Source organism: Bacillus rossius, chromosome 2 (assembly GCF_032445375.1).
Source record: "Bacillus rossius redtenbacheri isolate Brsri chromosome 2, Brsri_v3, whole genome shotgun sequence".
NCBI classification, from domain to species: Eukaryota; Metazoa; Arthropoda; class Insecta; order Phasmatodea; family Bacillidae; genus Bacillus; species Bacillus rossius.
Genome location: NC_086331.1, coordinates 100,946,091 through 100,998,779, shown reverse-complemented (window position 1 = coordinate 100,998,779; position 52,689 = coordinate 100,946,091). Strand labels below are relative to the sequence as shown.

The following is a 52,689-nucleotide window of genomic DNA, read 5'->3' as shown; positions in this document are numbered from 1 at the left end:
TCCAGACAGTATACCGTACTTTGACACATCCAAGCCATCTTTTATGTTCCTTAAGGTATACCAATACTCAGGAATGGTTCTTGCAGTAATGTTTAAATCTTTTGAAAGGCGGAACGATCGCCATTCATCATCCAGTTCGTTGAGTTGGTTTTCTGGTATAAGTGTAGGAAAACTTAGTACTAGATGGAAAATGGAGGCTGGTGAAACTGTAAGATCCTTTGCTATTACCGGATCAAGTACTTTCAAGCTTTCAATAACACTATTGTCATTGAGAGGATTTTTTTTTTAATCTGCACACAGAGTTCAACAAGAAAATTCACACAATCGGTTTTGAACCGATTCGTAGAAATGGAATCATGCAAAGGTTCATTGGCTAGATGTGCCATGGCCCTACCACCAAGATAAACACTGTCAACAGGTTTGTGAATACTTCTATCAGTTGGGTCTATTTCACTTAAACTATGAGCAAGGATAACTTCTTCTTTAACAAAATAACTCAAAATATCCATGTATTCTATTGAAATTCTTGAGTGAAGAATGTGAAGCCTGAAACATTCAGACTGAAATTCAGTGTTCAAAGTATTTACCTTGTGCAGTATATAGGTACTGTACAAATAGCAGCATGTGCTTTGTTCCACGGTTCATTAAGTTATCATTTTTTTTGCCCCATCAACTTTGTCTGTCTTAATTTCTGACTGAAAGTAAAGAGATAAAGCATCCCACTGCTCTAAAATGATGTTGATTACATTTTCTCGGGAGAGCCACCTTATTTGTGATAACTTCGGAATCTTATGCTGTGGTGAATTGTCTGCATCTTGAACCAACTTGAAATCATTTAGTCTTTTGCTACTACGAGCAAAATAAGATGTCAAATCTTTTAGAAATGCCTCCAAAAAAGAAGACAGCGCCTTGACAGCATGGCTATAGTACAGAGCAAAAGAATGACATACACATCCCATCACAAAAATTGATGGAATATCAGATTTGATTAATGTTTGAAAGCCACTTTTAATGCCCATCATAGTACAACAGTTGTCACTGCCAAAGCCAACAATATTACCTAGTGGGATATTTTTTTCTTTAAGACGAGACTTAAGAGCAGCATACAAACCCTCAGCAGATCCGTTTTCGACAGAAACTGTATCAACAAGTACATCTACAGCATCTTGTTTGTGCAGGTCAAAAAATCTCACAACTATTGCTAAAATGTGTGTAACTGAAATGTCAGTACTTTCTTCAATTATAACAGAAAACATTTGATTTTTACATACTGTTGCAATATATTGCTTCGCATGATGTGCAATTCCATCCTGGATCAGGTAAGAAATCTTTTTTTTTTTTTCACTGAAACTTTCTCAGCTAGCTTAGGCTACTATCAGGAAATGCTTTTTTGCAAACTTCAAACAAGTGGTCTGCATGAGCAAAAGGTACGTGGTGTTCAGCAAAATAGCCAGCAAATAACACCTCTGCTTTTGCAACCTTTTCATCAACCGATAATTCTCTTACTTTGAAGAATGTTTCTAATTTAATATTCGACTTAGCTTCTTGAAAACTAGTTTTGTGTTTATATATTTTTTTGTGTGCGAAAAGCATAGACTTTGTTTGCATTTTTCAAACAAATATTGCAACAGATACAGTAGCTACTATCTTTATTATTGGTATCCTCACTGAGCCAATCCTTCAGATCTTTATCTTGTAACCATTCTTGTTTAAAAAGTTGGCTGTACCACTTTTTTTTTTTACTGGTGGTAAATTCAAGTCGCACATGATGGAAATTGTATGATTGTAAATGCCAGAACACTTCAGAAAACTGTTTATTTTAGCTTATGCAGATACCATAGAACTGTAAAAACCTAGCATTAAACATTTATTGATACATGATTTGACGAAAAAGTAACGCCAAAAATTAACATAAATTGTTTTACGTATAAAAATAATTAAAATTATAAATAACCTAGAATTGTTGGAATTCATTATTTAAAAACTCAGAAACCCAAAAACCATCGGAAAACCCCAGATCTGGGTGGAAAAACCCATGAGTGGCAGCCCTGGTCCTCACCAGCCTGATTTAACAGATCTGGAAAGGCTTCTAACAGAAAAGTTAGGTATAGCTCGCTCTGTGAAGAAATAATAAATGATTCACATCTCATGAAAACTCGAAAAAGCTAAGAATAAGTCATACCAATTGGTACTTACATTTATCATTTCAGGTAATAAATACAAAAGAACAGTGTCCCCCACGATGCGCCCCCCCCCCCTTTTTGAGTTTCCACTTGTTTTGAAAATTCCGGTTCACGGTTTCAAGCGGATTTTCTTCGGCATACCAGTAGATATTGTGCTGATTGAAACACCCTTCGCGAGTGAAAAGGGATTCATCAGAGTGAAAAGGGATTCATTAGTCCACAATACGTGTCGAAGAAAATCTGGATTTTCGTCATTAATTTTAATGATGAAACGACAAAAATTAATACAAAGCTGATAATCAGTATCTTCCAACTTTTGGACCTTCTGCTTGTGGAATGGGTGGAGTTTCTCGTTACAAGTAATCACGTTGATTGTTGTTCGCGAGATGTGTAGTCGTCGCTCAAGCTTTCGGGTACCTACTTGATTCTGGGTCCGCGCGAACGGCGTCAAGCACGCACTCCTCGTTCCATACTGTTCGAACAGTACGGGAACGACCAACTCTTTCGACGTTTGCAGGCATTAAGAGTCTGGTGCCACGGAGACAGTGAATCGCACAGCTAATCACGTTTCGATCGGGGAAGTGAATTCGATTCGGAAATCGTTCCTGATACGCACATGCAGTCGTGTCACCGCTTTGACCGCACTCACCATACAAAATGATCATGTCAACCTACTCAAAATCCGTGTAATTAGGCATTGTGAACTGATACTACATAACGTATACAGAAGACTAACAGCAATAAACAAATTGCTCGAACTAATGTTAAAAACAATTGACATTTACTCAGACACACACACATTCACACACACACATGCTCACTTACTGCTGCTTGCCCCCTTATAATCTTGGTGCGCCGTGAGAGACAGTAAGCAGTAGTACCTCGTGCTTCTCTCTCTCTCTCTCTCTCTCTCTCTCTCTCTCTCCTGGTAAGCACAGTGGCCCCACTCTTCTTCTTTCTCTTAGAGCACACTCATCATTGGTTAACTATTTAAATTAATTACTAATAACGTTTGGGTCACATCAAAAATCGACAAAGACTTCCTATCTCAGAAATTTATTCTCTATCTGATCCAAAAAAAAAATGCAGTCTTTTTCGGATATCCTGTATTATAGTAACTGCAATATTTACTCCTTAAACATAATAGTTTTAGTGATCCAGTAATACTATATTGTAGATGCTACTGTAAATAGTATGTCACTTAAAAATGTTATAATTGATGTATTTTCTTAAATTATTATGTAGAAGTTTCGTATCATGTAACCAAGTTAATCCCTTGTTCCTTATGGCATGATGCTGTATATTGACGACAGTCGTCGTACCCTCCCAGATACAGAGGCCGTACCTGGCCACCGACGCGGGCCTGAGGGGGCCTATTTTCCCCCCCAGTGAACCCCAGTGTGTGCGACGGCCAGGGACGCACCCGCGTGCGCCCTAGCATGCCAACGAGTGTTTTTTCTATGTGACTTTATCTTTTATTTCAGTGTGTATATATTTGTAAACGATTAAGGGATTTGAATGTGTGTAATTAACTTATTTTATTTATTATTCATTGTGCAAGTTCACTGTGTAATTAATGTCTCGTGTATGTCTTTGTAAATAATTCAATAACTTTTTCTGAAGTGTTTCGCCGTAGTATGTAATTGCAGCCTGGCGCGCCGCGGGACGGAGCTCTCTCCCACGCCGGCCGATTTTCCCCTCCCTCCCCGCCACCCGCGGGCGCCGGCCCGCGGGCGAGCGGGGAGAGGCAGTCGCGTCCTGGTCTCGAGCGGAGACAGACGTGTTCGTTGCTCCGCGAGCCGCGCACGTTGCGCTCGGGATTGAACGTTCGCTCAGTCCGCAGTCGGTCACGGCAGCTGAGCTGCCACCGCGAATCAGCTTAGCATTGTTAACTTACGAGTCATCGGGAGACGTGTCTAGCGGGCAGTTTTTAATAACGCGAACGTGGTGCTACGAGTCTCTGAACTTTTCGCCGTCCACGGAACATTACGTAACGGGCCGCGTATGTACAGCGTTCCGTCTTCGGGCCCTTTCTCACTGGGTCAGCCTAGCATTAATAAACTTTACGATTCGCGCCGAAACGTATTTGAGAACCGCCCCGTCATCAGGGAGTCCGTGTCGCCGTGGTAGGGCACTTGTTCCGCGACGGTTCCGCCAGGCTGCGGCAGGACTTTATAAGCGTTAATAAAAGACGGCTCGTGAAATTCGTTAATGCCGTGTTCTGCTTGCGACAACCTACCAACATTCCTCGCAATCACTTCACTCTCCCTCCAGGTCCCGCCTTTCCCGGTCCCGGCCACGTTGGCCTGGACCCACACCTCTCCGACGAGGGCAGTACGGGCATAACAGGACATTTATTTCAACGGGAAAACGGGGACCTGAAGCCGAGGGACGTCATTTGGCGCCCAACGTGGGGCCGTAAGCATACGCAAGCGCACGCAAGCGCACGCAAGCGCACGCAAGCGCGCAGGTGCAGGACAGAACGGAAGCAGGTGCGGCTGCGCGGCGTGGGAGCGGCTCGAATTCGAGACGTCGCGCCGGCGCGCCGGCGGGAGATAACGCAGCGCGGGAACGGCGCGAACACGAGACGTTTCGGCGAGAGATAGCGCGTCGTGGGGGACAGAAATACAAGACGGCGGTGCAGCGGTATCCCGGACTGAAGATAACGCGCTGGGGAGGATCGTATTGTATTACTGGGGGAGATTGTGTTCACGATCCGCGGATCAGTAGCACAGGAGGACAGGATGGCGTGGAAACAGGCGGGACAAGAAAGATACGATCTAATCAGTTTCGAAACGGACTTGTGTGAGGAGGGAGACTCCGCGAAAATGGACGTAAAAAACGAGGTTTGCGGGTCCGGCGGCGCGGCCGAGGGCGCAAACAGCACGGACAGCACAGTTGAGGACAGTAAACGGGAACAGGGGGACAGGCACGCGGACGCAGATGGGCCGGTAGTGCGGTACGTGAGCACGCAGTTTGAGTTGCCAGAGTTTGCGGGGAGAGACAACGAGGACCCGCGGGAGTATTTGCGGGAGTGTGAACACCTCCTAAAACTGTACGAAGTGCGACGGGCGGAGTGGACGCCGCGAGTGGCGGGACAGCTCCGCGGCGAGGCAAGGAACTGGTGGTCAATGGCCGGGAGTTTTGATACCGAGTGGGGACATTTTGTGCGCCAAGTCAAAACTAGGTTTGATAACGATCAGGCGCGGGCAATGTGTTTGCGGACATTTTATTGCCGAAACCAGGAGGAGGACGAGAGTGCAGAGCAGTTCATTTACGAGAAGTTACGCATGTTCCGCCGATTGGGGACAAGTGGGGACGTGAGTGCGGCGTTGCCAACCATTGTCGAACAATTGCTGCCAGAGTTTCGCCCCTTCATGAGGACGGCTGCTGGTCGTGACACGGAGGAGTTCGTGGCCCTCGCCCGCGTGATCGAACGTGACATGTCGCAGTGGAGGACGGCACTCAGGGGCGCGAGAGCTCCCCGTGCTCGCTCGGGGCCGCGAGGGGTCACCGTCACAGAGGTCACGGACAGTGACTTGACCGTGGTGAGCTACGCCGGCGGCGCGGGACCGCGCAGGACAACAGACCGCGGTGGCACCAGGGAACGCCCGGAACCAGCTGCGACAGGAGGAGGACGTCACGAGCGGACAGATACGAGAGAGAGGGACGAACGTCCGCCGCGATGCCGTTTTTGCCCGGACGCGTACCATTGGCATCGCCTCTGCCCCACCAGAGCCGCGTGGGAGGAGGCGCGCGAAGGCAACACGTCGCAGGCGGGAAACGCAGGACCGGGGGCGGAGGGACAACTGGGTGCCGCTCCCCGGCCCGCCAGCCACCGGCAGTCCCAGTAACTGACAGAACACGTCGACCACCACCGGCGCCTACCGCACTAACGTCCTGTATGCCGCCGGGAAGCAGGGGACAACGGGACTACTCCTCATCAGCTGTCCCCATGCCGAGGCAACTGCGGGGACAGCTGACTGCCGGCGCCACCACCGCGGCCCTGAGGCCGGGTATACCAGGGCCGGACCAGCCGCCTCGTCGACACGCCGTCGACGGGGTGGACAACCAGAGCGTCAGCGCAGGCATCCCGCCGGCCATCTCCGTGCAGGGACAGCTGACTGCCGGCGCCACCACCGCGGCCCTGAGGCCGGGTATACCAGGGCCGGACCAGCCGCCTCGTCGACACGCCGTCGACGGGGTGGACAACCAGAGCGTCAGCGCAGGCATCCCGCCGGCCATCTCCGTGCAGGGACAGCTGACTGCCGGCGCCACCACCGCGGCCCTGAGGCCGGTTATACCAGGGCCGGACCAGCCGCCTCGTCGACACGCCGTCGACGGGGTGGACAATCAGAGCATCAGCGCAGGCGTCCCGCCGGCCATCTCCGGGCAGGGACAGCTGACTGCCGGCGCCACCACCGCGGCCCTGAGGCCGGGTGTACCAGGGCCGGACCAGCCGCCTCGTCGATACGCCGTCGACGGGGCGGACAACCAGAGCATCAGCGCAGGCATCCCGCCGGCCATCTCCGTGCAGGGACAGCTGACTGCCGGCGCCACCGCCGCGGCCCTGAGGCCGGTTATACCAGGGCCGGACCAGCCGCCTCGTCGACCTGTCGTCGACGAGGTGGACCACCGGAACGTCAACACGTCGGCGCCGGAGCGAGCCGCGGACCTCGCCGCGAGTTCCCCACGCCCGGACGGCCAGGTGGCCGGGGGCGGTGGGGGACAGACGACTGCACAGCTGGGGCAGGTCGGCCCCGAGGAGCCGGAGCTGCTGCGAATTCCTGTCCGCGCTAACGGGCGGGAGATGCTGGCCCTGGTGGACACCGCCGCCAGCCGAACCTACATCGCGGCCCACCTGGTGGGAGCGGAGGCAGTGACACCGCGGAGGGAGCTGGTGCAGCTGGCCACCAGGGATGCCGTCGTTGCAGCAGGGGGCATCACTCAGGTAACAATGAGCATCGTTGGTCACGTTAGCCACGTCGAGGCCTGGGTGGTCCCCGAGCTCCGCGAGGGGCTGATTCTGGGGGTCCCATGGCTGCACGAGGTCGACGCCACCGTGGAAGTACGAGCTGGCCGGATGCACTTCGGCACCCAGGGGCGCTGGACGGTGTACGGCGTGCACCAGGTTCCCCCCAGTCCCCCTCAGTCAGTCATTCGCCTAGAAGACCTTCAGCACGGTGTTCCAGAGGAGTACGTCGATGTCATCAACCATGTCCTCACCTCTCAGGCACAGGTATTTGCGGCCGCGGACCGGCTACGACGGACAAACGTGACGGAGCACCGGATACCGATGGTACCGCACCGCCCTCCCTTTGAGAAGGTATACGGATTTGGCATCCGGGAACGGGAGGCCATACAGACTCAAATTGACGAGATGTTACGTGACGGGGTAGTGGAACCCAGCACCTCCCCGTATAACTCACGGGTGGTGCTGGCCACCAAGAAAGACGGAAGTCTACGCTTTTGCGTAAACTTCAAGGCGATAAACAAACTGACCATTCCCGCCCCGCCCCCGCAGATCAATATCACAGACGCACTGGCAGGACTGGGGGACGCCACTATTTTCACGACACTAGACTTAAAATCAGGCTACTGGCAGGTGCCGGTATGTCTGGAGGACCGCCCTAAGACGGCATTTACGGCACCAGACGGTCGACGTTACCAGTTCTGCGCCATGCCGTTTGGTCTCATGGACGCCCCTGCCACGTTCCAGGCCCTGATGGTACGTGTTCTGGATGGGTACATTGGTGAGTTCGCCAGTGCCTATCTGGACGACGTTATCATCTGGTCCAGGACGTGGGAGGAACACGCGCACCATCTGGCATTGGTGCTAGAACGTATGGCCAGACACGGACTGACGTGCGCCCCAAAGAAATGCCACATTGGGGCCACGGAAATAGAGTTCCTAGGACACATAGTGACGGCGGAGGGGTGCCGCCCCCGACCTGAGCAGTTGGAGCTAATAGAGGGAAAGGGGGCACCGAAGACCAGGAAGCAGCTCCAGAAGCTGCTGGGGCTGCTCAACTGGCTGCGGTCCTTCGTCCCCGACTTCGCCACGGTGACGGCCCCGATGACGGACCTACTGTCGCCGAAGACTAAGTTCCGGTGGACCCCCGCCGCGGACGAGGCCTTGCGACAGGTGAAGCGCCGGTTCAGGAACTGTCACACGCTCTCACGCCTGGTGCCCAGCCGCCCCATCTTCATCCAGACGGATGCGAGTCAGGAGGGGATGGGGGCGGTGTTGTACCAGATGGATGACCGGGGCGAGAGGCGCGTGATCGAGTACGCCAGCGCCAAGTTTGGGCAGGCTGAGCGGAAGTATCACGTGAATGAGCAAGAGTGCCTTGCGGTGGTCTGGGCCCTACAGAGGTACCGTCACCACGTCGAGGGCCGCTCATTCACGCTGAGAACCGACAGCCAATGCCTCCGCTGGTTGGACTCCGCTCAGGGCCGGAAGTCTAAGTTCACTCGGTGGGCCATGCTGATCCAGGAATTCTCGTTCACGGTCGAGCACATTCCTGGACGTGAAAATCAGTTGGCCGACGAGTTGTCCCGGAATCCGGACCCTGAGAATGAGTTCCACGACGACCAGGGCTGGGAGGAAGTGCTCCTCCCTGAGCGTGAGCGCGGGGTAGAGGACTCGGTGCCGCGACCGTGCGCGTTGTACGCGCTGACAAGCCCCACTGCTCCTGCACCTGACGCGCGACCCGAGACTATGACTGACCTGCTGGCGTGGGTCCACGCGGCGCAACTCCGGGACCCCGACACCCGGACCCGACTGACAGAGTGTGGGGAGGGGGTGATACCGGGCTGCCGGAGCCTGAACGGGGTGCTCCAGACCAGGGGGGCTCACAGGTCGAGCGGGTGGCGGACCCACGTGCCGCCCGAGGCCAGGCGCTGGGTCCTGAGCTACCTGCATGACCACCCCCTGGCGGGACACCCGGGCGCGGAGCAGACGCTGCGTGAGGTCAGACGGACGTTCCGCTGGCCTGGCGACGCGGCAGAAGTAAGACGCTACGTGCGGGCCTGCCTGCGTTGCCAGGAGCGGAAGTCCAGGCGACCCGACGGCAAGGAGCAGCAGGTCCCACGACGGCCCCGGAATCCCTTCCACACTGTGGCGGTGGATATTATGGGGCCGTATCCTCGCACGTCCCGTGGTCGGCGATTCATTGTTGTGGTCACGGATGTCTTCACCCGCTGGGCGGAGGCGTTCGCAGTACCAAACGTGAAGGCCGGCACCGTGATTGCCCTGCTCGAGCGCGAGTTCTTCCCGCGATACGGGTACCCCGCGGTCCTGCTGACGGACAACGGGGTGCAGTTCACGGGGAGAAGCTGGCGAGTGTCCTGCGCGGGTTGGGGGGTGGAGCATCACACGACGCCCACCTACCATCCGCGCGCGAATCCGACCGAAAGGCGGAATCAGGACATTAAAACTCAGCTGCGCATCCGGTTGGACGAGGACCACACCAAGTGGGACCTGCACCTGCCGACGCTGCTGTTTTGCCTGCGCCGTCGGACGAACGCGGTCACGGGCCATTCCCCCGCTGAACTGGTGCAGGGCCGGAACCTCGCCCTGCCCGGGGAAGCGCGCGCAACCCCCGACTTGCACAACATGACCACGGACGATCTGCGCGAAGACGCCCGACGTCGCCAAGCTGACTACCTGACTAGACGTACGCCGCAGACGCACCAGCCCCCAGCACGACTAGAGCCTGGCCAGCAGGTGTTTGTTAAGTGTCATCACCTGTCGGCTGGCGAGCGGGGCTTTTGCGCCAGTCTGGCTCCTAAGTGGGCGGGGCCACAGGAGATCGTAGACAGACTGGGCACCACCTCGTACCTCGTGCGTCGCGCCGACGGACGGACAACTAAGGTGCACAGGGACGACATTCGACTGATAGGCGACCCGCACGACGAGTACGACCACGACGACAGCGGACCAGTGGACGGTGACGAGGCCGAGGATGACGTCACCGAAGGTGTACTGGCCGACCTCGGCGCCCCTGTGGTGGTACCGCCGGAGCCGGACCTGGGACGTCGACGGGGACACGCCCACCCCAGGTCACTGCGGGGGGTTGGCAGGGACGTTGACAGGGACGACGACACACGGGACGGGACCGATGACAACGTCGCAGTAGGAGTCCTGGTCGACCTCGATGACCCCGTGGTGACGCCACCGGAACCGGATCAGGGACGTCGACGGGGACACGCCTACCCCGGGTCACGGCGAGTGGCAGGCGAGAACGCTGACGGGGACGGTGACACACGGGACAGGACCGATGACAACGTCGCAGTAGGAGTCCTGGTCGACCTCGGTGACCCCGTGGTGACGCCACCGGAGCCGGATCAGGGACGTCGACGAGGACACGCCCACCCCAAGTCACTGCGGGGGGTTGGCAGGAACGTTGACAGGGACGACGACACCTGGGGCACGACACATGGACGGGCCCCCACGACGACACCGACTCAGCCTCCTACGGGGGGACAGCAAAAGGGGAACGGTGGTTGGCAACTGGCAAGAGGGGGCGGGGAACGGACGCCCGTCAGAAGGGGCGGAAGGGGTCCGCGTGGCGCAAGCATGGCAGAGCTGGAGCGCTTTGTGGACCGGGTGCTCCCGCCTGATGACGTCAGCGCCTACGCCAACGACACTGATGGACCGCTCATCGAGGACGTAACACATGACAACACTGCTCAGGGCGACCTGGTCGACCTGAGTGAACCAGTGGTGACGTTGCCGGAGCCTACCCAGAGACGTGGACGGAGGTACGTCCACTCCTGGGAACGGCGGGTGACGGGGACGGACGTGAGCAAGGACGTGACAGACGGGGTAACGGTCCGGCTCCTCAGTGGGGAGGGCGATGTCGACAGGGCCCAGCAGGTGGTCCTGGACTTGCCTTCCGGGGAGCCGAGGATGACCGCTCACGCGGGGAGGGGACCGGCGTTGCGCCGGTCCACGCGCGAGAAGACGGCCCCCCACTACCTCCGGGACTACGAGTGGGGGAGTCAGCGCAAACCCCGCGACGTAAGACAAACGACCGACGGGGGGTTACGCTGCAGCGTGATGCAGCTCCTGCCCCAGTTTGCCCGACCCGGACGGAATGACGTGACGAGCTCCGACGACCAGACAAGTGGCCGGACGCGGACGCAGCTGCCGGTCTAGGTCGGCGTCGGGGGCCAGGACGGCCTCGGGAGAGGGGGGGCATATGACGACAGTCGTCGTACCCTCCCAGATACAGAGGCCGTACCTGGCCACCGACGCGGGCCTGAGGGGGCCTATTTTCCCCCCCAGTGAACCCCAGTGTGTGCGACGGCCAGGGACGCACCCGCGTGCGCCCTAGCATGCCAACGAGTGTTTTTTCTATGTGACTTTATCTTTTATTTCAGTGTGTATATATTTGTAAACGATTAAGGGATTTGAATGTGTGTAATTAACTTATTTTATTTATTATTCATTGTGCAAGTTCGCTGTGTAATTAATGTCTCGTGTATGTCTTTGTAAATAATTCAATAACTTTTTCTGAAGTGTTTCGCCGTAGTATGTAATTGCAGCCTGGCGCGCCGCGGGACGGAGCTCTCTCCCACGCCGGCCGATTTTCCCCTCCCTCCCCGCCACCCGCGGGCGCCGGCCCGCGGGCGAGCGGGGAGAGGCAGTCGCGTCCTGGTCTCGAGCGGAGACAGACGTGTTCGTTGCTCCGCGAGCCGCGCACGTTGCGCTCGGGATTGAACGTTCGCTCAGTCCGCAGTCGGTCACGGCAGCTGAGCTGCCACCGCGAATCAGCTTAGCATTGTTAACTTACGAGTCATCGGGAGACGTGTCTAGCGGGCAGTTTTTAATAACGCGAACGTGGTGCTACGAGTCTCTGAACTTTTCGCCGTCCACGGAACATTACGTAACGGGCCGCGTATGTACAGCGTTCCGTCTTCGGGCCCTTTCTCACTGGGTCAGCCTAGCATTAATAAACTTTACGATTCGCGCCGAAACGTATTTGAGAACCGCCCCGTCATCAGGGAGTCCGTGTCGCCGTGGTAGGGCACTTGTTCCGCGACGGTTCCGCCAGGCTGCGGCAGGACTTTATAAGCGTTAATAAAAGACGGCTCGTGAAATTCGTTAATGCCGTGTTCTGCTTGCGACAACCTACCAACATTCCTCGCAATCACTTCACTCTCCCTCCAGGTCCCGCCTTTCCCGGTCCCGGCCACGTTGGCCTGGACCCACACCTCTCCGACGAGGGCAGTACGGGCATAACAGGACATTTATTTCAACGGGAAAACGGGGACCTGAAGCCGAGGGACGTCAATATATTGATCCTGTAGTACTTGATGCTTGCTGTATTAATTTATTAATGTTGAAAGATCCTGAAAATGGCAAAATCTCATGACAAAGCAATGTATTATGGTTGTAAGTAGACTACAAAAGAAAATATTGCACAGTACCTAACATAATATGTTTTTATTCTGATAGTCGAGTCTTTGCTTGGTCAAGATCTTTTGGTCTACTAAATTAAGGTGTCCACACAAATCCGTAATAAAATTTCCTAGACTTTCCCTGACTAATTCCAGCATCCCTGTCTTTCCAGCATGTGGACATCCTATAAATTAAAACAGCGAGAATCATGTACCAGAGGATCAATATTGACAGGATCATGCCATAAGGATCAAGAGATAAACTTGGGTACGTAATATGAAAACTTTAGCTCACACAGTTTCTAAAGAGAGGAACATAACAGTGACGCCGACTGCCAATGCTCCTCTATGTCGCATAGACCACTATGCCTCATCAATGCCTCACGAAATGGTGTGCACCGAACGGGCTCGGGCGCGCACCGCAGTGTAGAAAGTGCAACGGGGCGAACGCCACGCAATTAGGGCCATGTAAGCGGAGGAGACCGGCCATGTGTGGCATATCCCTCCGCCGAACTACAAAAATGTTTATGTATTTTTTCCACAAGAACATATTAGACTTTATTTTCATTGTTTAATATTTTATTTCTTTCAAAATTATGTTTCACCGTGCGCCTTGTCCCGAACCTGGCCGGTTCAGTTTCCCGCGAGAAATCACACGTTTTCCGCGGGAGGGCTGGCGGGTAGGGGGGTCGCGCGCGGTGAGAGCGGCAGTATCCTTCCGGAGCTCACAGAGACCAGCAACCTCCGCGCGACACGGGATCAGCATTTCTTATTTTCACTGATATGTAGTTTTCAATAGTTGTACAATTTCGTAAACCTTTTCTTCTAGTCCCGTGGTCAGCCTCGATTTACCGAGTGGTATGTAACCTAATTATTCAGTGCTCCAGAACGAGCGTTCAATGTGATACGTAAGTACTGCCGTCGCCCTGGTTCTCGTGTTCGAGACTCGGCGGGGATCCTACCGGGAAGGCTGTTTTCTTGCGGAGAAACGTGTCCGGGAGGGCGCCAGGCTAACTCGGTGGTTAGCCACGAGGTGGGTCATGAAGTACGAAGGCCCCTGCGTGGCCCACTAGGAACGGCGGTGGTGGTCGTTATGTTAGGGGTCCCTAATGCCTGCTGTACCACTGGCCCTACATAGAATAGGATGCTGATCCCTAACTAGATTGGGGAGGTTCACAAATAATGTACACGGTTTTGCACTGTCGTTTACACGTCGCACACGGAGTGTGTGGAGTGGACGTTTAATTAACGTTGGCAATTACACTTGCAGTTACAGTCACACGATTCCCCTAAATAAAGTACACTATCATTATACACTGGGCGCTCTGACGCGCCGTCACTAAAAAAATGTCCTCACACCATTCGTGGTTGAGGGGGAGAGTTTGATTGGAGTCGGCCAATCCCGTAATTTGTGAACGGTGACGCACGGGCCCACCTGTGTGGACCGCGGCTCGCTATTAAATTAATTAAAGTCTTCGATTAGATGTGGCCAGTGCCTGTGCACTCGGCAGTTAAATGAAAGTCTGGTATGGCGGGAGTCGGCCCGTGCCGTATATTGCACTGCCCCGCGTAATGCTTGGTGCGGGGCGTGTTATGTTTACGCGGCTGGGATAGGCCCTACACCGGAAAAGGACCAGGCGCACACGGGGAGTAATTAAAACTGTTTCGAAGTTTGACTATAGTTACCAGAAGGAAGTTCAATGAAGACAAAGGATGATGGCTCCCCGTGGGACGTGCGTCCGTCCCGGTCAGCCTGTCGCTCGGTACTGGCGTCTGGCCCTGGCGCGAGGGGAGGGGTGAGCATCCTGTCGCACCAGAGTTTCTAAAGTTCCATTATTCGTAAAAAATTATATTAATAACAAAATGTAAGTGGCTCTAAATTCACACAATAAAACTTAATAATTAACTATATATATATAAATATATATATATGTTTTAGAAATTAGATGTAACAAGTTTATATGAAATAAGTTTGAATAATCAGAGTCACACTGGACACTGTTCGTCGCTTGATGACTGCTCCAGTGGCAAGTTATAAATGATAATTTGGGGCAGTTTTAATTAAGTCACATACTACGTTATTGAAATCAGGCTGAAGGCCGCAAGGGGATCACTCACAGCTGTTTTACTAAAAAACAACACGTGAGTGACCCGGGCACTCCTACGTCGCACTTCCATTGCACAGGGTTGTTAATTTAAAGTGGCGTATTCTTTAATGTGTATTGAATTTACCATGTACGGAACTCGGTTTGTCTTTCCGATTAAGTCAAGGGCGTTGATTATACCTATGTTCCGCGGCGCTCACCTGACCCGGGTGGGCCATGGCTAGGGGCATGTTCCGTTAGCAGGTTCGGATACTGGCGGTTGCAGGTCGGGCTTTAGGGTGGCCTTCGGTCGGACGACGTCAGTACTATGTACGAACTGCGAGATGGTACGTCGGCGCTTCATGCGATATCCTAGCCAATCGGCTTATTAGTTTCAGCCTGCACGAGGCAGCCAGTAGGCAACACGTAACAATCAATCTTACTAACGTGTCAATTTCTGGGACAGTCCTAAGATTCATGTAGCGTCACTGGAGTTACGGACCTACGCATTCTTAGCCAAGTGTACTACGTAATTATAATTGTGAAGTGTAATCTTGCTCAGGATTCTAATGTGTTATGTTAGGGTTTGTTTGTAATCATCGCATCGTGTCCAAAGTGAATGACCTTACCGGGTAGTAAAATCGTGAGCCGCCACTGGGTGAGTGGTAGTGCGTGTGACGATTCGTTTCGGAACAACCATTACGGCCAGAACAGGCAGCACTATGTACAAGGCTGTGCCGGAATAAATTAATAAGAAATCAGCCAGTATTTTCTTGTTCTTTTCAGGCGTCCCGAGTGGCTAAAACAGCTCGGGGGGCCCTACTGTGTCGAACCACTGCCTCTAGCCACAAGGCCGAACCTACCCTGAGATTCCGAACAATATTAAAGTCATGTAAATTCACATAGAGGTAGTGGGGTTCGTGTCAACAGATTATCACACTTAATCCACCTACCTTGATGCCGTCCCTGCTGTCTGTCTTAAAATTATTATATTTAAATTACGTTAAAGGGAATTTTGACTCGAGGGCGGGGTTCTTTGCCTCGTGGCTGCAGGCAGGGACGCGTCTACAAAGGCCCCCCCCCCCCCCCCCCCGGGCTGTTCTGGCCACCCAGGATGCCGTAACTATTGAAAAACACACGTAAATGTAACTGGTTTTATTGCTGCATCAGACGTTACAGTACTTCACCTTGTACAGTACACATTCACGTGACTGGCCATATCATCGTCTACCTTCTCATCTCCGCTCACACGGCCCTCGATTGGTGGTACTGATTAACGTCTGGCGGAATTACGGAAGACTACCACACCGAGGGGCGTAGGCTATCCTGAGAGTAACGGTGACGACGATTAAGGCACGCGGCGAATTTAGTGGATAGGAAGTGGTAGCCCGGACGGTAAGTTACAAAGAAGGTTCACTAGTCACTGATTAAGGAATTAGACAAAACACTGGAATTAACGTTTACACATGGCTGATGGCGAGAACTAACACTAACATTTGAACGATAGAAATTACGTAGTACTCAAACGACTCATAGTCGAGTCACACACATTTAATTATGAACCACGCGACACGTCGTACGGCTGATTTAGGGCCAGCCGTCGAGCAGATAAAAACGGATTTGGAAATATTACCTATTGAAGCTACATGCTGTTTCTGGCGCGAGAAGTGAAGGCTCCACGTGCGCGGAGCTGCCGGCCCTGGTAGGTGCTGGAACGCTACTGACGACTCTCCCTGGCAACCCGGCCAGGGAGGGGAAGAAAATCCGCGGGAAGCTACGGAACGCGGGAAGATGATGCCAGCCAGTTTTGTGAACCAAAAGCGTTTACAATTACATTAATAAATTATTAAGAAATATTTGACATATTAAAAGTTTTAGTTAATGTTTGTAATTTAAATTGCATATGCACTGAACCCCCTTTTGCGCATTGCGACACCCGGCCGGGTGCTTCGTATACACAGCCGGCCGTGACTTACATCATGCCGTTCGAGGCACTGCTCCCCCCTGCACTATATTACATGCGTGGGAGTGTTCGTAGCACTGGCCCTAATTCAGGTGTTGAGGACACATAACGGCCTGTGCTCTCAGAGGGAGCACCGACGGCGGCGTCAAGCTTTCAATATTTGAAGATTATTGTGTTCTTTTAATTGGCGACAATCGCTTTTCCTTGTTCGGAAGTAGATGCACAGGAAAACTTAAGATTGATGAGACAGCATATAGCTTCAGTTTCCTTCCCAAGCCAAATGCTTCATTGTTAAAGCAATCAGGAGAAAAATGCTTGAGCACAGTTTGTAATATTTGTTGGGGATAAAATCAACCCGTTTCAGGGCCAATTTCCAAGTTTTTCTTTTTCTCTCATCAGTTGAAAACCTGAAAGAAAGGAAATTTTGAAAAATTATGTAGCTATATTACCACAAAGTTTATTTCACATAAAACTTACACAGTAGTCTACATTTAAAATTAAAAGAGGGGCATGTCATTGAAAAAAAATATAATTCCGAAAATATATTTTGCTTAGTTCCTGACAGCTATTGTAAAGATTATGAAAAACTGCATTGCGATAATTCCATTAGTTTACAGTGATTTACCATTTTATTGTTGATAATTTGTATGGTCATTTAGGTTAGGTTTGTGACATTTAAACAACCTTTACGGAACCACTCAGAAACATCAGCTCAAAATTAAAATATTTTATATAATTCACAAACTTACATGTGAAACGAAACATCACTTCCCTTTTTAAACTTTTGATTACATCCATACGCAACACAAGACTTCACCATACTTATTCAAATACATATGCAGTAGGCTAACCAACAATCCATTCCTGGAGTTAAATAATGTAATTTCCAAACAATTTAGACACACTGGGCCATATGCAGAGAACAATTTAGTGACTTCGACCACTAGAATCGACGATAAATCCCCACTAGGCTAAATATTTCGTATGCACAGAATTTTTTAGTGAGAGTGACCACTAAACTCGACGAAAAATCTCCACTAGGCCTAAATATTTCGTATGTTCAGTCACATTTAGTGATAGTGCCGACTAATGTTTTAGTTGAGGAATTTAGTGGGCGACTGACCGCACTAATTGGATTTAGTGGAGCGAATAGTGGAGCTTTTCTCCAATATGGCGGTATACAGGCATGTATTTGTTAGGAATTTTATTGAATTTATTGTGTATGCGAGGGATAATCCTTATGCACCTGCGCCTAGAAGATATTTAAGGGATGTGGATAATCCTTTCGAATTTTACAGCAACAGTGAGTTTTTCAGACGGTTTCGTTTTTCAAAGGAAACCGTCACCGATGTTATTGTTCCACTTGTAACCCAAGACAACGGTGAAAATCGTGGCCTGCCGGTTCCAACAATCATCAAAGTAACTACTGCTTTGCGATTTTATGGGAATCGGCATCTTCGTATCGAAGATCATGACTAAAAGGGGTAAAACACCTTTTGTTTGCCGGGAAAGTATCCACTCTCTCGTCCACCATCTGCGTTTCCTTTTCTTAGATTTCTCTTCTAGTTTACTGACACTTGCTACAATTGCAATTACAGCTACAGCTTTTGAAACACTTTGATGTTCTTAATGCAGGCATTGCAAACACCTGGAAAATGTAAATTTTAAACTATATGATCACAATATACCTAAATTTGAATATAACCTACTTAAAAAAGCCCGCGCTCCTTGACCCAAAATTTGTTTTTATTGTCATTTACAGTTCTCTACAGAATGTTTGGTAAAACGAGCTCACTCAAAGAAAATTGATAGTGTGAAATGACTTCAAATACATTTTACAGTGCTCATCAAATAATATTGAATGCAATATATTTGAAGACATATTTCATCATAAATCACCCTTCAAATTTTGTTGTCCAATATATTGGAGACAATATATTTGAGAGTGTGACAGGGCCTTTAGCAATATCCTCCCACGCTTTCTTCTTCGATGCAATCGTTGAAAAATCTGTCTTCAGTTTTCCACTGTACGGGAAAATTCCTCAACAAGCGAGAACAAGTTTCTTTTCTCACCCGAAGAAAACCTGTCACCGTACTTCTTACCGGCAGAATCTGTTTCAACTTCCATTGTATTAATCAAACAAATATAATTCAATGTGAGTTACAATTATACGATACGAAAATCAAAACAACCAAGGCCAATCGTTTTCCTACCGGAAGTATCGTATGTCATTGATTCAGATGTTTCCTATAGGTCAATATTTATGACGTTTACCTGACGTCATTGCATTCGGTTCAACTCGACTAGCTTCGTTGTCTAGTGGCCTCTCGCACTAAATACCATTAATCCCAGCCGAGCTGACACTAAAATCAGTGGCGAGGCATGAGGTTTACATGAGGGGAAGCAACAATGCCCTCCCCCGGGAAAATATGAATTTCAAGGTACAAAATGGTACTATTTAAGTAGTTTTCTTAACTGAACATTGACTATTCCACAGGTAGAAAAATTGACATTTTTTTTAAATAATTTTTTTTTTAAAAATAATGTTTGACTTACATTATTCTGATAGTACAATACCTACTCTACATTACTTATATACTAAGTGGGAGTGAAGTATCATCGATATCTGGTACAAAATATATAAACAGACAACACATGGCAAAGTAAGTACTTAAAATAAAGAGAAGATCCTCATAAAAATGTACTAGAATAGTAAAAATTAAATCTTGGTATTTTTCGTACCAACACAAAAGAAATTATCTTCATACGTGATCAGAAACTCTGTTAACTGGTACGTGTACCAAGAAACTGGCACGTCAATTATTCCTGAAATGCCACGATTTTTTTTCCTAGCCTAAATTATTCTAAGTGTGTAAGGGGAGGGTCCTGGTTAGGGGAGGACCTTAGTGTGTCTCAGGCCGAAGCCTATACACTCTACCATGCGGGTTTTTAACCATGCAGGACAAGGGCGCGTGCATCGTGTGCTATTGGGGTTTACTGGCCAGCCATGGCTGCGATTGGCGCCATGACTGATGCCCCATTGGTCGCCTAGCTTAAAAGCTAGCTAATGTGACCCAGGTAAAACCTGCATAGACACAGGGAAAACCCTCGGCCGTGTCATGCGGGTATCAATTAACATGCATTAAGCAAGCAGGTAACTACTGGACAAGAGGGAAGAAGGGTCCAGGTAAGAAGAGTTGGAGGGGCTGAAAAATCAACCATGCCGGAGTTGGGTGCTTGGGCCTAGCGGCCCGCATTTAAATGTTGGGTACTCCTGGGTTATGATTAACCAGGGGCGCATGCGCCCCCAGGGGCGGGCGACTTTACTCGTCAACCCAGCCCAGCTGCCCAGGCAGCCACAGTTAAACCAGAAGTGGGCAGACTAGCCAGTAAACCGGCTCGAACTGCGGGCGCACGGGGTGAAAGGCAGCCTGACATTGCGCCATCTTCATCTTCCTTCTTCCAGTCAACAGCCAACAACAACTTTTCAAGCCAGGGTGGGGGTAAGTCGTTCAGGCGAATTAAGTATCTTGCGAGTCGGACCCTCTTGTCCTCCAAAATCCCGGGACGGTTGAAGGTCGCGCCGCCCAGGCTACCACTGGCTCCAACAGGGCCCCAACTTATGGGCGCCGCCATCTCTTCCTTCAGAGTTACGATGCTATTCAGTTCCATTGCGCGCGCGGCAGTTCACAGCTCCACAATTTCCAGCCCGCAGTTCGTCTACACTTCGCATCTAGGGCACATCGAGCTCCCCTGCGGTGCCTTCGCCGACGGAACTGCTTTCTGCCACGCGCCGAGCTGCATTCAGGCTACCTTTCACCCCGATAGCCGTAATAACGACTCCACAGGCCGGCCATTGGTCCGCGGACTGCTATTGGTTATTCAGTCACCCCAGCGAGATCTCAACTCTCAAGCTGGGATCCCGTATCTGCCACCCGCAGGACGCGGTCGGTAGCAGTTGGCACTGCTAGGCCGCCTCCCGTACGCCCACAAATCCCCCACGCACTGCCAGCCGACAGCCCGCGAGAGAGATGCGCGCGCCCCGAGAGACGACCGCCGACTGAAACGCGACCTCGCCACTTGCCCTGCCGAACTGTAGCGGACATAGCCGAAGCAGTCGGCGGAAGAATTCCACTGTCTGCTTCGGCCATGTTCGCTTTAGTTCGACAAGAAAGCGCTACCTTCGTAGCTTCTACCACGTGTTTTTACAGCCAATCCCCTCCCTGAACCTTTGTACAATGCCACCCCCCCCCCCCTTCCGAAAGGAAATTACTGCGGCAGCCTTCCTGCTGAAAGCGGTCCTACCAGCGCTTCTAAACCTAGCAATGCTTCTAAAACAGCATGTTTTGTGTGTCAACGAGTTCTTTTCTTATAGCGCACAGCGCACAGTACTGGGTCCCAAGAAGATAGTGTAAAAAATACATACACCTAACGGCACGAGCCAAAGTAAAATACTATTCTGAATAAAATATTTATTTAAAACATACAATGTCTGGAAACTGCCTGGGCAAGCACTGCTTGCCTTGCTTGCCCTGACGAGACGCCACTGACTAAAATATTTTAAAAATACGAAGTTTAGTGGTGTTCGAAACCTTCACTAGAGGAAGTGCTAGTGGCCACTAAATATTTAGTGGAATCTGTGCATTCGGCCCACTATGTTGGTGAATGAACACATTTATGTACACGAACGAAGCCTAAAATCTCTGGTGAACGCAGCAAACCCAAAATAACACGCACGATAGCCGGCCGCTACTTTGATTCTTATGGGAGTTTTTCCTCTAGTAACCTTTGAACAGCTGATTAAGGTACCGGTTTCAAACATTATATGAATGAGCTCTCTATGCTCGAAGTACTAGCCGATTGTAGCTATCTCGTGTCTTATCTTTCTATGCACTTGACAAAAAAATTTCCCAATTTGGCATGTTGTGTTTGTTCTTGTAGTATTAGTGTTTATTGTTACGACCTGTGCTTATTAAATTTTTATTACAAGTTTTGTGTTTGTAATTTAGACATAATGAGTGACTTGGTATGGGGAATTAAAAATGGAGATTTGGATCAAGTGAAGGACTTTGTAGAGAACAAGGTGCGAGAATTAAAGTTTTTTTTTATGTTAAGTAAATACGGGGTCTTTGATACCCATGAGTAAGACTTAATTGCTTATTATAGTGACTTCTGGAAAAATTTTAGCGAAAGGTTTTAGGGCACATTAATATTGCCTGATTAGGTCATTCTGAAGGATAGGCACTTCTCTGAGGAAAAAATTGCATAATGCTTTTTTTTTTTTTTTAAATTTTTCTGACATGTTTATCAATCTTTCTCTAAGAGAGCGTTGTGATACTTTGAGTAGTTTATCATTTTAACTAGTGGTTAGGTGAGGATTGTATATTACAAATCTGTGATGTGAGAATGGTTAGTTGGGTTAAAAAAAATTTTGATGGTTGGTTAGGAGGTTAGGTTCATTAAAAATGCTATGTAATATTGATGGTTAGATTATGTTAGTGTCATTCAATACCTTAAAAATAGTGTGAATGGTTGGTGAGGTTAGGTTAGTGACATTAAAACAAACCATTTTAAAGAGTAGTTATGTTATGGTAGGGCGATTGGTTCAATTTTAGAATTTATTTCCCCAATCTCTTCTTCCTTTTTCATTAATTGTATAAACCTCTTATGCAAGTCTGGGCCTTGATATATAATTGGAGGCTTATAGGTTAATCTTTGTTACAACATGCAGCATAACAAAACTTGAAACTTCATTTATATGATATTTCAGTAAATATCTTATGTCACTGCTTTTCTGTGAAGTAAAAATAAAATTACAAAAATTCAATTTTTTAACACTAGAGACGTTCCTGTAATTACCTTACAAACAGCATTAATAAATTCCTACGAGTTTCTGAGGAATCAGTTTTTATCTCAGATTTCAATATCTGGGCTTAGCCGCTGCTGCAGCCATTAATTGTTTACCCGTGTTGGTTTGTGTGTTTGTTTTGATGAAATTTATTCAAATATTGAATGGTTGATTAGGTAAGGTTAGCTACATTAAAAGTACTTTAAAATATTATGGTTGGTTGGGTTTGTATAGCTACTTTAAAAAATATATAAAATATTTCTTATAGTCGCTTAGGAATTACCAATTTAAGATGTGGCTGTCCTGACCTAACCAACAGTTCACATGCTTTCACAGTATTTTTAATGTAGCTATTACTAACGCAGGCAACTGTTCACAATATTTTAGAGTACACCAATCCCTCACTTAGCACAACTAATACGCTCCTAAAAATGTGTGTGTTACTCAAAATTGCGTATTCCGAAGCATTGGTCTCCATAAATAACAAGCGTAATTTATTTAATATGTTCCAAAATGTGTAGGGAAATATTCTCTACGTAATATAAATGCGTAGAATACCACTCAATTCTAAATATGCCATCGAATACTTTGTATGACAATTAAAACACAGCATAACGGCATATGTACTTATGGTGGTTATGTACCTACTTATCGTCAAGTCGGCTGATTGGCATGCCCGCCCGTGTATGACCTTCAACTTACGTCACGTACCTTTCCACGAACCTTCCAATATATCAATTTACTGGCAGTGAAACCGATTTTACTGTCTGGATATTTAAGTACATTTCAATTTTTCAAAAATTAAAGTGCTTATTTGCGTATCACCACTTGGTTCACACTAATCCTGTCAGGCTAGTAATTTTTTTTTCATTGCACCATTCATTTAACAACCTTTTCCGTGTGAATCATCTGTTCAGTTCTGTTTCGTTATCTAATGTCTAATATATTCCCGCCAGTACAACCAACAGCATCAGACTTATATAAATGTTTGATAGAGTCCTTATTTTGTATGATTGTGTGCACAATTGACTTGCTTAAAACTAAAGTGCAACCAACATAAGTGTGGCCTTCATGACTTTCTGGATGCAGTTATACTTCTAGTTTTGTCTCAAATACTTGAACATGATGCATTACACACTCACTTGGAAGCCATGATTCCAATATGATTCTAACTGCAGGTGCTTGCACACATACAGTTACAGGCAGACGAATGGACAGACTGAATGTAAAAAATTCCTTTACACTCCATAGCCGCAACTGAATTTTCTATAACTGATGTTTGTACAACAGGCAATAGCGTAGTCAGACGTGCGTGCACATTTTTCCCCTCCTTAGCTAACTGAATGCCATGGTACATTTATTGTTTTCTGAGTTGAAACAGACTTTTTGGCTTCATGCCAGACTTTTTTTTTTGACCGGTGGAGATTTAGTGCTAACTGAAATTTACAGATGTGCTATTTAATACTGGGGCAGTAAAATTTACATTGTGCTAAATGAATTTGTGCAATTTTAAGATGTGTTAAGTGAGGGATTGGTGTATTTTTAATGTCGCTATACTAACCCAACCAACCATCCATAATATTTTAAAAGTATTTTTTACATCTATAACATAACCTATGAATCAATCATTACTACGTGATTCAAAACAATACTTTAAATGAAATGTCAAAATAAATATTCTTAGTTCAAAGACATTTGGCAAACAACTAACACACAGAAATTATAAACATTTCCCTACATCTGCAATACACAGTCATATTAATTACTTTTACTATAAAACAATACCTCTGTTCTCCAGAATAAACATAGAAACCCATATGGGTAAACAATAAATGGAGGCGGCACCGTTAATGCACAGGTATTATAATTTAAAGTTAAAGTGTGGTGTCTCATGAACCATTACATATTTATTAATTCTGTTTTCAGGGTAAATACAGGAATGTATCTAGTGTTGGAAAATGGTATTTTCGTAATTTTATTTTACCTTTGCGGAAAAACCGCGATGTAAGATATTTACAGATATTTCATTGTATATTATTCATTATTTAACTTTAAATCAATGGTAATTATCTCTTTGTTTGTAAGTTTATATATTTAGGTGCCGTCTTATGAAGACCATTCATTATCAATATCATCCTGTGCTAAAACTGGGTATTTTGGAATTTAAATTTCTTTGTTTCTCTCATATTAGGTTTATTGGTTGATATTTTCTTCAGTAGGCTGGTGATTTAAAATCTGCTTTCATTATATTTTTTAGTTTTTTAATACTTTATTTTCACCTTTTAAGGGTTATTGATTCTTACTGACTCTTTTTAGAACAGTTGTCTGTACATTTATTTGATATTTCTTGAGAGGTAAAGAATCTATCACACATATAATGTTCGGTATTATTTTTTGTTATTAAATTAAAATTTAATAAATCTTTTATCTAACAGTAATGCAAGCTTTCACATCGTTGAAATAAAATCAATTAATATGATTATATTGTTCATTGTTTGTAATTTTTAGTGAATATACTTTAAAGTCATCTTCAAAAGATACACCACTGTTTTTTTTATATGTGGTATATCATAAATTTTAATAGAATATTCACATACATCTATTATTTCATCAATAATAAGTCCTACAATTTTAAAATTGATCTAGAATCACATAAATTTTCTGATTTTAAAGATAATATTAGTGATTTTGATTGTTTTGATGGCTCAGATTATAAATTCAGAAATGGTTATACTTCACATTTTTCTTCTTCAATTGGTGTTCTACATTTGTTGAATAAGATGGTTTTAATAATTTTTATTTTTTTGCTCATTTGTGTAGTAAAACTAGTTTCACTTAGTTTGAGATAAAAAAGTCTTCTTACAGGTTGTCAAATATTTGGCAACCTGAAATATTTAGCTATTTAATAAAAGTTCTTATTACTGTGCTAGAATATGCCTTTATGAATGAGATTTTTTCTTCTATGTTTTTCCAGTTTCCAATGAAATGTGTGAAATTTGACTACAAAATATTTTTATGAAATACCTTGCTGCATTTACTTGCTGGGATCAATATTTGACAACCTAAAAATATATATATATATATATATATATTTTTTTTTTTGTCAACCAAGAAACTAAAAATATTTCATGCTAAAAAAAGCTATAGGTACAAAAATATATTTTCACATCTAAAAAAAATTCATGTTTTCAAATTTAGAACAGCTACTTTTTTTTTTTTTTTTTTTTTTCATAAAATTTTGATGGATAAACCAAGAAATTTAATTGTGTTACTAAGATGTTTTTTTTTAATAAAAAAATTACGAAAAACCATGACATTTTATTAAATGAAGAAAACTGAGCTACTGCACTTGTAAATTGTCTTCTATATTTACTGTTTGAATGGTATAATCAGTAATTATTATTTGAGTCATGCATTTAAAACACAAACATTTTGTTCTGTTTTAGAAAAATTTATGATTGATTTTTCTGTTGTTGCAAATACATGCTATCGTGATTCCCAAAGTGAGTACTTAAGTTTTCTCTTCTGTTTTAACGTAAATATTCAAATGTGGGTAAATCATATAAGACTGAATAAAACATAACCTAGCCAAATGTAAAACAGTAGGGAGAAAACAAAGCAGATATGAATATATATATATATATATATATATATATATATATATATGCATTAAAAAAATGCTATATAAAAATGTTTTAGTGTTCAACCACATCAATGTAATACTGACTTTTAAATCAATGTCTTGAAAGAAAAACACCTGACTATAGTACGGCAAGATACTCGTGGTGTGACGCACACTACCGTCACGTGATAGCCGCCAGGGGAAGTGGAGGGGATCAGTTACGCGCTTCACTCGGCTGCGTGAGGATTGCGTCAGCGCGTCATGCCGGGACCTGGGTTACACGGAACAACAAACGAGCCTATCCCATCAACCTCGGGAATTAAGTCGAACCTTATTCCAGGACGACCCTTGCGAGGACAGGCGCGTGAAATTTAATACAACGTTGCGATGCATCTGAAAGAAAAGAAGTTTCTGTACGGTTTAAAATACAATGTTACTGAAGCGACAAGTGCTGCGACGGGTGTGTCTGAATCAACGGTAAAAAGGATTTTGGCTGAGGGGAAAGTAAAAAGTAAAATTGGTCTGAACTTTTCAACACCTACTGGCCAAAAAAAAAAACGCAAAAAACGGTTAGAAGTCGACGATTTTACGTGTGATGCTGTGAGGAGAAAAGTGCATGAATTTTAAACTGTCAGGAAAACTGTCCCAACTTTAAATAAATTCAAGACGGCTTTGCGAGATGATGGTGTTTTGGACTGCAGTAAAGAATTTTTGAGCAAACTGTTACAGAGACTGGGATTCCGTTGGACGAAGTGTCAGTCAAGGAGAAAGATTTTGATTGAGGAGCCTGATATAGCAGCATGGAGGGGGCGTTTCCTACAAGAAATGTGCAAGTTTCGAAACGATGGTCGTTCAATCGTTTATGTAGATGAAACGTAAATCCATGCTACCCACAGAGTTAGTTCTTGTTGGCAATTGGACAATGAGCTGGGTATTAAAGAGCCAATCCGGAAAGGCCAGCGTTTAATAATTGTGAATGCAGGAGGAGAGGAGGGATTTGTACAGAATGCATTGTTGATATTCTGGTCAAAACAAACAACGGGAGATTATCATAATGACATGAATTTCGAAAACTTTTCGAAATGGGTTGCACATAAACTGCTTCCAAATTTGCCTGAAAACTCCGTCATTGTTCTCAACAATGCAAGTTATCACAATGTACAGACAAATAAGAAGCCGACTTCTGCTAACACCAAACAAGTGATTCAAGAGTGGCTAAAAATAAACAACGTAGTATTCACCTCTGACCTAACAAAAGCCAACCTACTATTACTTGCAAAACAAGTGCCCACTTCCAAAACTTTCAAAATTGACCAAAATCGTTCAAATGAACTCCCACGAAGTAAATCAGGCTTCCATCGTATCATCCTGACCTCAATCCGATTGAGTTAGTGTGGGGATATATTAAAGGACAAGTGTGCAAAGAAATATCATCCTCACTCAAAGACAAGAAGACATTATGTGAACAGCTGTTTAGTAGCTACTCTAAAGAGCAATGGAAAGAATGCTGCCGGCATGTGGAAAAAATCGAGATTGAATACTGGAACAGTGATAGGTTATTAGATACTGAAATAGATAAGATTATCGTTAATCTTGAAGAATCTACAAAGATTCCTCTAGTGAAATGGAAAATGCCAGCTTCACATCAGACTCAGATTAGGTAAATAACATAATAACCATCTAACTATTAAAATATTACGTTGGCATCTTAAAATTATGTATCTTTAATGAACTCACGTTTTTGCGTCGGACATTAGTGACGGAAAAAGTAGTGACAAAACACAAATGTTCTGTATTTTATCTTTTTACAGAACCCTTAACCAAATGATAATTTGATAACCAAGCCTTCAAAGAAAGAGTAATTTTAACACATGCAGCATTTTTGTTTATGATAATATAGTTTTTTTACAGAGAGGTTTTTTATGACTGCAAACAAATAGCATGACTGTTAGCATGCTGATGTTCTGTTAACTTGATTTATTTTTGTAAATATGTATGTGTTTGAATGATTTGGACATGGGTTAACGATGTAGTGTATTTTCCAGTTGCGATTACATGATGCAGTTCATGCATTATAACCCTTGTGTCGCATTCGTGTAAGACGGGCTGACACTCCATCGCCTTGATTTGGAGGGGTCGCCACGTCTTCCCCTCCAGACACTGTCGTTGCGCTAAGGGGTGGTAAAGGGGAAGGCAGACCATGCGCACAGCAATAACAGAGATGGTACAGATTTAACTTTTCCCCCTACACCCTTTATTTTTTGCTTTCCCTGAGAGCTAGGGTGGCTGCTTCCTCCCCCATCCCCGGGAATGGGCACCCTTGAAATGTAGTGGAACAATATATTCCTCTCTCAACAAGGCTCAAAACTCATTGGTTTTCAAAGAATCTTATTTATCTCTTGAAATGCAAAGGACATCTCTTGAAATGCAAAGGACACTTCTTTAGGCAGTAGGCATTTAGAAAAAAACTAAAAATATGTATAATTATGAGAAGTTTTCATACTTTAGGAGATCAGTTTAAGTAAAAAGTAAATCAGAGAAAAACAAATGGACTGAAAATAAAAGATAAATTCCTCCCCATCAAAATTTGGGAACTATGTTCAGATTATGATGGAAGGTTATAAACAGTCTCCTGAAGTTATTGAAAATAATGTAAGAATAAGCGAACCAGCTGATGTTGCTAAGTCCTTTGGTAAACACTTTGCTAAAGTTTATGATCAGCTAAATGATATGCAGTTGCAACCACAGATGCATAAATATGAAACTAACCTGATGCCACCTACCATTACCATCAGCCATGTTCTTTGGGCAGTTAAATGTCTAAAACCAATCAAATCAATAGAAGCAGATGGCATTCCCAGCTTATATTAAAGCCTGCAAGGAGTTTTTAACTCCGGTTTTAACTCATATTTTAAATCAAAGTTTGTCTTCTGGAATTTATCCAACATCATAGAAACAGGTTATTGTTACACCAATACAGTAGACTTTCTATTATCCAGGGTAATGACTTGCAAGGGGTGCACGGATAACCGAAAAACACGGTTAAAGCAATGTCTAAAAAAACTGTTCGGTTAAAATATTTTTATCCTAACTATCTTGACAAACACTGTATAAGGTTTTACGTAATGGGTACTTAACTGTTAGATGTAATTTACAGAAAAATGTGCAGTACATATCACTAAAACATAGCTGTATTTTACATCTAGCTGGTCAATAATTTATTTTTGTTGAATGTCAAGTACAATTTGTTTGCGTTTATAATTACAGTACTGTCTTAACGATTACGGCAGAATAAAATACTGCTGTGTTGAAACTACGTATGCCAGTTATCACTCGCATGAATCACTGATCAGCCACGCCGTGCTGGCGCCAACTTGAGCGCAGTTCACAAGGGCACATGGAACACAAGCACACACGGCTTACAAGGGTGCGTTTATAATTTGCTCTGCAGTTTCATAGTTCATATTGCCGACTTACACTATCAACTGTGTATGCACTGTGTTTAGCAGCATTTTTTGTCTTGAATCACAGCATAAAATGTCCTTTTACATCAATCAATAGCTCACAAAAAAAAGTCAAAAATAATTTTTGTGTTAATGGTTTATGGACGTGAAATAAAGCATGGGTAACTCACAAACCGGTTAACCTGCACCCGAATTATCAGGAGTCTACTGTATTTAAAAAAAAAAAAGGTGATAGACACTTAGTTACAAACTATAGACCAATTTTACTTTAGTGTAGCATTTCTAAAGTTTTTTAAAAAAAATCATACACAAACATTTAATGTAATATCAGGTTGTCAACATGGTTTTGTACCTGTTAAAACTATGATCAAAAATTTATTTGTGTTTGTTAATTATACATATGACAAAATTTTATCTCGCATGTAGACGGTTGCAGTATATTTTGACTTAAATATAATTTGACCATTTGATACATGCAATCACTCTTCAATTGTAAATAAATGAAAGAGTTTTAATTTGAATGACTGTTACCATAATTGGTTTCGTTGCTATCTAAATGAAAGATTCTTTGCTGTATGTATTGGAAACACTTTTTCATCTTCTTTAAATGTACCGTCAGAAGTGTCTCAAGTTAGCACTATCATTTTTATTTATCAATTTCATAAATGAAATACTTAGGTAGTTAATGTACGTAAGCATTACACAGCTCTTCTCTATGCTGATGATCTATAAATATATTCAACTATAGAGTTCCTGTTTTTAAACACAGAACATTGCAATTATTTGGAATTACGTACAGAAACAATCAGCTGTCCTAATGTTGCACTGTTAATTGTAATAATTGCTTAAAAGATTTGGAACCATTTTTAAAATCAAAAATTTCAATGAAAGACATTTTGAATTCATATATTTAGTGTAATTAAGTAACCTTTATGTACAGTAGACTCCCGATTATCCGGGGTAATGACTGGCAAGGGGTCCATGGATAACCGTAAAACATGGTTAAAAAATTTAAAAGAAAAACTTAAATCTTTTTTATTCTGACTGTCTAGACAAACACTGTAACACACGTTCCTCAAAGTAACACCCTAATTTGTTCCAGTAAAACAGAGCGCTAATCTAAACAGCGCTAGTCACAAACCTTTATTTCCATAAGACAGTATTTCAATCAAAATAATTTCTTTTCCAAATAGGTAAGTGTGATTGCTGACTACCATTTTAATCAAGACACTACTCCTGTAAAAATAAATTTATAGTACTAATACAAATCTAAATACATTTGAAGCACATTTAAATTAATGTTGAATAACATTTAAGATTAAACAGCCGAAAATTAAATTTAAAAATTCACATACTGCATTGTTTACATAATAGGGCTATAACATTTTTTTTTTCTAATGTAGGCACTGCCAACATTTCTGAGTGACATAATAATAATGTTACTGATATAGGAGATTTATTTCAGTTCTAATAAGAATTTAAAAAGCATAAACTTGATATTTTCAATTATTAAAAAGATTATTTAACTTGTTTACGTTATTCCAGACTCTGTTATTTACTAAATGTGTGTCTGCCATGATTTGTCACTTGTGCATCCTAGTGGGTAAAGGTAAACTAGCCCTGAAAGCTTCTGGCTTTTCTCTCCAGATATGCTGTTGACATGCAGGAAGGCGGAATATAAACGTTTGTTGCACACCTGGGCATCGTCGAAAATATTTATGCAATGAAGGAAGCGAAGCGAATAGCTATTGAGGAAAAGCAAAATATTGTTTGTTGATTCATCATATGATTCATTCGTTGCATTATTAATTTGTTGTATTACTAATTAATTGCATCATATTTAATGCTGCACAAGTGCCATTTCCATTGTGCACGCATGGAAATAAAAAGACAAATTTTTTATGTTTTATGAATGTGAGATATGGCACTGTTAATCCGCCAACCAGATAACCTGCACCTGAATAATCGGGAGTATAATGTATATATTTTATTAATTATATTTAATTAGTTTAAATTAATATTTATGGTGCTATTTTTCTGTTTCTTTTGTTTTGGTTATTTTAGTGTCTTTGTCATGTGTTTGTCGTGATTTTATTCTATGTTTGTGTTTCCCTATGTTCATTATTGTGATGGTCTCTGTATTTTATGTATTATTTCTTAAGTGCATGTCTATTAAAGGCCATAACTGTTGGCAGGCACTTAGATAATAAATAAATAGTGATAAATAAATTTTGTGTAATATATTTCATTCATTTTGTTTTCTTTATTTGAGTAGTAATTTTTTTGCACAACCTCTTTTTTTTGGGATAGTTATTTTACATAATCCGAAATTAAATAGTAACTAGTAGCATATTTGAATGATTTTAGTTTTATGATTATGTATACGTTGTCCTAAAAACCATGTATAAAATTTAAAACATGTGTGTATAGTGAAATGAGTTATGATTAACAGAAGCTACACAAATTAAAAATTGTTGGTTCTGGTTTTTTTTTGTAATGTATGTACTTAAGCCTAAACATTTTGTTTAAATTATTTTATCTAGTTTCTTTGTCTTACTATTATTTTTTTTTGTATTTTGTAACCGTTTCCATGTAAAACTTACGTGTTCCATAGCTTAGTAGTTTATACCATGATTAAAGTCTCTATAGAATGTAATAAATATCTTAGGGTTCGTAAGCCTCCTTAATATCCTTAAAAAATTTCTTGATTTGTCTTAAATTAACTAAGGACCCTTTAAAGTTCTTAAATTTCACTAAGAATCCTTTAAAAACCCATTAATAAAAATCGATAGCTTGCAAGTAATGGGTAAATGTGGGTATTTTAATGTTCCTTGATTTTATGTATAAAATAAATTTTGAATTTGTTTTCATAGTTTCTATCTCACCTTCAAACTAAAAAGTTGTGTTTTATTGTCATACTTTGAATTTAGTTAGTGATTGTAGTAAATGGTAGGGGTATGAAATTCAGATAGACACTGCTTGGATTAGATGTGTTCCAGAAATGATTCTGAACAATAGGGGTGTATCAATAAGAATCAAACCAACCAACTTAATTATTTTTTGTGCATTAACTATTTAACATTGTTATTTTCTTAAGGTACTTTTGTGATATTACAAATGGTTTTCTACCTCTTGATAGTGATGAAGGCAATGAAGTAAAGGGGTCCTTAAAAACTTAAATTTTTGATTGCTCAAGAGGGTACAAAGCATGTATCTTGTCAACAGCAAGGTAATATTGGACTCTTACATACAATGAATTATACAGAACAGGAACGTTGGGAAGGAATTGGCTTGACCTATTATGAAGAATTATCCTAGCATTTGCCTGGAGAGGGAAATTTTCATCAGGATGGCTGGACCCAGATTGAAACCTGGGTTCTTTGGAATGCCATCTCGCTCCATGCAGAATTCCTTCTTCAACAGACAAGAGCAGTGCAACTTTTATGAAATTGCAACAGAGTGAGGTGTTCCAAAAGGTTTAGCATTGGACTTAACATTCCTGGGGATCTATTGAGTCCTTCTAGCCGTGTTTATGTTATATTTCCATAGTCCGTAGAAATTACCCCAAAAACAAATTAAGGGATGGTTCCTTACTATAAGCCATGCCCGATTACTTCCCCAATATCACTGACTTGAGTTGTGTGTTTCTAATGACCTCGTCAAATCAGCTAAATGTATATTTTTTAATAAAATATTTTTAAAATTGTGATTCATATAATTTTTTTATAATTTCTTAATTGTGTTTCACAATCAGCTTCTGTAGACATAGAGCAAAACATTTCTCAAGTGTTGGTTTGCTATTTATTTTGTTTGCTTTCAATAACAGCTACTTTTTGTGACACACTTTTAATCTTACTTACAGTACAGTTTTACAAAATTATTAATTTTTTTTTTACAGTTATATGTTTAGTTATGAGCAGTGCTTCCAAAGGAGAAGCATTAGTAATTTTGGTTTTCAGCAGGTTCATCATTTTTATTTGAAATATTTTATTTCCAGGAAGTGGATGTTAACAAGGAAATAGATGGGCGCCCGCCCATTCATTATGCCGCAGACTATGGCCAGAAGGATGTGATAAAATACCTGATATCCAGAGGTGCTGATGTAAATGTAAGTGTTGTACTTACGTAGGCAAAATTATTTTTAAGTACATTACAACCTGTCACGTCCGAACCTGTGATATCCGGACCCTCCCATATCCAGACATATCTCCAAACTAATTTTTCAATTTTAGTTAGTGAAATTTGTGTGTGAATCCAAAATCCAGTAAAACATTACGTGAAGATATTGCACTGGTTGTTAAATATTTTTATAAAGAGATTGACATAAGTAGAATTATGCCTGGTAAAAAAGATTGTGTTAGAATCAGGAATAAGGGATTGAAAATTCAAGTGCAGAAGCATTTAGTTTTAGCTAACCTAAATGAAATTTATGAAGCTTTTAAAGAAAAACATCAAATGAAATGTGTAGTACTCTGTTCAATGCACCCCACAGTCTGGACCCACTGGAGTTAAATACTCGAGCACAGTTGTGAGGTTACAAAACTCTGTAAGAAACACCTGCAAGTTTATATGTAACACCAATTGCAAATTTGTAATGCTTGTGTGAAATTTATACCCAGTGCTGCTCAAGTTGTGAATCATTTGTAATGCCCCTGACACAACTGATATTTATTTGTTTGTCACACAATGTTTTGCTTGCATGCATGCAAACTCCACCTCCTGAGCATTTTCTTTGCTTGTTACTTCTGATTATCTCATAACCTGGTATATTAATGAGTGTAAAATATGATTCTTATAATGGGAAATATTGAATTAAGACTTTTTTGGACATACGCCATTAGCACGTGTCCAAACTTCTTAAATAAAGAAGGGCGTAAGTAAGTTTCTGAAATGGCAAGTATTTATCATTTTTAGTAATAATGTCATGAACCTCATCCATATATGAGTGAGCGAACATTTAGTTGACTAATATTAATATCGTTAGAGCCTAAGCATGACTTCCTGAAAGTTGCCTGACTGACTCACCTTTGTGCTCGACCTTGGGCAGCAGAGGGTGCACGTGTGGGAGTGCTCATTGTATAATGGGAGGAATGACCAGGGAGGGTCTGCAAACCACTATCCAGTCACAACGCACATGCAGGGATGTCCAATAGAAGTCTCCTTACTACTGTTTACTGCTGCTTCAATGTACTGGCACATTGCAAAAATTTTGTTGTAAAAAATAATCAGGGCAATGCATGAAATAATCAACAAAATGACTGAAAAGACAATAAATAAAAAAACAGTAAATTATTATAACTTTGATGGTGTTTAAAAATATAGCCAAGGAAAGTTTGTTAAAGGACAGTAGACAATTAATTATTATATTATACTGAAAATATTATATTATAACTGAAATTTTGTTAAAATGGTAATATACAAAAAGGTAGTAATTTAATTATTATATTGATGTAGCTTAAACTTATGAAAGGTAAGATTGTTATTAAAACAAAACCACAAGTTTAAGATTTTAATTACATGTATATATATCAGTTAAATTTTATATTTATATCATAGTACAAAATAAGGATGTATCTACAAAAATAATATTTAACTAGACACAATTGTTAGCTCTAGAAACAAATTTAGGTGTATGTTTTACCATACACAGTCGAACCTGAGTGAGTTAAATGTATATTCCAGGTAAAAGTAATTATCCATTTGTAATCTATACATTTTAACCCCCCCCCCCTCCATTAATTCTTATCAATGTAATTTTGTAATTTCTGAGATTATCAAAAGAAAATAATGAAAATCATAATTAACAATAGGGGAAGGCGCGCACTTAACGCACGCACTTAACTTTGACACATTATATTTCTGTTAATAAAGTTTAAAAAGCAATGTAATTAATTTTTAGCAAAGCGACATTAAGTCAGTTTAAATATAGCCGAGTATTAGTACGTTGTTTAAAAGGGAAGTGTGGTTTTTTACTTAAACTTTTAAAATATGTATTGCGTACGATTACCCGACTTGAGTGGGTAATCGTACGCACTAAATTTATGTTGCGTACTATTACCCTCTATGCCAATTCTGGTGCATAAATATTTTCCCGAATATTCCCTGAATGGAAATTTTTTTTTAAATATGACAATGTACCTAAATACAATAATACACTTTTTGTACTATACTGGGGACATAAAAATTTATTTTCTTTTCAAAATAAATACATACATGATTTGATATTTATCTAAAGTTTTTTTTTTTTAAATTTTTCATAGCCTCTTATTCAAGCTTGCACTTAAGTATTTTTAAAATATTTTTGTAGGTACTTGAGTGAAATTATATATAGTTTATAACGTAGCTTACTCATTATTTTCATTGTAATGAACAAATAGGGAGAGCTAACACAAAACAACACACTTACACACTGACAAACCATAGTTGCAAATATATGGAAAAATTAAATTTTCATCAAAATAACTAATCACAGTTTTTTATTTGACAAAGAAGTAAACTATTTCAGCATTAAAGTTATTGAAATAATTATACTTTCACTTGACGAAAATCGCATACAAAATTTGAATGATTTTCTGCAGCACTACACAGTCTGAATGGACCCAGCCCGAACACCTGCCACAGCGGTACCACAGTTCTCTGTCCTTAACAAACACTCCACAAAACATACAGATCTCATTAGTACTAGTTTTGTTGGAAATATGAAGCCACAATATCCAAATCTTCAATGTCATTATCTTGACAAAGATCTTTTGTATTTCCTTTGTTTTTGCTAGAAGAAACGGACGAATCGCTGAAAATATTTTTCTTTGTTTTCTTCTTTTTAATTTTTTTTGCCAACCTGTATCATGTTCAGCTTGTGTTTCCTTTTATTTTTCCTCTTTGTTTCCACTTCTTCCAGCACTATTTTTTCTTGGAGTGGCTAATAGAATTTCTGAACGCTGTTTTCGTGTCGGCGCCTTCCTGGTCCCTGCAGTCCTTGATGTCGATGGTTTTGTAACTGTGGAAATTAGTATACATATTTGTTTGTTATTTTCATAATGTACAAAACCATTGATATGATCCATTTAAACATAACAGTTATCAAATTTCGCACGGGTGAATGAAACGCAGATGGGGAACTGGTACGCATCCCTGCGTACGAATATCCCATACGACTCCATGTCAGTTTACTGACAGTCACAGTTGAAACGATCACAAAGTACAAGCCCTTACCGCGTTAAATTATAGCAAAAACATCACTAATTATTTATAAAAATCTAAAATTCTACAAAAGTACACAGTTTTTCCCTTACCTCGAATGCAATGAATGCAGGAATTTATTGAAAAAATCTCAGATTAAAAAAAACACGTATATCCGACACAACTCCAGCTGCACGCCATTGCAACTCGACTAGAACGAAGTTACTCCTTTCGCAGCATGGTAGCACCGGCGCTCCTGCGCGCGTCTCCTCTTCTTTAGCCAGATACTGACGTGCGTACCATTATCCACTGCGTCCAGTTACCCCACCTTCCCCTAAAAAGGGTAAGGTTTAAGCAAACGCCTTCTTTTTTTATTTATTACTTCAAAAACGATCCATTTTCTACTTCCTATTGTGAGAAGTCCTTTTTTTTTATGTTTCTCCCTTATGTACCTCTGAGTATACTGTTGTGTCTTTCGCCCACTTAAAAAGCAGCTTCCATGGCTTTTATAACAAAATTAATATAAAGCTTTCTTTAGCTACACAAGGGAAGTAACACTACTGATACTTTTTTTTGTTATTTAAAAAACCCTGATGATAAAATAAAACTATGTTTTATAACGGTTCGTTATATACAAAAATAAACAGATGTTCAACGCCGATTTTAAGTTTGTTGTTTTTATTTTTTCAAATAGAATGCACAGACAAATCCAAACCCTTTTCAATTCTTTCTCACTCGTTCCAATTGTACATCCGCCTGTCGAAAAACGCATGCAGCTTGCGCGATGAGAATTAGAGAAAACTAACGTTCTTCAGTAACATTTTACTGCAAGTACACTAAATTAGTGCGGCCTTAAACATGACCGCACCCAGCGAAAACGAATTTCGCCACGAGCCAAAACGCCGACGTTGGTGATCACAATTTCTAATTTGGTACTGTCCGAATGAAAATAAAAAAATTAGGTTAACTTAATACTCTGCATGGCTCTGACCACCAACGTTAAATTTTCTCTTCACAAATTCTACATAATTTGGCGAGAAGCCACCGAACGCGACCTACTGGTGCAGCAATCGGCAGACGACTGGTAAACTCTTGCCACTGTCTCCTCCACGCAGGGAGCAGAAGTCACATGACCTCACCGACCAATCACACGCACGCTTCATTCACACTTACAGATACAAGATAATAGGAACACAGAACACATATTGAAAACAGTTTTCTCTCCATAGAGCTAGGGACTTTACATTCTCCTTCTCTCTCCCACACCGTGAGACAGCAGTTATCACACATTTCACACGACCAGTGGGGAATCCCATCTTTTATCTCTGTTGGCGGGGAAGCACTGTTTCTTTCTCACTCATACTTACAGGCCTCTCATGCCTCTCTTTCTAACCATCACACCAGACACAGTCCCGTGATCTATAATTATATTGCAACAGGTTAATGAAAATTAAGAACAGCAATCTTAATACAAATTACTTTACACAATTAAACTTATTTAGAAAAAACTTGAAAAAGTAGGCCAAAACAAGCAAAAAACCAGTACAACGACTTATTTGTGAATAATTACATAAAAAATATTAATGATTGAAAATGTCTCTTAAAATCCAAAGTACATTCTTAAAACCCTCAGCAAGTGAAAATAACATATATTAATATCCCTAACATCTGATTATACTGTTTCACAACATATACATCACTCAAAAAACATTGACTTATTAATACTTACATATACTAAAAAGAAGTTTAAAAGAAAAATATTTAGCTAGGAGGGCAGGGATCTTGCAACGTTACATTTTATAAGTCTTATTAGTTTTCATACTAGTTTAAAACTAATGAAACAACTAATTTCAAGTATTAATGAAATGTGCTTATGGTGGATTGTGGTTAGGTTCTTTCTACGTCATCTTCGGGCATTTTGAATATCATTAATGCAAGTGATGCGCCTTTTGCAGTTACCGTGTTTAATTATGATGGTGCCATCTGCCATCCACACATTCTTCTCCTCAAACTAGGTTTAAAAGCACACTGCAGTGAGGTCATTACAAATTGTAATGCCGGTGCCTTTAAATATTTTCATTTGAAATAGAATAGTTCACTTCTCTGATGTTAGTTAACAAATTTGATGATAATAGGTCTCAGGCATTTGTTTTGATTTGGTCCCACCCTGTGGGTCCTATCAAAATCTTTCATTTCTAGAGGTATACAGATTTGTATTGATATTTGCAAAATTATTTAATCCATGTTTTATGTGAACTTTTCCTCCACACCAAATACACAAATTTGCTCTTTGATATTTTTCCGGTTCATCTTGCTGTTGTTTTAAGTTTGATTCTAAGCATTAAATTTCATCTCGCATACTTGTTACTAGTTGTTGAGCTGCATCCTTGTGTGCCTCTGCATTAGGTAAACTGAATTGATTTTTCTAGAGTGTCCACAACTTTCCAAGAGAGACAATTTCAGTGACAGACTGTGTAATCATCTTGATTGACGACATTGCACAGCAAAACTTCAGAGATGATTTTCTTAACAGCTGCAGTCACATGGTTGTTTTGGTCACCCCTGGACAGTTCTTCAAGCGCTTGAGACATCGCATTGAAGGCTTGTTCGGCTATATTGCTGGCTGTCATTTCGCACAATGATGATTTCAAACCAAAAGCAATATAAAAAACTAAAGAGAAACCAAAGTGTTGTGGTCTTTAACACAAACTTTGTCTTTCCCGATAAAACACATACGTTTAAAAAAAAAATTCTTATAATGTTTTACCTTTTAGAATGATTTTCACCAGGAGCAGACCTAAACATGTCTTACTTCACACGTGCCATATTTCTTCTTATTTTATATACCATAGATACAACAGAAGTTAACAGAAATAAGTCATAGTGTAGGATGGGCTTAAGGGGCAGACATTTGTTACATTTGCCTTGGTTGTTAGTCAGGTATTTGTTAATTTAGGCAATAGCAGTAATTACGTTAGTATGAGCACCATCGCATGAAGGGGCATGCGAACCTGTCTTGTCACTCTCAGAGCCGGTGACACCTGTGTGCAGCGAGACTCGCTCCCTCAAGCTTGACTAATCAAAGGGATCTGTAACTAACCCTGAGCTCTCGAGGCGTCCCACACGCCTCAGTCCCTATGTAAGCGCACATGTGGCCAAGCGGAGGAGGGCACAGAAAGTTCTGGTATAAACAGTTTCATTAGCATAATCACTACAAGTTACATTAATTGAAGCCTCAATTTAAAGATAAATGGTTGAAATTGCCAACGGCACGGAATCTGTTTATGAGCTGACCATAACACTGCGTGACCTGGCCTTGAAAAGTAGTTTGCGTTAAAAATGTTAAATATCCAGTTAGGAATTAAAACAATAATTGTTAATTATTAAGATAAATGTTTCACCACATAGGGTAGGCCTAGAAGATACAAGTAAAGAGTTTAGATTGATTAAATATACGGCGGATGCTAACAGATCAGTTTCTCACGAGGTGTGATAGCTGCTTTCTTCTCTGGGTGGGGGTGATGTTGAACTGACTAAGATTCATGGTTGGCATGGGGAAGCAATTTCGTTCCCTTTCATATTCAAATTTGTGCCGTTGGGAATACACAATTAACTCTTAAAAATAATATAGATATAGTTGCACATCTGCTGAAGTAATTTTATTAACTACATATTTACTTGTCTCATTGTAAGGTTCAAAACAAAACCTCTCAAGCAGGGTGCATTCATTAATGGTTGTACATAGCACAGCTTCGTCCCTATTATTATCAACCTTAAAAGTAAATATAACTTTTGAGTTGTGAATAAAAAGTAAAGACATTAATTATTCTTAGTACACAGGCGTTACACTTACCTCTTGAGTGGTGGGGTTGTAACGATACACACACACACATGCAAGTTGCTGGCAGGAAGTGCAAAAACCGGCATAAAGATAGAGGTTTATGATAGGAGGGAGGTAACGGGACGAAAAGGGGCGAGGTGCATTGGGCTCAGCTTACCTGCCATAAAATCCATAAATCTACAGATTTTTCTCTGGTTTACATGCGTGCAATACCGTCAGGGCCGGAACTAGGAGATTCGTTAGGGGGGGCAAAGATTAATTTGCCGCCCCCTCCTTACCAACATTATAAAATACCCTTTTTCGTTAGAAGCGGTGGTTGAAATGATACCATTCACTTATACATAATTGAGAACTTTTATTTATCAAGTACACTAATTGGAAAACTAATACAATTACATTTTTATTATAATGAAATAGACTGTTATCAAACTATTGTTTATTGTTTGCACAACAGTGAAAATTAATTTCTTACCAATAAGTTTATTAAGTACTAAAATTACATAAGGTACATGTTATTCTGAATTAAGTATAATATTGTATTGATAACCATACAAAGAAATTCAATTCAAAATTTAATTTTTCGAGCATGATTAGCTGCAAAAGTGTTAATAATATCATCGAAATTTATCAAAGCAGCTCGTTTGTGTTCAATAGATATAATACTTAGATTTGTTATTCTCTGCTGGCCCATCGTGCTTCTCAAATAGCTTTTAATAAGTTTAAGTTTACTAAAACTTCTTTCACCTGACGCAATTGTAACTGGAAGGGTGAGAAACATTTTCAGAGCAGTACTAATGTTAGAATGTGCCTCTTCCAGTTTATTTTTGTAGATAAGGCTCAACATTGTTGATGCTGTAGCATATTTTAATTCATAGTCTACTGTTAATGCATGGTGCTTAAAACTTTCAATTTCAAATACGAATTTTTCTTTGTTAAGATCGGCACTGTGTTTCCTAATTCTGCTGCTTTGACTTTTAAATCTTCTACTTCCATTTTATGAATTTGAACACCACTTGCCAAAGCCTTAAACCAGTTACTCAGTTTCATAATTAATCTGTCAATGACTTCCAATATTACTTGATGTCAGTTTTTTGGACATACGCCATTTCTAAGCACTTTTTCTGTAGAAGAAAACTAAAAAAATAAAATAAATAAATAAGTAAAAATAACCAAAAGACAAAAAGCAAAAATTAAGCAAAAAATTGCTGTTGTCAACAGGATATAAGGTAAGTGCCCCGGTACTCGTCACTGCTCCAATGGTCGTCACTAGCAACTTCAAATGTAAATAATAGTGAAGTAGCTCAATATATCGCCAACTTAAATATTGACAAAAATTTGGTCGACGTTCTAGCTGAAATTACCGCAATAGTTTTCGGAACAAACACTATTTTCAATCAAAAAAAGTCCGTGCATCAAAAGTTCGTAGAGCAGTGAAGATAAATAGGGGAATTCCTATACTAAAACACTAAGGACGTTAGTGCACATTTTTACTTCTAATTATGTAATTTTTCATGTTTATTCGTGATGTTTTGTGCTGAATGTGTTAGTTAAATGTTCTTGAAGAGGTGAAAGTGTTTATTTAAAAAAATTCGTTTTCTTTGTATGATTTAGTTAGGGTGACGAAAACTGGATCAATAAAAACCTTGTATTGCTAGTGTTCGTCATACCTGACGAGCACTGGTACATTTAATATTTTATTTAAAGTTGTGCTAAGTTACACCCTAAAGTTCTTAAATAATATTGGTTCTTTGTTGTTAATAGACAAAGTACGTTATTACGATCAGATCCAGTAGTCGTCACCTATGACGACTTCCGATGCATGTGTATGACGACTTCTGGGTCTGAAATTACTTTACTTTATTGATTGCAAAAATTGTGTAGGCATTGTTGTTTACATTAATTTAGGGGTCATTCAATATATATTTTGACATTAATAAGTAAACTAAACATTGTAATGTGTCTCGTTCTTTAATTACAGGGCAAAATGCCAAAACGGAAAATACTGTTGTATGAAGAGTCAGCCATGGAAGCTGCTCTTAAAGATGTAGCGAATGGTATGAGTATAAAATGAGCAGCGGAAAAAAATAGTGTGCCAAGGAACACATTGTCCGATAAACACAAAGGCAAATCGCCCTTGGGTAGGAAGATGGGCGGGCCCTGATTCATTTTTATATTTTACTTGTGATACCGCATAACATGCTATGTTATGTTGCAGCAACGAATTGAGTCGTATTGCGTACGTGTACATTATGACGTCGCGTAAATAATAATAAATAGAATATAAACAATTAACAATATTTGATAATTAAACAGTTTTTGTTAACCAAGAAACAATTAAATCTCATTAGAGCGGCTTTATTATATCTCTTTTAAGATAAGAACAAAAAAAAACGTGAAAATACGCGATAGTGAAAAACAAAAACATACATATTTCTAATTTGTAAAAAAATACTTTGTTATGTTGTTTCTGTTCCAATCTCAAACTTTGTCTACACACATAATACCTTTAATAAACAGTAAAAAAACTTAGACGAGGAATTTCCAAATTATACTTTATTAATAAACAAACATTGTTCTTTGTATCGTAAATTCATTGAATATGCGCGCGCATGCGTAAAATATACGAGAAATGCGAGTAACAAAATGCAGCCGTGTGTAACGTTTCGTTACTCGTTACTAGACGGCACACCCGTTACTCAGTAACGAATACATTCGGTTTGCTACAGCTCTATGTGCTGTCCCTCTTTGTTCCGTGAGTGCTGTAAGTAAATTCAAAATTTAATGAGGATTATTCATTATATTACTGAACGATCTTTATGAAATGCCATTTTGATGTTTAAAATATAGTACCAAATAAAATTTGAAGCCCAAATAGTACAATACTATCATTCTGGATCCATGAATTAAAACTAATGCAGCCGAAATCGCACATGACGACTACTGGCACAAACATGTGACGAACACTGGCAAACACGAAAATTTGCATGACGACTACTGGCTCGAAATCACACTTTTTTCAAAATAATAAATCTACAAAAATAATTTGTGTTTATCGAAGAGTGTTGGATAGCATTGTAGAGTAAAGTTTGAGGTTAAAAACAAACATGTAGGGGCAGTAATACACCTACAAGGTTATGTACACAATTTTTTTTTTATAAAAAACTTCTTAGCATGACGACTACTGGTACATCTACCTTAAACACCACAAAATATTCCGTAACAGGAATATGGTCAACAAACAAAGAAAAACAAAGAAAAATGTACTAAGAGAACGAAAAAACCCCACAAATGATGACGACACAAAAATATTGAACCCAAAAAAATTCAGCACAATGGTTGAAACGAGACAAAAACACGACAAAACGAAAAGACGAAACAAACACAATAGTTTTCCAAAACAGAATAGAACGATAAAAACCCCACAAATGATGACAGCACAAAAATATTGAACCCAAAAAAATTCAGCACAACAGTTGAAATGAGACAATAACACGACAAAACGAAAAGACGAAACAAACACAATAGTTTTCCTAAAACAGAAACAAGCGACGTTTCGGAAACTGCTATCTGCTCCCGTCCTCAAGCAGAGACGCACATGGTACGAAAACACAGGAGCGACTGAGTAGAAGCTGGAAAAATGAGGGTATTTATCAGAGAAAGGGCTACATCTTGCTCAGCCAAGTGATCACTCGCGCAACGGGTCCTTGAGATGCCAGCTCTCATCGCAGTGGTTTTACTCACTCCAGACCACGAATTATGGTAAAGGCCCTGTCATACTGTCAAATTTTAGCTTCCAACACCTTCCAATATGTTGGATCCAATATCTTTGAGGGTTGTGACGTCACGTTAAACGTCACTATCGCAGCTATGTTTATTTGAGAGATTGAATGTCTAGAGTTTCCTTCAAATATTTTATGTATAGGACTGGTTCTAAAATATGTTGGATGTTGGATGGGATCAGCCAATCAGAGTTATCTAAAATAAAGCGGCCGCTTTTGTTTCCGTTTCCGAAGTGTAATAATTTAAATATCAGCAATGGCGAATGGGAAATAAATGCAGTAATTGAATTAATACTATTTTATTTCCTGCTGGAATAATTGTTATTGTATATTTTCCTCCAATTGAATCTGTATGTACGGAAGTGCAGATTAATATATTTGACTAAAAGAAGTTACTGTTGTTTTGGAATATTATGGTCCTTAAACCAGAAAACATCGTCTATTCAACTTACGATCATTATTTGATTGCTATACCAGTTTTGCTTATGTTCAGGTATTGTTGATACACTAAATTAAAACAGCAAGCATTGCGTACAAAATGTGCCATCAAGAATGAGATATCAAAACTAGGATATGCATTTCGGAACTTTTACCTACAAATCCAAATTAATAACACCTAAAATAAATTTTAAAATATTTCAATTCAGAGACTTAATGTAACTAAAATTATTTTGGCTTACCCAATCAATCTTTCTTACAAGTCATTGTTCTCCTTATTTCACAATAGCTGCTACTCTGTAAGTATTGTCTGGAATTTTCTGGAATATAGACTCATAATTTCCTGACAATAGATGGTACTGACTTATGTTAAAGCAGCATCTCTGAGTAAGCAAGTAGCTCTGGTGATTTGCAAGAAAGGCCTAGAAATATTAAAATTCTGCCTACGTGTTCAATTATTATTATTTAAGTTTTGAAAGTAATACCATTTTTCGTGAATGTAAATATTTGTGTAGCAGATCCTTGTCAGTAAGCCTATACTTCCCAGGCTGTACGAAACAAGCATACCTGGTCTAATATCTCGTTAAAAAATTATTTTAAAGAGATAATGTGACTGAGGTGAAGTTAGCTTAAAGGCTCAGGTTGAGGTTTGTAACAGTAAATACACTTAATTCAAAATAAAACAAAATTGCCAATTTCTAAACACAGCAAAAATTAACACATTCACTTTAAAGTATAGGAACAATTTTGATGAAATACAAGTGAAAGTGTCCATACAACAGCAGCTAGTTGGGTGAGAAAATAAGCGGGAATGAGAAGGGATATGCCTACTTGCAGATTTACATTTAATTATATGTTTTATTCTTACTAAACATACCTTTAAATATTGTTTTTGAAGAGCACTATAAATTGCACTACAAATTTCAGGTAAAAATTTTGAGATGGTGTTGTGTGGAATACTTGTAGAGAACATAAGGGACTTAAATGATTCCCCTGTCGCCAAAAATCTTAATGTAACTGCCAGCCTCTGCTTTGCTGGTATAGACTGGCACAAATGAGTATCCTTCTTTGCAATGCGAGACTCCACAATTGAAAGAAGAAGATCAAAACTTTCAGAATCCATTATTACATAGTTCGGAAATGAATCGGCATCTTCTTATCGAAGTTCATGACAAAAAGGGGTAAAACACAATTTGTTTGCCGGGAAAGTATCCACTGTCTCATCCACCATCTGCGTTTCCTTTTCTTAGATTTCTCTTCTAGTTTACTGAGACTTGCTACAATTGCAATTACAGCTACAGCTTTTGAAACACTTTGATGCTCTTAATGCAGGCATTGCAAACACCTGGAAAACGTAAATTTTAAACTGTGTATGATCACAATATACCTAAATTGGAATATAACCTACTTAAAAAAGCCCGCGTTCCTTGACCCAAAATTTGTTTTTGATTCTAAATAGTACTGTCATTTACAGTTCTCTACAGAATGTTTGGTAAAACGAGCTCACTCAAAGAAAATTGATAGTGTGAAATGACTTCAAATATATTTTACATTGCTCGTCAAATAATATTGAATACAATATATTTGAAGACGTATTTCATCCAAAATCACCCTTCAAATTTTGTTGTCCAATTTATTGGATACAATATATTTGACAGTGTGACAGGGCCTTAATACTTGTTTCTTAGAGTGAAGTAACGCATTTGAAGTACGAATATATTTACAAATTATGCATAGTCAAGTTAAATAGAATTTCTTAATTTCTTGGCTAACTTATTGGTTGCGATATGTACACTTTCAAAACTTTTTTTAATGACTAGTTTCATTTTGTTTTAGTGAACCACTTTTCATATTTTGCCACCCCCTAATATTTGTCGCCCGGGGCACATGCCCCCCCTTAGTTCCGGCCCTGAATACCGTGCAAATGTTATTTAGTCATTTAGGATGTGATGATGTAACTGTTGGTGCATTGTTATAACACCTCTGTGCTCAGCAGACAGTGAATTAATTACAACTTTGCAAACACTAATGCTTATGTTAGTTATATAGTTTGACCGGACTTCAGTTAATACACCAGTAATTTATTACAATCTACGTTCAACTTATAGCAAAATCTTTTATGGAATATGTTTGTTATAGTAGCAACACGGATGTGTTTTTATTGTTGAAGGTAACAGATCTCCATATTCTGATAAAAGAAAATTATTTTTTATATCCAAAGGTGCCTAAGTACATAGCTTTGTCAATGGCACCATGCTAACTGAAATAAAGGATACCACATCAATTGAAGTATAGTTATTATATATATATATATTATATATATGGTGGAATTGCAACCAATGGAACAGTAATATACTATCTCTGAAATTATATATGTAATCGTACTTGAATAATTTGGTCAATCTTATCTTAACACTAATAAACTCTAGTGAACTGAGGAATAGTATGTTATTGTTTACAACAACTTAAAAATAAAGATTACAGTGACCCAAACATTAAAGGAATAGAAAAAAATTGCCAACATTTCGTAGCACTTGTCGCAGTTCATATACATACATGTTGTTTATGATTCATAACTAAGGCATGCAAAGCAATGGAAAAATAAAGACAAAACTGTACGGGATTCAAGGAAGGAATTGTAGCATTTACAGTTAATGACAGATTTATGATTGGCTTATTGTATAGCCCTTTTTCCTTTATTTTTTGACATTGGAGACATTTTGACAGTTTAAAATTAATTCCTACCTGTTTGCAAGTCAACTTGCAGTTCTATAAAGTCCTTTGACAATTGATTGTCATTGTTCTTGTGATAGTCCTGTTTAAGTACTGATGTGTTAATTATCTGCATCCATACTAGCATGGCTCAGGTATGTACAATCACTGCTTGTGTTTCAAACCCTTATTTGTTGCTACTATTCTTTTATGCACGAACCCAGTCTCGAAAAAATTGGTTTGGTGAGATTGTATGTTTTAAAGTTCATTAAGTCAACTAATAATTAGTTTAAATACCTCTCCATTCTCCATATTATGTGTAAATGTGATAAAATATTTCATGGAATATGATCGCACCACACTATGTAAATCTTCAGCACATTCTGCTTATCACTAACTGCTAGCTTAGACTGTAGTGTCCAACCATATCTTGCAAATAGTGAAGTACCACAAACTGATTCTGAAAATGGTGAAATCGATAGGGAAGCTATGTGTGTATACTAAACAAAATCTTTAGTACAAGTAGCTCTAAATGAGTGCAGTAGTGACTAGTCACTATATTTCTGAATAGTTTTGCATTATTTAAAGTTTTTCTTTTAGCTATCACTTTGTCTTAAGTATAGTTGACAATTTACATAGCTATATTCTAGCAAAGGGCATATTATTACAATTTACTTGAAGCACTTCTATATGTGTGCACATTGTAATTATTCATTGGCGAGAGATTACTTTTTGTGTACTTATGTAAAACAGGTTGTGGGAAGTACTACATCATAAAGATGGATTTCATGTCATGTTGTAATGCCTATAGCATGTTTGCTGAACAAATCTCATATTGTAAGCTGTTGCAAACATGCTAAATTTTTTTGATTCATTAAACTCTCACAATTATTGTCAGAAACCCAGAAGAAGAAAAAACTGGTACGCAACTCACACTTCAAAATTGTAATTAGAAAACAGTGGAAATATTATTTTTGGGTGTATTTTGGTTAAAAAGAAATAAAATTAGAAGACAGCATAAGTCAAAGCTATCATATGCATGCAACAAATTACATATTCAAATGAATGCAAGAACAAGTTTCAGACAAAATTTTAAAAATTAGTTTTTGGTTATAAATATGACAAACATAATATAAATACATTATTTATAGGTATAAACTTGGGAGGAAAGTACCAAAGAATGGATTTGAAGCAGGAACTGATTTGACTGGGTTCATCCATGCCTGAGCTGCTCCTTAAGAAGAGGTTTCAAGACAAGAAAGAGAAGGTGATATGATTATAAGGCCTTTCAGGAAGACCCAAAAAAATAAGAATAAATTCTAACATTTATAGGTGCTTTAAAAAGTGAGTCTCTCTGAATAGTCAAACTAATCTTCATCATTAAAGAACTGAAGAGTAGAGGGTACATACATAAGCTGACTAGGAAACTTCCATGAACATGTATAGTCACACCACTTGGTAAGTGCCACAAAGGCTTCTTTGATCTCCCTCAATTCTCATATAACTTTTTTTAATTGCAGTGTGTACACAAATCACTGACTGAAACTACGTGTACATAACTATGCTGTTGTAGGTGTGAGAAAAGTTGGCAATTTTTTTCTGGTCATGCATTCTTGGGTTACTGTAATCTTGATTTTGAGGTCATAAGCTCTAACATATATAACAATTTCACAGTTCACTAGTAACTGTATTGGTGTTTTAAATTAATTGACTAGATTGTTAAAGTGTGACCATATAAGGTTTTAGAGTTAAAGAGAACATATGGTGGTGTTCAATTGGTTGCAGCCCGACCATCACCGATAAAAGCCAGTGCCATAACTTCAATTGATTTGGTACCTTTGACTTCACTTTGTATGGTGCCTTAGACTATCTACAGGATATCTGGTGAGTCACTCCCTATTTTTAAATGGTTATAATTTCTTTAGTTGTGAACTGAGTCTGTTAAAATTAGTGCTATTTACACCTAATTTTTTTAATGTTTCAGTTTATTTTTTTTAATCTCCATCTTAGCCACAGTATAAACCTTGCAAAGTCATGTAAAAATTTTTAGAGCAGATGAAAAGTTGTAGCTTTTAAATTGTCCTAGTGTTCTTTGTTAACACTTCATTCTTGGCCTGCTTCTAGATTAAAAAAATCTGCACATGTGGCAGGCTGTATTTATTGTTTATTTTTATTATTGTTGTTAATTTACATTCCTTTGATCCCACACGAGTCAGGCTGTGGGGTACAAAAAAAGTCAGTTACATGTGTGCTGATCCATGGACCAGGAAACATTAATGAAACCAGTCTGATAATATATTCCAAAATGTAGGCTTGAAACTTTCTTCATAACTGATGTGGTTTCTGCTCAGGTTTAATTCATTCATCATATACTGAGCATCAAAATGTAATATGCCCTCAGGCTACATAATTTTCTTTTGAATGATTACCTTTACATCTGGCAGGTATTACTCTCGCTGTATATAATGGATAATCTTCATTGTTGTCGTGGGTCCTGACCATTTAAAGTGTCTGTAACAATAGGGATTATGTGTTTATTTCTGAGATTAATGAAGCACAAGTTGGTGTTCCACCTGGCATTGTCAATGTCTCCTGTGTCAACAGTGTGAATACTACATGAACTTCAATGATTGTGCCTACATTAGTGGTTGTTAAAAATTGCCTTTTATTTGCTCAGAAATTATGTTGTGCATGTATGAAAACTTACCCTATTTACTCACACATTCATTGCCATTGTTTTTTGAGATGAATAATTTTCTTCTCAAATTTCTTCTTCTAAGAAATACAACCTGCCTTTGTATAATGCTCAGTGAGTAGAAAGGGTTTTGGACCACCTTGGTGGGAACAAACATGTGGTAGTTGTTAATGACTGTTTGGAATTCCTTTGGCTTTGAGTGATATGTTTTTGGCTGCTAGGTAGGGTAACATGTGAAATTGTATTGGCCCTCAAACAAAAAAAAATGCTTAACCCTTCTACAAGACCCATTTCCTCCTCTGCCTCTGATCTTCATGCTGTATGCTGATTTATACTCTCTCATGCCCCTTCCCCCCTCCTTTTGCCACTGGTTTGTTTCCCTGGATACACGTGCCGTATGAGGAGAAACTAGCATACCATTTGCTGCTGAGAGACCGGTAGGCATCAAGTTCCAGATGGTGGAGGGAAAGTGGCACATGCCTCGCCCCCTATGTAGGGGAAGGAGAAGCACTTCTGCTATCCCAGTACTTTCATAGCCATAGTGTACTATGTAGTGGGCTTCAATTTGTTCCAAATAGTACATCAAATATGATTTTTTAGTGGTACCCATGTTTTTTAAAATAACCTGTATATTATGCACAGCTTCACAAATGTGATTTTATTTAATAACCTTGTTTAAACTGTAATGTGCAAATATTCATTCCTGCATATTAACATTTCTTTAGTGCAAAACCTGGAAAAAATGTTTGACTCGCTATGATTTTATTATTTTTCAGCTCAAAGACAAGCATGGAATCAGTGCTTTACTAGCTGCAGTTTGGGAGGGACATACAGATTGTGTGAAGATTCTTATAGAAAATGTAAGTGTAAGCTGAATATAAACTTAAAAAATACATTTTGAGTTCTTTGGCACTGCTTACATCATATTTTAAGCCTGTTGCTAGGCAGACTTTCTAGAAATACTGGTTAGATTTTACATATAAGCTGGGGGGGGGGGGGGGGGGGGGTTTTGTATAAAATAAATTGATAAAATAAGAGTAATAGGCTTAGTGTGTATGTTAATGCCAAATCGCAGGCTTTGCCTTCAAAAAATTATCCAAAGTTAAATATTGTGTCCTTACCAAACATTTAACATTATATAACACCTGTACTGCAAGTTGCTGCCTCTAAATATAGTATGAAGAATAAGATGGCTAGTCCCCCACACTGTGATCTACTTGGTGGACAGTAGAAGCTAAAGAAGCTTATTGAGGATGCCCTTGGGAACACAGTTGTAGACAAAGAACCAGTACCTTCTAATTTGTGTTGGGTTCACTCCCAAACAGGTTATTGGTAGAGAATGTTGTAAGTATTGCATGTTACCATCTTCTGAGGCAATATTCAACTTTTCCAATCACTTTCATATAAATGTCTTTGTGAATTGCAGGGGGCATCAAAAACTGGATCTACTCCTGATGGTTTGAGCTATGTTGAAGCAGCCGACAAGGAAGAAATCAAAGAACTTCTGAAATAAAAAAGGGAGAATTTTTGAAGATGGGAATTTTCAATTTAACATGTTATTGAGAAGACTGGCATTGTTTTGGTGTGTAGGCTGTGTTTGCAGTGTGGCATGGGGCCAGACTGTGGGGTGCATTAAACAGAGTACTATACATTTAATTTATAATTAGCTTTTAAATCATAACTGCATTGATTGCAGCTATTCAACATCAATACAGATGTTGTTCATTTGTTAGTTAATTCAGATTTTATGATAACTAAGTCTCTTTTGCATTTCTACGCTTGTACAGCATGTGAGATTATTTTTGCAAAGTTAGTTCTGTTATGTATTTAGATAAAATGTAGAGCAAATTGTTATATTGTTGTTCCTGAGCTTGATTTTGGCTTCGACTGTAGATTATTGTTAGTTTGTATTATGCATATAAATATTGATTAAATATGTCAAATAATATATTTGTAAGTTGAAATCTTAGCATAAACAATGTGACAGTATGAATGACAATATACTACGTTTAATGTGAAGACATAGCTGTTTGAATTATAAAAATTATGACAGTAATGACCTGAATTGAATTTATCCAACACCTTTTTTTGTAAATTTATTAAAACTTTTATTTTATAATGTAAGACTGTTTTCATCCTGTCTAATAAAGAGAAAATGGTTGTGACTGCAAAGAATGTTTATAGCTAAGACAAGATTGATCTGTACTTTCAGCAAGTATTTTAAAATATTTTTTTTAATGTTATCAATTTATTGTGTTGATTTGTACCAGGGAATGGTAATAGAAACAGAAGAGCTTTGAGTGTATAGGGTATGGTGAACTGGGTGCCATCCGTGGAGTGTGTTATGGAGCACGACAACTTGGCGAGCCTCCGGTGCATGCAGCAGGGGCTGTGGTGTGATTGCAGACAACAGTCTTGTGTCCACGGAAGTACAGAGGTTTTTGTGGATGGGAGTCCCCTCCTATAGTGAATA

General features: G+C 40.6%; 1 protein-coding gene across 1 annotated transcript; it reads left to right on the top strand.

Annotated features, from left to right (window-relative positions):
• The first annotated feature begins 21,521 nt into the window (after window positions 1-21,521).
• On the top strand, window positions 21,522-52,409 carry LOC134529520 (myotrophin). The gene is made up of 4 exons (XM_063363695.1): window positions 21,522-21,721; window positions 33,570-33,680; window positions 50,993-51,076; window positions 51,643-52,409. The coding sequence occupies exons 1-4, from the start codon at window positions 21,527-21,529 to the stop codon at window positions 51,727-51,729; spliced, it is 477 nt and encodes a 158-aa protein (XP_063219765.1). The 5' UTR covers window positions 21,522-21,526; the 3' UTR covers window positions 51,730-52,409.
• The last annotated feature ends 280 nt before the right edge of the window (window positions 52,410-52,689 follow it).

Bases quoted from the DNA above. Each gene is read 5' to 3' on its own strand.
- LOC134529520 (XM_063363695.1), top strand. From the start codon at position 21,527: ATGCACTTGACAAAAAAATTTCCCAATTTGGCATGTTGTGTTTGTTCT. The intron at 21,722-33,569 runs GTGCGAGAATTA...TTTTATTTCCAG, and splicing joins AGGACTTTGTAGAGAACAAG to GAAGTGGATGTTAACAAGGA. The intron at 51,077-51,642 runs GTAAGTGTAAGC...TGTGAATTGCAG, and splicing joins TGAAGATTCTTATAGAAAAT to GGGGCATCAAAAACTGGATC.